We start from the raw sequence: 72,089 nt of genomic DNA, 5'->3' as shown, positions 1-72,089 counted from the left end.
CAGGATGGTGGCGGTTGTTTGAGGTTTACAAGGTAATTCACAGAGAGGAAGAAACAAGAAAGATGGTGGGTTATATCAAGGGTGGCAGTTATGGTGATTGGCTAAGCTGAGAGATTGAAATTGGTAATGGTATTGATGAAGAATGGTTTTCAATAACATAAAGTAATTTGTGAGAATTATAACAGGATTTGGTAAGTATTCGATCGTACAGAAATAGATAAAAGAAATAAAAAGGTGACATCAGATTGTACTATCGATTAAGATGTTTAACAACTTAGAAGATTCAGACAAACATCAAATACAGTTTGATGACAATTGTCAATGATTTCGTACAAGAGTTGATAGAAAAAAATAAATAAATAAATAACTATACTGTAGATTAGATAACGAACTGAAACAGATCTTGTTATTTACTTGATGGATCGAATTTCTTAGATAAGGACAGGTGGATTGATAAAGTTGTGAACTGCGTATTTCTGCTTTTACGATCCTGTATATATATATATATATATATATATATATATATATATATATATATACTGGTTTTTATATATACTTGTGTAAATTTTATAATTTTTGATAATTAACAAATATAACTATATTTTTACTAATAATATTATTACTAATAATATAATATTATTGTTATTTGTACTAGTAATAATAAAGGATAAATAATAATATAAATAAAAGAAATGACCAGTGATGCTGTTATCACAATATTAATCATAATAGCAAAATAATATTAGTAATACTACTAGTGGCATAATATATCAAATTTTATATCCATATCATATTAGATTAATAATATTCATACATAATTATACATTGATATCATATAGATATACATTTGTTATTATAATTTATTTATTTACACATAATTATTTGTGAATCGTCGGGAATAGGTCAAAAGGGCAAATGCATTCATGTAACCTGTTTCAAAAATTTTGTGACTCAACATTACAGACCTTGCTTATCGTGTCGAAATCATTTAAAGATTAAAGTTTAAATTTGGTCGGAAATTCCCGGGTCGTCACAGTACCTACCCGTTAAATAAATTTCGTCCCGAAATTTGAGTGAGGCGGTCATGGTTAACAATAAAAATGTTTTCATGACGAATATGAGGTGATAAATAGAGTTTTTATCACCGCTGAGTAATATGAATAAGACAATTCGATTACTCGAAGTGTATGAGTGAAGCTATCACAAAAGAATGGAATGAATAAATAAAGTTTCGTCTTAACTTTTGACGTTGTCTTGGTTGAATTCCGGAATTCAAAGGATTTAAAAGAAAATCTTCGAAATCTAAAAGATTTGATTCTTCGACGAGTAAAGAAATTAAGATCTCCATAATTAAATACGGTGATCCGCCTAGATTACTCTGTCTGATATTCCCATTATAAATTAAGCTCTTCTGTTCTATTATTCTCACAATTCCTATACTTTCTTTCTTAGTTCATACATCCAAAAGATTGTGAAAATGCTTAATTCCGTTCTAATCCTTGATATCTTTCTAATTATCGTTTCTGTCATCCTTCTTTTCAATCTTCCACCCGAAAAATTTGTTTCCTTCTATTATTACTTTGGGGTGATTCTATTCTTAATTCTACCGTGTCTTTATATTGCTATTTGTATTAATATCCACAGTTTGTAAACTCCGTGTTGCTATTGAGCTTTATATTTTCTCTTATATTTTGGAGTTCTTTGCCTTTTTATTATCCTTCCGACCTCTAAAGCGAGTAACGGTCCAGAATTCGTAAGTATGGAATTTCGAATAAACATCGTGTTCTAAATAAGAACTAATGTATTAGCACGATTTGATTTATCAAATTACCAGAATCACTGAGAATAGAACTATCAAGAATATACTTTCTTGATATGTTCAGAAGTTAAGCATAATGAAAGAGTTATGTAACATGGCACGTGATGACGTTAGGATCTGTGAATCATCACGTCCCATTAGAAACTCAGCATGACTTACTGTAATATAATCACGTTGATCAAGTGTCATTATATTATACTAACCCATACATCAGTTCCCAACATTACTTCAATAACATTCATATTTTAAGCTCGAAAGTTTACAGAATATAGAAACTAACAGTTTCTATATGATGTAATACTGATAGCACGAAGAGATTAATGATTTCAGATAAGAATAGTTATAAAAATATCTCCAGAAATATGGAGGATATTTATAATGAAAGATACGATAATATCTCGGAATTTCTAAGATCAGAGGATGATAGAAACTATTGTCTGCAAGGGTTTAGAGTAAGGAGCAAGATATTCATTAAATACTTTAGCAGACATTGAATCATTTGGATTCTTTGAAGTCAAACTTATACTTTGTGATTTGTCCTCGACTTTCTTCATAGTTTCGTATAATCTGCTTTTCAGTACTAAATTTTCTATTGAATGTTTCCACTATAATGATACACAGGAAGCATGAGAAGGTATATAATTTCGGACGAGAATATTTTTGAAAATATCCTCAGAAATATCGAAGATATTGATGATGATATTTTGGAATTTCTAAGTTCGATGGTTGATGGAGAAAGATTTTCCGCAAGATTTTAACATGACTTCGGAGCAAAATATTCATTGAAGGTTTCATCGGATCCAGAATTATCTGGATTCTTTGAATATACGGTATGGTCCTTGTATTTGTCCTTGGTCTCCTTCGTGGTTAGCTCAATCCTTTTTTCAGTTCCAACCTTTCTGAGCTTTTCCAACATACTATGCTTTATCATCAAGCTTCCGATGATTAAGGGCGTTTATAGTTGTCTATGATTTCTGCTATTTCATTCAGCTTTTTCAACATTCAGAGTATTGATTTGTGACTGTGTGCTTTTCAGAATTTCAGAATGAGAGATCATAATTCTAAGCGATAAATGTCATACATATAACTATTGATGTAGATATGCTGTGAGTTTTTAAAGTACTGATTGCTGATTCTCGGTAATTGGTATGGCAGTTCTCGTTACAAGATGTGGATGAGTATATGATAGGGTTTCAATGAATAAATATAATGATTTGTCAGAGAGATTTAAGTCAAGAAGCAACGAGGTTGATGGTACGTCTGCTGGTAATATGGTGGAATATAAAAGAATTCTCCAGTATTAAAAGGGTAATCGTATATATCAGGATTTATAGTAAGGTTACTTCGAATGAAAAGTCGAAGTTGAATTGCTGAAGCTGTGACAAAATTGGCTAATTTGGAAAGGAATTGCAAAGTTATTTTCGGTGATAACAACACCAAAGGAGCTAGCACAGATACGTGTTAAAATTTTATACAGTTTCTGAGAATTTTTCAGGTATATGACTATATGCGTAAATCTTTTCTTCCGTAGATGGAGTGCGGTTGATTTATCCTCCCGATTGAGGTATTTTCAAGAATCATGAAAGGTTTGAACGCTGACTGTAATCGTCAAGATACAAATGAAGTTTAAGATGAAATCAAGTGGCAAACTTGAAGAATTGTTTAGTTTCATATGTTATAGTCAATATTTTAATTCATTTTAATTGTCCAATGTTGGTAGTCCATAGTTAGCAATTCAATAATTCATACATAGTTTAATATATAATATTCGAATTAATTAATACGTATCGTGACCCGTATTCGTCTCAGACTCGATCACAACTCAAAGTATATATATTATTGTAGAATCAAACTCAACCTTGTATAGAGAACTCGATCATTACTGCATATAGAGTGTATATGGTTATTCCAAATAATATATATATATATATATATATATATATATATATATATATATATATATATATATATATATATATATGCGTCGATATGATATGTCAAAACTTTGTATACATGTCCCGATATTTAAATGCGTAAAATGAATAACAGAAATTAAATGACGATAAATAAAGTGCGTAAAATAAATAACAGAATGTACATGACAATAAATAAAATTGCGATAATTAAATTGCGATAAACAAATAAATAAAATGTAATCAGTTAGCTAGGAACAGTTAGCTGGAACAGTTAGTGTGGATTCTAAACAAAATTTCTTATAGTTAATTTGTCTGTTTCTAACAAATTTTATTTTTTAAATGTTTTCTTCATTATGCCACTTGTTGGATTCTGATAGGTCAAAATCCAAATATGAAATTGAATGAAAATGATTATTCGGCGGTGAACGGATATGTATATCGGTGGTTGTAAATAGGATAGTAAATGACGGTTGTATCAGATTTGAAAGAATGTACAGTGTAGTTATTAATGTGAAATCTAAATATTTCTCGGGTATTACCTACCCGTTAAAATATTTTCACCATTAACAGTTTGTACGAAAGAATTTTAAATTACAATCTTTATGAAAAAATATATATACATATATATTTTCTTCAGACGTAATTATGGATTTAATGAGTCAATGTGATATTAAACTCATTTGGTTTACCATTAGAACTAGAATACATAATCTCTAAAATATTTAGAGATTACTTAATCGTCATGAAGAACGAAGATAATCGATGTAGAACAATACGTAGAACGATGATGATACTCGAGGTACATAATGAGATGTTGAGGCATGGATTGTTGATGGTACTGGTGCTGTTACTGATGATACTGTTGGTGCCGATGATGTTGCTGAAGCTGGTACATTTTGTACCATATTCTCCAGATTGATTACTCGAGCGCGAAGTTCGTTGAATTCTCCTATTATTCCAAGATGATTGTCGGTTGGAACAAGCAGATGAATAAGGTTTAGAATTTTAGATAGAATATAATCGTGAAGAGCTATCTTGGAATGAGGCTGAAAATGGTGTTTCGGATAGGTTCGCCGGTAAACGCTTCAGGTTCATTGTCAAGAGGTGAATTCGGTTTGTGGAAGGGATCGCCTTCTTCGCGTCTCCATTGATTAAGTCGACTACGAATGCATCAGATGAATTGGGGATGGCTGATTGATTGATTCATTCTGGTGACATCGCTTTCGGAACTTAGGTGAATATCCATGTCGGAATAGCTGTCGGAATAACTATCGGAATAGTTATCGAAATCTGAGGGACTCGAACTGGTTGAGGGATTCATCTTGTACAATCAGATGAAGGATTTTCGATAAGAAATAGATTATAGGATGTAGATTAGTACCCTGCAATACATAATTTACATATGCATATATAATACTAAAATCCCATAAGTTACGGAGGAATTTACGGAATATGTCAGACAAAGTTAAAGTAACAGATACGCTAAGATATGAAGTAGCAGATACGCTAAGATATGAATTTTGTCTTTACACTATTCATGCAGTCAATGCAGTAAAACATGTCTAGACTAAGAATGATAAGCAGGTAATTTTCGACACGAAATGATAAGCAAAACTTTTGACATGCAGACCAGGTTCAAGTCCAGACTCCTTAAAGTAACCTAACAACTACTAAGTCGAAGTCCAGACTCACTAATGCATCCTAACAACTCCTAGTTAGACACACTAATGCAAGACCTGGTTCGTTACGACCACCGCTCTGATACCAACTGTGAAGACCCGTCCTAATCCATCCGGACGAAGTCCATATCGATTATAAACGATTCACAACAGTTGATTTCATCGCGAGGTACTTGACCTCTATATAATACATTTTACGAACATTGCATTCGTTTTTGAAAAGACAATCTTTCATTACATCAAAAGTTGACGGCAGGCATACCAGTTCATAATATATCTAACTATAATTGACTTAATAATAATCTTGATGAACGCGACGACTCGAATGCAACATCTTTTGAAATATGTCATGAATGACTCCAAGTAATATCTCTAAAATGAGCAAATGCACAGCGGAAGATTTCTTTCATACCTGAGAATAAACATGCTTTCAAGTGTCAACAAAAAGGTTGGTGAGTTCATTAGTTTAACATAAATAATCATTTCATAATTTTAATAGACCACAAGATTTCGTATTTCCATTTCTCATAAACATACGTCCCGTGCATAGAGACAAAAGTATCATTCATATGGATTGAACATCTGGTAACCGACATTCACAATATACATATAAGAATATCCCCATCATTCCGGGATCCTCCTTCGGACATGATATAAATTTCGAAGTACTAAAGCATCCGGTACTTTGGATGGGGCTTGTTGGGCCCGATAGATCTATCTTTAGGATTCGCGTCAATTAGGGTGTCTGTTCCCTAATTCTTAGATTACCAGACTAAATAAAAAGGGCATATTCGATTTCGATAATTCAACCATAGAATGTAGTTCAGATTACTTGTGTCTATCTCGTAAAACATTTATAAAGCAGCGCATGTATTCTCAGTCCCAAAAATATATATAGCAAAAGCATTTAAAAAGGGAATAATGAAACTCACCATAATGTATTTTGTAGTAAAAATACATATAACGATATTTAACAACTGAACAATGCAGGGTTGGCCTCGGATTCACGAACCTATATCATTTGTATATCTATTAATACATATAATCGTAATTGAACAATTATATTATTTTTTTTAATGATATAATTTTTATATTAGTAACTTATGTATTTCATTATTTATATATATATTCACATTTATATATAAATATATAGATTTTGTTATGTTACATATATTAAATATTTTATACGTATACTTTATTTATATGTATTATATCTTAAATTTTATGTTATATATCTGTTTTATATATATACATTTAAAAATAATTTTTATCTTCATTTTGTGGTATTATTATATCTATAAGTATATGTTTAGTATCTCACTTAAAACCGATAGTTTGTTATATGTAAATATTTTTATAAATAATGTTCATAATAATAATACTAACCTAAATGAAATTTTTAATATATGTATATAATAACTTAAAGAAAAAAAAATGTTAATTTTTGATAAAAGATAGTTTTATTAAAAATAGTAGTAATAATCTTATTTATAACTATAATGATAATATTGATAATATTACTTATGATAATGATAATAATATTAATGATAAATGATAATAATAATACTTGTAATACTTAGTGATTTTACTTACTAATAACAAAAATAATAATAATATTGATTATCTTATTAACTTTAACATAATAACAACACTAATTAATAATAATAATAATAATAATAATATTATTAATAATAATAATAATAATAATAATAATAATAATAATAATAATAATAATAACAATATTAATAATAATAATGATAAAAATAATAATAATAATAATAATAATTAAGTGACTACCTCAAAAGAAGCCTTAAGAAGAAAAACTGCTGTGAACCAAACTCGAACCCATGACCTCTCGCTCATTCACTAACAACTTAACCCTTGCACCATTCCCGTTTTTCTGTAAATAATAGCACCCCAAATATATATAACTCGATTAACTAACTGTTTTCTGCTTCTAATCTGTTACTAACCCAATTAGAGTTCGGCCCAACTTAAATTTATAATCGACCCAACAGGAATGTTAACCCACTTGTGCAGTTACTTGTAAAAAAAAAAATATAAACGTAACCGCCCAGATTCGAACTTAGGACCACTCGTTTAACAAGCGCCCCCTAAACCATCTATTCCGCCACTTCTTTTATGAATTAAAACACAGCCTAAACTTTATTTATTCTCTTATATCCGTCTGTCTCTTCTTCTTTGTGTCATCATGTCGACACTCATTCATCATCAATATCCTTATCGTGATTCCTTTATTGTAAAATCGAATCATCACCCATCATTAACCTTGTAATGTCTTTTATTACAATCCTAATATATAACGTATTAAAAATAATAGTATATAATATACCTTTATAAATTACTAGTGGATCTTTAGGAATTTTGGCCCTACTACTTTTATAAAGGATACATAATTCGTTGATTGAGTTCAAGTGGGCTTTGAGTTGTAAAAAAAAAATGTCGGCCAGTTGGAAATAACAATATGTACTCATCACGTCATCTTACTCCTTGTTTTATGGTCTTATCCTCTTCATTGCTCTTTATTCATACACCAAAATCTCTATCACTTTCACACCTTCTTCTTTATTAGTACTAACGAAAACAGAAATTAGGAAACATAAACTCCACGACTGCAGTTTTCACGGTGATGGTAGTAGCTGTGTAAGAATTATAAAAGGAGAGGGAAAAGAGAGAAATGGTTCAAGGTGGTGGCGATTACATGGAGAAGGAAAGGAAAACAAAGTGGTTTAGTGTTGATCGAGTAAAGTGATGATTTTATTCATGGTGGAGTGAAGGTGATAGATTGATGGTTGTCGATGTTTATCAAGTTTGGAAGGTGGTGGGTGTTCATAGCTCGTAACAAGAATGTAAATGGGTTTATTCGTGGTGTAGGGTGACGGTTGGAAGTGTGGCCGGTAGTGGTGATAGCTGATGGTTCATGAAGCAAGAATGAACTAGAGAGAGATGGAAAAAGTGTTAGTTGTGATGATAAAGGTGATCGAATGATACAGAAAACAGTAAGTGGGTTTTATGACCGAGTGAAGTGATTCGGTTTGCATCTGGGTTCGACAGAAAAGTAAACGACGCAACAGTTGTAGCTGAAGAAACGGTTAGGTTGTTTTGGTTGAACGTGTATACGTAGCAGTAGTAAATTATCAGGATGGTGGCGGTTGTTTGAGGTTTACAAGGTAATTCACAGAGAGGAAGAAACAAGAAAGATGGTGGGTGTAACATCCCGCATTTTTCCGTTAAATTATTTTAACGCCCGTCTTTTTCTTTTTAAATAATACCCTTCGTATCTAGGTTCGTATCCTTTGTTATGTAACGTTTTAAATATTCTCGTTATCGGATTTCAATATCTCCCGCACTCCCGTGTAACTTAAAATAAATCGTTTGGTTATATCCCGCACCCGATTTGAACTCGAAGGACTAAAGTCGCCAAAGGGTCAAACTAGTGACTAGGTCAACTAGTCAACCCTTCTCCTCCATCCATTCATTTCACCTCCTTCTTCCTTTTTGATACTTTCAAACTCTCCCAACATTCAAACCTTAAATCATCATCCAAATCCGTTCAAGCGAGCTTCAATCCAAACAAACTACATATTCTTGATCCTCTCATCATCCTCTTCGATTTGGTGCTAACCACTTCGATTTTGGGTAACATTTCTTAAACACTAGATTTCTTTAAATTCGTGTTCTTGACTTAAAAGTATGTTAATTGGTGTCTATGGCTCATTGTGATGTCGTGTATGTAATTTGTATGCTCGATTTGTTGTTTTTGGGACTAACTAGTTCATTATGAAAATTGCTTGCTAAATCCTTGATTTTGGATGATCAAATGTTGTTAGATTGTTAAAGTACATGTTTTAAAAGTGTTACTAGTATCTTTAGCTTCGTTTTGATGTATAGGTTGATTAAGGAAACATCAAACTCATGACTATTGACTTTTGTGAATTTTCGTTAGAGTTTGATAGACTTTAAATGAACTTTTGATGATTTGAATGCCATGAAATGTTGTTAGTAAGTGTTTAGTTGTATTACATGTTTCATTACCTTCAAAACGGCATATCATATGTATAAATTGGATTCCCGAAACTTGAATTACAATTGATGAACTTGAAACCTTGTTTTGGAACGTTTAACGAACTTTCGACGAGATTTTTGTTGTCTAAAATGATAAATTTGATTTAGGAAATGTATCTAGTTGTGTTCCTTGTCGAAAGAGCTTTCCGGTGATATAAAATACATGTCTTGATTGTTTGCGGATCATAAACTAGGATTGATTGAAGTTTGGCTCGTGCCTTGTGTTTTCTGCAAACAGGACCTGTAAGCCTTTTGGGACGCCGTCCCAACCTCCTAGACGCCGTCCCACCTTTTGAACCTAGACGCCGTCTAGGATATCAGGACGCCATCCCACCCTTCATTGTGGGACGCCGTCTAGCCATTTGGGACGCCGTCCCATTGTACTAAAACTGGCTGTTTAGGTTGTCTTTTGACGTAAAAATGTTTGCTATGCTACGGACCTCCGATTAACATGAAACTTGGCCAACATACTCATATATGATTATATAACTTAGAAAAATTGTCGGATACCCGACCCGACCCCGTTGACTTTGACTTTGACCAAGTTTGACTTTTAATCAAACTTAACCAAATGGTTGCGCAATCGTTCTAACATGCTTTTATACTTGTATCTTGCATGAAACATGACAACTTGATTCACATGCTACATTATTGAGTCGTAACGAGCCATAGGACTAATTGAACATCTTTGACCTATCGTGTTTACCGTTATTGATACAAACCTATTGTTTAGGTCAAGACTAGCATTGTTCTTTGCACACGTTTACTTGTTGAAGTACTTTATTAACTCTCGCGCTCAAGGTGAGATCATAGTCCCACCTTTTCAACAACTTTTATACTTTTAAATCGTGGGCTGAGAAAACATATACTTTGTTACATCTTGTACTACTTACTTTTATGTTTTGAACACAAGTGTGAAAACAAACATTCCACGTGCGAGTTAGAACAAAAATGCCTCAATTCGATTATCATTAGTTACACTTGCAGGGTGTAAGCGAGAACTTATATTGTGTGGCCATACGGGTTTAACAAACCCTCATTCGGACGGTTCGCTACCGTTATGCGGATGAAATATATTTTTGTGTTTTAGTGTGGGTTCTAGCACTGTGTGATGGGGTAACGTTGGTTAAGTTTTGATAATTGAGTGCTCGCGTATAACAACACTTTTGAAATGCAAATGATTTGGATAATCTACGTTATGGAAATACAAAATCTTGTGGTTCAAAAACAACGTTTAATACTTACTAAACCTATGATTTCACCAACGTTTTCGTTGACAGATTCTTCTATGTTTTCTCAGGTTTTGAATGCTTAGTGATACATGCTTCCGCACTCTTTTGATACTTGCTTGGATGTCGAGTATACATGCATTTTGGAGCATCTTTTGAACTTATTTAAACTGTGTCGCATAGTTTTCATTTGTACTTAACGTTGTAACTTAACTTGTGGTCAATTATCTTTGTAAACTTTGAAACAATCTTTACACTTGAATGGATGCGACATATTTTGGGTCAAACGTCTGTTTTAAAGACTTATGACCAGGTAATGGGACCTACGTAGTCGACGCCGTCACTTGACGATTTGTCGGGGTCGCTACAAGTGGTATCAGAGCCTTGGTTGTAGGGATTTAGAGTTCATTTGTGTCCACCCCGAGTCATAGGGTACATAGGTGAATCTAGACTACAACCGGCATATAGACTGAAGTAGGAATTACTTGACTATTTGTGCATCTATACTCGAACTCTTCTATCATATCTAACTCGTATTCGATCTTGATTTTACGTTGATAAATTTTGTTGACGCGCCACCTTGACTTTATGAGGTAATGTTAAATGCACATGAGAATCAGGGTAATATAATTTCCGGGATTATATTACGGTGATTCATATGGACATTCCGACATTATGACATAAAGAATTTAAGGCGAGTCAAGGAAAATTTTCTCTACATCATCATTCCCTATCATGATTAGTATTATTGAGAATACTAATCAACGATATTCTTGTGTCTTGAAGGAACAATGCCTCCCCGTCGCGGGCCACGTAATGAAACTTCCGAACAAGCTTTTCAACGCATGATAGCCACCGCCATAGGTGCGGCTATGGCTAGTATCTCCTCCGACATCAATAACAACCACAACCACAACAACCATGGAGCCGGTAATTCAAACGAGGGTTGCTCCTACAAAACTTTCATGGGGTGCAAACCTCACACCTTCGATGGGACCGGAGGACCGGTTGTGCTCACCCGATGGTTTGAGCAAACAGAAGCCGTTTTTAGCATAAGCGGTTGTCGGGACCAAGACAAAGTCAAATATTCCACCCACACTTTTGCCGGTATCGCCCTCACATGGTGGAATACGTATGTGCTGTCGGTGGGTATCGATGAAGCTCACACTCTCTCATGGGCCGACTTAAAGAAAAAGATGATCACCGAATACTTCCCGCGTGAAGAGACCCGTAAGCTCGAACACGAACTAAGAACTTTAAAAGCGGTCGGGAATGACCTAAAGGCATATAATCAACGATTTTCTGAGCTATCCTTGATGTGCCCAAACCTCGTGACCCCCGAACCTCTAAGGGTTGAACTTTACATGGATGGTCTTCCCAAGAGCATCAAACAAGGAGTAATGTCATCCAAACCCAGTAATCACCAAGAGGCCCTGAATATGGCCCGTCAATTGATCGAAACGGTAGACGAGATTGAAGTGCCGGCACCTGAAGCCGAGGATGAGTCGGGTGACAACAAAAGAAAATGGGAAGCCCCCCAATCGAGCAACTACAACAACAACTTTGCCAAGGAACCTCTCACCCCCGTCGGCAAGAAAAGTTATGCCGGGACACGACCTTTTTGCAACAAATGCCACAAGCATCATTTTGGTGAATGTGGCAAGCTAATTTGCCATCGGTGCCAAGGTAGTGGTCATATTGCCAAGTATTGTGGAAGTACCGCCCCCGTCACTCAGAAGGGGCCCGACGCACCAAAGCCGAGTATTTGCTACAAATGTGGCCAATCGGGTCATTTTAGGAATGAATGCCCAAAGAATAAAGCAAAAACCAACGCGCGCCGTTGAACTTACAACATCGACACCTAGGATGCCCGAGACGATGATGGACTAGTCACGGGTACGTTTCTTCACAACAAACCGTATATTTCATACTTATTCGATTCGAGTACCGTTAGACGTTTTATAACCAAGGATTTGACTCGTGCTCTTTATATTCCACCTCTTTCCCCCAGATACTACTTAGACGATTTAAGTGACCGACGGAAAATATTGTGTGCCTATAAATTTTATCGGAGGATATGCGTTAAGAAATTGGACTCGACACCTATAGAACTAAGGAACTCAAAACCTATTCATTAAGGAGAAATTGTTGCCCTACATTTATGTATAGATTATTGTGAACTAAGTAACTTTCGGTTGGAAACCAATACTCTCTTCCTCGTATCCATTACCTCATGATTATTTGCGTGGATCCCGTGTATTCCAAATCGACCTCCGTTCTGGTTATCATCAATTGGGGGTTAAGGGAGACGATGTCTCCTAAGCCATTTTCCGAGCTCGCAACGTTAGTTGTAAATCCCTCTTAGTACCGTTTGATTTATTTAGGACTCCGTCCGTATTCATGAACCTCCTAAACCACGTATGCAACTTATCTAGACAAATCTGTTATCATATTTATAGATGACGTCTTAACTTATTCAAGTAAAGAAGGCAAACGAACAACATCATCATCTTACGCTCGAACTTTGAGAAAAGAGCAACTCTATACCAAATTCTCCGAGTGAGAATTTCTGTTAAACGAAGTCAAATTTTCTAGACCATGATGTTAATGGTCAAGGCATTACAATCAATCTCGAAATCAAGCCACATGTAATCAGGAAACTCTACCAACTCGGACTTGTATTCGTAAAAATCTTAGATCTCGTCTGTTATTACCGAAGATTCATTTCTGACTTTTCTCGTGTTACACGACTTTTAAACTCGTTAACTCACTAAGGAAAACTTTAAACCTCTCCGTGTTCGCACCTTGAGCGTGATTCTTCACACCAACATTTCTAGTTAAAAATCGTATAGCAACAGATGGAACTCAAACATGGAAATATTTCTACTTGAACGCCGAAAGGCATACTCTCTCGACTCAAAAATCAACATAACTAAAATTCGTTATTTTGCACGAAGAATTCGAATACTAAATTGTGGATCTGATCAATTTTCTCGTCATCCCGTACCACACTACCTACCTCTGTTATTTCACCATCACCGTCTGATATTACTGGAATTTAAGATGACACACAAACCAACGATACTTCACTCTTCTTTGACTTAACGCCCTTGTGTTTCTGATAATCGGTCAACTATTGTTCAACCCCGAACTATACAACTACGTGTACTACCTCGTTTCTCTTTCAGACTTCAACTTTTGACAACTAGAGGCACGTTATGGCAACCTCGAGATGTAAACTCATCCTATTCTAGGTCCTCATTTCACTCCTATCTTTGTCGCTCGCATTTCCGTTTAAGGAAACTCCTTGTAACATTTCTCCATGGATAGAGAAACTCCTTATATTACATTAGTATTCGCCACGAGGGTGAATAGTCCTAACGAACATTTCTCGAACCCTAACTGACTTGTTCAAACATATCTTAAGAGATTCTTTTCCAACACGGTGTATCTTCGTCAATTATCATGTATCGAAATACTCGTTTCACTTCTAGTTTTGCAAGAAACCTTGGGAACCCGCTTAGGCATGAGTACCACGTAGCTCCCACAAACCAACGAACCGAGCAAACGAACGATTTACATCTTGGAAAGACATGTTTCAAACTTGTATGGTCGCTTTTAGTTGATTCCTCTCACTGCGATAATACCATTCGTGTACTAACGCCGCACCTCCGAAACCCTATATGACCGCAAATGTCATACCCCGATTCATTTAACCAAAGCATGTGGCAAGCAAATCACCGAATCTGAACTCCATCAAGAAACAACAATTGAGATCGTTCAAGTCCGAGAAGGGCTCGAGATGACCCGTAGTCGCCAGAAGAGTTATACCAAACTTAGATGAAAACCTCACAAATCCCAGTGTGTAACCGCATAATATTGAGAAACCGCACCTTGGAAAGGTGTAATCCATTTTGGGAAATCGAGAAAGGCTATATCCGCAATATCGAACCTTTTGAAACCTTGGGGCGTATTGGAACCGCTTCCTACCGTTTAGAACTTCCGACTCAATTAAGTTTCCGTTTATCCTACATTTCGTGTAACAAACTTAGAAACGTGTCATGCGGAACAGGAATGTGCAATCCTTCTAGATGCACCAACTATTGATGACAAACTCCTCTTCATGGGAAAACTGGTTGAAATCATGGATCGTGAAATCGAACCTCAATACAACATAACACCCCGACTATCCGGATTCGTGGAATGTCCAAGAAAGTACCTTCACTCATTCGTAGAGTTACTACTCTAAGTCTCGAGTAAGAGATATCGACTACTACTTCCAACTAAATTTCGGGACGAAATTTCTTTTGAGGTGTGGATAATGTAACATCCCGCATTTTTCCGTTAAATTATTTTAACGCCCGTCTTTTTCTTTTTAAATAATACCCTTCGTATCTAGGTTCGTATCCTTTGTTATGTAACGTTTTAAATATTCTCGTTATCGAATTTCAATATCTCCCGCACTCCCGTGTAACTTAAAATAAATCGTTTGGTTATATCCCGCACCCGATTTGAACTCGAAGGACTAAAGTCGCCAAAGGGTCAAACTAGTGACTAGGTCAACTAGTCAACCCTTCTCCTCCATCCATTCATTTCACCTCCTTCTTCCTTTTTGATACTTTCAAACTCTCCCAACATTCAAACCTTAAATCATCATCCAAATCCGTTCAAGCGAGCTTCAATCCAAACAAACTACATATTCTTGATCCTCTCATCATCCTCTTCGATTTGGTGCTAACCACTTCGATTTTGGGTAACATTTCTTAAACACTAGATTTCTTTAAATTCGTGTTCTTGACTTAAAAGTATGTTAATTGGTGTCTATGGCTCATTGTGATGTCGTGTATGTAATTTGTATGCTCGATTTGTTGTTTTTGGGACTAACTAGTTCATTATGAAAATTGCTTGCTAAATCCTTGATTTTGGATGATCAAATGTTGTTAGATTGTTAAAGTACATGTTTTAAAAGTGTTACTAGTATCTTTAGCTTCGTTTTGATGTATAGGTTGATTAAGGAAACATCAAACTCATGACTATTGACTTTTGTGAATTTTCGTTAGAGTTTGATAGACTTTAAATGAACTTTTGATGATTTGAATGCCATGAAATGTTGTTAGTAAGTGTTTAGTTGTATTACATGTTTCATTACCTTCAAAACGGCATATCATATGTATAAATTGGATTCCCGAAACTTGAATTACAATTGATGAACTTGAAACCTTGTTTTGGAACGTTTAACGAACTTTCGACGAGATTTTTGTTGTCTAAAATGATAAATTTGATTTAGGAAATGTATCTAGTTGTGTTCCTTGTCGAAAGAGCTTTCCGGTGATATAAAATACATGTCTTGATTGTTTGCGGATCATAAACTAGGATTGATTGAAGTTTGGCTCGTGCCTTGTGTTTTCTGCAAACAGGACCTGTAAGCCTTTTGGGACGCCGTCCCAACCTCCTAGACGCTGTCCCACCTTTTGAACCTAGACGCCGTCTAGGATATCAGGACACCGTCCCACCCTTCATTGTGGGACGCCGTCTAGCCATTTGGGACGTCGTCCCATTGTACTAAAACTGGCTGTTTAGGTTGTCTTTTGACGTAAAAATGTTTGCTATGCTACGGACCTCCGATTAACATGAAACTTGGCCAACATACTCATATATGATTATATAACTTAGAAAAATTGTCGGATACCCGACCCGACCCCGTTGACTTTGACTTTGACCAAGTTTGACTTTTAATCAAACTTAACCAAATGGTTGCGCAATCGTTCTAACATGCTTTTATACTTGTATCTTGCATGAAACATGACAACTTGATTCACATGCTACATTATTGAGTCGTAACGAGCCATAGGACTAATTGAACATCTTTGACCTATCGTGTTTACCGTTATTGATACAAACCTATTGTTTAGGTCAAGACTAGCATTGTTCTTTGCACACGTTTACTTGTTGAAGTACTTTATTAACTCTCGTGCTCAAGGTGAGATCATAGTCCCACCTTTTCAACAACTTTTATACTTTTAAATCGTGGGCTGAGAAAACATATACTTTGTTACATCTTGTACTACTTACTTTTATGTTTTGAACACAAGTGTGAAAACAAACATTCCACGTGCGAGTTAGAACAAAAATGCCTCAATTCGATTATCATTAGTTACACTTGCAGGGTGTAAGCGAGAACTTATATTGTGTGGCCATACGGGTTTAACAAACCCTCATTCGGACGGTTCGCTACCGTTATGCGGATGAAATATATTTTTGTGTTTTAGTGTGGGTTCTAGCACTGTGTGATGGGGTAACGTTGGTTAAGTTTTGATAATTGAGTGCTCGCGTATAACAACACTTTTGGAATGCAAATGATTTGGATAATCTACGTTATGGAAATACAAAATCTTGTGGTTCAAAAACAACGTTTAATACTTACTAAACCTATGATTTCACCAACGTTTTCGTTGACAGATTCTTCTATGTTTTCTCAGGTTTTGAATGCTTAGTGATACATGCTTCCGCACTCTTTTGATACTTGCTTGGATGTCGAGTATACATGCATTTTGGAGCATCTTTTGAACTTATTTAAACTGTGTCGCATAGTTTTCATTTGTACTTAACGTTGTAACTTAACTTGTGGTCAATTATCTTTGTAAACTTTGAAACAATCTTTACACTTGAATGGATGCGACATATTTTGGGTCAAACGTCTGTTTTAAAGACTTATGACCAGGTAATGGGACCTACTGATGATGTAGCGTGAGGGTACGAAATAGTATTATTTTTAATACAAAATACTACAAAATATGACACAAGTTTTATTAATTTACGGATGGGATATACCTAAACCTTGCTACAACACTATAGGCAGTGTACCTAATCGTAGAGTAGTGTAGTTTTTAGTAAGTCCGGTTCGTTCCACAGGGAGCTGGTGAAGTTAACGCTATATTATTAAGTTTATTTGTAAAAATATATATATAAATAAGTAGTAGTATTATTATAAAATGGGAGTTTTACCGTTTAATGACCGGTTTGTCGATTTTAAGCGTAAAAATAAATGACAAAAATTAAAGTGCGTAAAATAAATTGCGATAAATAAAATGACAGAAAATAAAATTGCGAGTAATAAAATGACAGTAAATAAAGATACGATGAGAAATATAATAAAAGAATTATGCTTATTTAAACTTCCGTAATCATGATGTTTGACGTGTTGATTTTAATTTATTACCATGGGTTAATTGTCCTTTGTCCTGGTTTATTTGATACGTTTATCTGGTTTTTGTCCATAATAGTCCATCGGTCATAAATATAAAGTGCGAGTATCCTCGTCAAATTACCCTTATACCCGAAGTCAAATATTCCAACTGATTAAGGATTTAAACTGTGACGCAGTTATCACTTCTGTCAACAATTACACCAGTTATCACTGTATGTAATTCACCCCTGTTTTAATTAGTTTATGAATATTAATTCATCCACTTGATCAGAATGAATAATCAATTACCCAACCCAATTGATTAATTAAATGATTATAACAGATTCCATATGAACATCACTAAATAGGACAACCATAATCATTATTAATTATTAGGTTAATTAATTTGAAGATAGGTTCGACAGACTCCAATGAGTTGTCACTCAATTAGACAATACCCCCCATCTATTAATAGCCCATAGTTCAATTTCCACAAGTGTCGTTCTTTTGTTCAAACCCCAATTATGGTACAAAGCCCAATTACCCAATTTTAGTAATTAGCCCAACATCATGATTACTTCATTTTAAATAAGCATAATAACGACTTAGCTACGAGACATTAATGTAAAAAGGTTGAACATAACTTACAATGATTAAAAATAGCGTAGCGTTACACGGACAGAATTTCGACTTACACACTCAAACGATCTCTATCATAAATCTTATTATTATCATAATTTAAAATTAAAATTAAGATTATTGTTATATCTGATTACATTAACATTATGATAGAGAATTATAAATATAGATATTGATATTTGATATAGAAAAATAAGAAAAAAGATAGAAAGAAAAAAAAAGATCGAAAAAATATCTTCCTTCTCATCGTTACAATCGTTCCATTTATAGGCTAAATTGTAAATTGAATTTTCATTTACGACCCCTGAACTATGCTCAATTAACAACTTTTTATTATTTAATATTATTCTTATTATGATTTATTTAAATATTATATTTTATTCTTGTGCATAGTTGACTCGTAATTTTTACACCGTTGCGTCGAGCGTTGAGAGTTGGTTCATGTCCTGGTTCCGGATTTTCGAACGTCCTTTCGTATAATTTAATATCTTGTACTTTGCGTTTTGTAACTTGTACTCTTGTCATTTTTAGACGTTCTTCATCAATAATTTGAACCTTTTTGATTGTATCTTGTACTTTTGAGCTTTTTGGACGTTTTGGTCTTTCAAATCTTCGTTTTTGTCTTTAAATCTTCATTTTCGAGCGATTTGCGTCTTTCGTCTTCGCACTTATTTATTTAACTATTACAACTAAAAATAAGGAAATTACATTTAAAAACTTTACATATTGGAACGATATTGCTACTAAATATATGTTCATTTGGAACACTATCAAATATCCCCACACTTGAGCGTTGCTTGTCCTCAAGCAATACAGAACTTGAAATAAAAACATACATGAATCACTTTTTTATTCATCACATTTTGTACATCAGTGATTTTGATATAGCGGTATAAACAATGACAGTAATGATGGTTAAAGGTGGGTGTGTCATCCACAGTTGCCTTGGGTTTAGGTCAACGACACTTGCAATCAAATAGCCGATTTACTTTCGGTTTCCAAAGCAAAGTGCACATTTGAAAGGCGGTTTACAGTCCCACATGACTATAAAAATTTAGATCCTTTAAGGAAATTGGATCTTTATGAAAACATTTAATCTTTTGAAAATTCAAGCTAGATTTTACCCTAGACAAGTTTTCTGATTTGATCCACCATTGGTGTTGCAAAATATATTTGTGGATCAATATTTTGGCTAAAAACATTTAGGTTCGTGTAATCCACTGCTATCCCGGTATCGGAAAGCACACATCCAGTTTACTTGTTCCGTATATTACCTTTCGGCAAACTACCGTCCGGTTGTAAAGGAAAGCGATGAACAAGAAACTGTTAAGGCAATGTCTAATGACATGCTTTTGGTTATGGTCTTTTAACGTGTCGGATGCTAGAACTATCCTTGGTAGGAGCGATAGTAAAGATCATCCTATGATTTTTCGGTCTGGCACAAGGTCCTGTCTCCGACCATGCTATGCAACCACCGTTCTTACGGTTGACACCCGATTTGGTTCAGGTGACCTAATGAATTCCAGGTGAATTCCTAGGATTTTACGTTCAATGGTAATGAACGCATTGAAAATGGTTTTCAGAAAACAAATCGGTTTGTATTTTTGATCAAAATATTTTCTCATTCAAGCTCGAGTTTAGATATCATCGAATTCCATGAGTTTGAATTCTCAATCTTTAAGGTCAATATCTAGGATTGAGTATTATCAGTCTTAAAAGCTGATTTTTAATCTTTAAGGAGATTATCCTTTTCTGGGGATCTGATTCATTAGTCTTATCAAGCTAATTTGCACGGTGCCTCCCCATTGTACGAGATAAATCCTTCTCATGGTTAGGATAAATCTGACCACTTGGCGACCCTGTTTGATGCTGAGGTCCGTGGATTTCCTGCTGATTTTAGAGATGACTTTTCTAGATTTTTCGTCAACCTACAGCTGGTCTTAGACGACAACTTCATGACCTAAATCAAGAAGCGCGTTTCTTTTTCGGAAGACTTTACTTCCTTCAAATGATGGAATTGATTCATCGTGTAGATCCATCTTTCTTTCAAATGTATTACAGTAAACCGGGTAAAACTGATTAGTATCGTCCAAAGCAAAAGTACCTGCAATAATCTTGTACAAAAATATGTGATATATGTTTTAAATTGAATAACTTGGTACATTCTTCTCACACTTAGTTTCTTTCTTTGCCTTTTTATTTTCTTTTATTTCATTTTAAATGAATTCAAGCGTTTTAGGGTGTTTCTCAATTTATGTCCTTTTCGAGGTAACGATAATTTCGGTATTAACACCTAGTTTTCATCATTCATAAATATGTATAAACATGATTTTGAGTTCATTTAGTTGAAAAATTTTCAAATTTTCACAAAATTTGGCAATTAAACCAAGTGTAAACCCGAGAGAATTTATAACCCTTCCCCACACTTGAGATCATGCAATGCCCTCATTTGCATGAAATCAGACTATAATTATAAATTCATGAGGGTGATTAGTGTAGAAAAGTGATTAAAAATACCGAGTTTGATATTTTGCGTCTTGTTGTCAAAATTAGTACCTTTTGCTGAACTTAATGACAGTCTTTGAAAGTGCGCTGTTTTACTCTGTTTTTTTACATGATAAAAAACAAACATATATACATATTTTTGAAGTTGGATATATAACCCCACGTTCAAAAATTTATAAAATATAATATTTTTGGCATACTTTATATCAATAAAATTAAAAATAATGATAACAAAATTTGTCGCCCCGTCCTTGGGTAAAGCAATTTGGCTTAATGACCTAGTCTTCAACTCACGACGAATTTTATAAATCATTTTTTTTTTCAACTTAATGAAATAAAGTAAATTTTGTTTTTAAATATCATACAAAACTTAAAAGCATATTAATTTCATATAAAACCTAAAAAAAAAAAAAAAAACAAAAATTCAGAATGGGGGGAGAAAACTAGTTCTTTAGTGTCTGCTAGCGGAAAAGACCAATCGGATTCCATTCTCGGAACTACACGAGAACAGAACAACTAACTCTAGATAGCATTTTCTTTTTAGAACATTTGAATCTCCCCACACTTAGGTAGCCGTGGTGTCAAAATTGTGATTAACTTTATCGTCAATTTCTCTTGGTCCATAATCAACTTGCATATCCGTGACTTTTTCTTTAAGCCATTGGTCGGATTCCTGTGTAATATCCATAATTTCAACTAGTTTCTCCTTTTCTTTAGGTGATAGATTGGATACTAACCGGTTACATAACTTAAAGTTCCCCTTGGTTCTAGCATCGCGAATCCGTTTAATAAGTTTCTTCATTGAACTATTAATAACGAGATCATTTAATTTCGTATCAACAACGGGGTTCTTTGTTATCATGTCATCATTAGGTGTTACTTCATTTTCCCCACACTTAGGCGTTTCATTATTATTAAGCACTACCGTTGGAGTTGGTAAAACAACATGGTTATTACCAATCGTTTTTACTGGTTCAACGGTTTTAGTTGGTGGAGATTTAGACTTTCGAATCATAAAGGTGATTGATTTGTTACCACTTTTAAGTGTCATTCTTCCATTTCCTACATCAAATAACGCCCCGGTGGACGCAAAGAATGGTCGACCTAAAATTAGAGGAACGTTTGGGTCCTCTTCTATGTCAATGACAATAAATTCGACTAGAAAGGTTAAATTGCCTACTTGAACGGGTAAGTTGTCAGCAATTCCAACTGGGTGCTTAATGGTTTGATCAAAGAGTCGAACACTCATATCCGTTGGACTTAACTTACCTACACCTAATCTCTTATATAAGGAAAGAGGCATAACACTTACACTTGCACCTAAATCTGCTAGTGCATCATACATGACACAATCACTAAGTAGACAAGGAACAATAAATTCACCCGGATCACCTACCCTAGGTGGAGGTTTTGGTGGAACTGTCTTCACCGGGTTTATATTTACGGCTTTTATTTCTTGCACTTTCTTATTCTTTTTCTTCTTCTTCTTTCCAGAGGTATCACAATCTTTATTACCTATCACTTGCTCATACTCAACTCCTTTTCTTGGAAACGGGATGGGTGGTTTGTATGGTGCCACCACTGGCTTTACATACTTGGGTAGTGGTGGTGTAACTTCTTCATTGTTACTCTCATCTAAAACCTTCCCATCTTCTGGTGCTGGTTTTTCAGAATTCGTTGAAACCATATTAACATTCTCATTCCGAGGATTTACTTCAGTATTACTCGGTAGTTTTCCTTGTTCCCTCTCACTCATCATGCTAGCAAGAGTACCTACGTGTTTTTCTAGATTCAAAATGGAAGCTTGTTGAGTTCTTAATGACTGATCAAATCTCTCGTTCGTTTGGGTTTGAGTTTCAATAAATTGTGTTTGAGATTCAACTAGCTTGAATACCACGTCTTCCATATTTGACTTTTTCTCTTCGGTTTGTTGTTGTGGTTTATATAAGCCAGGTCTTTGTTGATTGAAAGTGTTGTTTTGAGTTGGTTGGTTATTCGGACCTTGTTGGTTATACCAGTTATTTTCGGGTCCTTTTGGATTGTAAAGAATGTTTTGATTTCGATTGAAGTTTAGCTTTGGCGGTTGATAATTATTTTGATAATTATTTCCAGGCCTTTGGTTCATATAAGAAACATTCTCTCGTTGTTCCATCGTTGGTTCAACATTACAATCTTTCAATAAGTGTGGTCCACCGCATTGCTCACAACTGATTCGTATTGCGTGAATATCTTTATTCATCTTTTCCATTCGTCTTTCGAAAGCATCTATTTTTGCGGAAACGGAATCAAAGTCATGGCTAGAATCGGCTCTAGCCGCTTTAGATGATCGAAAGATATCTTTTTCTTGGTGCCACTCATGCGAGTGGGAGGCTGTGTTATCAATAATTTTGTAAGCTTCAGTTGCGGTTTTCTTCATAATGGAACCACCAGCTGTTATGTCGATGTCTTTTCTTGTAGCGATGTCTACGCCTTTATAGAAGATTTGCACTATTTGAAAAGTATCTAATCCGTGTTGAGGACATCCTCTCAACATCCTTCCGAATCTTGTCCACGCCTCATATAATGTTTCATTTGGATTTTGCGCGAACGTAATAATTTCTCCTTGAAGTCTCACAGCTTTGGATGCCGGAAAGAATCGTTTAAGAAATTTTTCAACTAAAACATCCCATGTGTCAATCGCCCCTTCAGGTAACGATTCTAACCAATCTTTGGCTTCTCCCTTTAAAGTCCAGGGAAATAACATGAGATAGATCTGCTCATCTTCCACTTCTCGGATTTTGAATAGTGTACAAATTCTTTTAAACGTACGAAGGTGTTCGTTAGGATCTTCATTCGGTGCACCACTGAATTGGCATTGGTTAGTTACCATGTGTAGAATTTGTCCTTTGATTTCATAATCTGGCGCATTAACTTCTGGCTTAATAATGGCGTGACCTTGGCCCGTGCGTGTAGCTCTCATTCGATCTTCCATACTTAGAGGTTCCGTTACTTCCATAATTGAATTTGTTGAATACGAATCACTAGAGGATTCTGATTTAATGGTTTGTGGCTCAGGAGGAATAATTAGTGGTTCAAGATCTTGGAATTGTCCTTGAATATGCTCCGGGTTCTTAATTGTGAAGTCGGGTTCAAAAGATGGATTATCGGAAATTTGAGTTGGAGTTCTTGTTCGACTAGATGACGATTCTAAAGAAAAATCAACGGCGACAATATTTGCTAGATGTCTTGATCGAGTTACAGGTGGTGAACGTATGACCGGCGGCGAACGTCTTGCTCTGTGCATTCACTGAATATCCTATTAGTTTTTAAAAAGGAAAGAAAAATTATAATAAGTTATCCAATTAATAGACTTTTCTGATTTTGCCCACGTTTCGAATAGCCAAAAGATGCAGCAGAGGGGCAGGATTCGTTTGGTCTCAATATAATTGAGTACTGTTTGGCTCCAATAACCCGGTCCACGTACAAATCCAACTATTACTACGAACCAGAAAATTTTGATGTCTATTAATTTAACCACTTAAAATAAATTTTCGTAATTTTAAGAATTTTAGATAAGAAGTAGAAAAAATTCTATGTCCTAAAAACTAGAATAGCGAGAAATAAGAAAGACAAAGAGTTCGTCGCAAAATGTCGAAAAAGAAATGGTTGAAAAATAAAAGGTGACGGAAAAATAAAAGAAACTTATAAAAACTTAAAAATACTTAACTAATTTAACCTTATTACTATAACTAACTTAAAATTATAATCGCAAATTGAAATTACTAATTGGAATGATAATTGATACATAGTAAAAGGTCTAAAAATATTAAAGCTTACAGGAAAAACTAAATCCCAAATGGAAATAACTTAAAAAGAAACTAAAACTTAAAAAGGCGTCGCAAAATTCTAAAGCACCTAAATCTTAGTCTAAAGAAAAAGCACTTAAGGAATTCTACGGCAAAGCCTAAAAATCTAGGAGTAAAAATAACTATAGCTAAAACTAAGTTTAAAATTAAATATGAGCTAAAAATACAACAGTTACGCTACAATGATTAAAAAGGTACAAAATATAAAAATATACAAAAAATTGTAAAAAGTACAATTTTTATAAAAATATTATTTTTAAATTATTTATTTAATTAAAACTACTAATTTTACAATTTTAATAAAACTAATTAAACAAAATACATATATAAAGTAAAAAGTAAAAATAAAACTAAAATTAATAATAATAATAATAATAATTAAGTTAAATAATAATAATAATAAATTAAAACTCCGTAATTAATGCAACTTTAGGGTTTTGTCCGTGTGTCAGAAGACCTCCGCGAGTCGCGGCAAATAAAGAGGAAAACCCCGCGAGTCGCGGGGTTCAGAAAAACAGTTGACAGGTTTTACTTTTTACGCGTTTTTCTTTATTTTTTTATTTTTTTTTTTTTTCTTTTTTTCTGTTTTTAGTTTAAATAAACGATTTTTAATAAAATTTATATTTTTATAAATTAAAATAAAGATAAAGAAACTTATAAAACTTAAATATTTAACAAAATCTTAAAAATACTAATATTTTTGTTTTTCTTTTTATATTTTTCGAATTTTTAAAACGTAATTTTACAAAAACGACTTTTAATAAAAGTAGATAAAAATCTTTTTTTTTTTTTTTTTATATTAGCGTTGCGCTTCCGGCTTTTAAGAGTTATTTCCCCGGCAGCGGCGCCAAAAACTTGATGATGTAGCGTGAGGGTACGAAATAGTATTATTTTTAATACAAAATACTACAAAATATGACACAAGTTTTATTAATTTACGGATGGGATATACCTAAACCTTGCTACAACACTATAGGCAGTGTACCTAATCGTAGAGTAGTGTAGTTTTTAGTAAGTCCGGTTCGTTCCACAGGGAGCTGGTGAAGTTAACGCTATATTATTAAGTTTATTTGTAAAAATATATATATAAATAAGTAGTAGTATTATTATAAAATGGGAGTTTTACCGTTTAATGACCGGTTTGTCGATTTTAAGCGTAAAAATAAATGACAAAAATTAAAGTGCGTAAAATAAATTGCGATAAATAAAATGACAGAAAATAAAATTGCGAGTAATAAAATGACAGTAAATAAAGATACGATGAGAAATATAATAAAAGAATTATGCTTATTTAAACTTCCGTAATCATGATGTTTGACGTGTTGATTTTAATTTATTACCATGGGTTAATTGTCCTTTGTCCTGGTTTATTTGATACGTTTATCTGGTTTTTGTCCATAATAGTCCATCGGTCATAAATATAAAGTGCGAGTATCCTCGTCAAATTACCCTTATACCCGAAGTCAAATATTCCAACTGATTAAGGATTTAAACTGTGACGCAGTTATCACTTCTGTCAACAATTACACCAGTTATCACTGTATGTAATTCACCCCTGTTTTAATTAGTTTATGAATATTAATTCATCCACTTGATCAGAATGAATAATCAATTACCCAGCCCAATTGATTAATTAAATGATTATAACAGATTCCATATGAACATCACTAAATAGGACAACCATAATCATTATTAATTATTAGGTTAATTAATTTGAAGATAGGTTCGACAGACTCCAATGAGTTGTCACTCAATTAGACAATACCCCCCATCTATTAATAGCCCATAGTTCAATTTCCACAAGTGTCGTTCTTTTGTTCAAACCCCAATTATGGTACAAAGCCCAATTACCCAATTTTAGTAATTAGCCCAACATCATGATTACTTCATTTTAAATAAGCATAATAACGACTTAGCTACGAGACATTAATGTAAAAAGGTTGAACATAACTTACAATGATTAAAAATAGCGTAGCGTTACACGGACAGAATTTCGACTTACACACTCAAACGATCTCTATCATAAATCTTATTATTATCATAATTTAAAATTAAAATTAAGATTATTGTTATATCTGATTACATTAACATTATGATAGAGAATTATAAATATAGATATTGATATTTGATATAGAAAAATAAGAAAAAAGATAGAAAGAAAAAAAAGATCGAAAAAATATCTTCCTTCTCATCGTTACAATCGTTCCATTTATAGGCTAAATTGTAAATTGAATTTTCATTTACGACCCCTGAACTATGCTCAATTAACAACTTTTTATTATTTAATATTATTCTTATTATGATTTATTTAAATATTATATTTTATTCTTGTGCATAGTTGACTCGTAATTTTTACACCGTTGCGTCGAGCGTTGAGAGTTGGTTCATGTCCTGGTTCCGGATTTTCGAACGTCCTTTCGTATAATTTAATATCTTGTACTTTGCGTTTTGTAACTTGTACTCTTGTCATTTTTAGACGTTCTTCATCAATAATTTGAACCTTTTTGATTGTATCTTGTACTTTTGAGCTTTTTGGACGTTTTGGTCTTTCAAATCTTCGTTTTTGTCTTTAAATCTTCATTTTCGAGCGATTTGCGTCTTTCGTCTTCGCACTTATTTATTTAACTATTACAACTAAAAATAAGGAAATTACATTTAAAAACTTTACATATTGGAACGATATTGCTACTAAATATATGTTCATTTGGAACACTATCACCTACGTAGTCGACGCCGTCACTTGACGATTTGTCGGGGTCGCTACAGTGGGTTATATCAAGGGTGGCAGTTATGGTGATTGGCTAAGCTGAGAGATTGAAATTGGTAATGGTATTGATGAAGAATGGTTTTCAATAACATAAAGTAATTTGTGAGAATTATAACAGGATTTGGTAAGTATTCGATCGTACAGAAATAGATAAAAGAAATAAAAAGGTGACATCAGATTGTACTATCGATTAAGATGTTTAACAACTTAGAAGATTCAGACAAACATCAAATACAGTTTGATGACAATTGTCAATGATTTCGTACAAGAGTTGATAGAAAAAAATAAATAAATAAATAACTATACTGTAGATTAGATAACGAACTGAAACAGATCTTGTTATTTACTTGATGGATCGAATTTCTTAGATAAGGACAGGTGGATTGATAAAGTTGTGAACTGCGTATTTCTGCTTTTACGATCCTGTATATATATATATATATATATATATATATATATATAATTTTATTTATATATACTGGTTTTTATATATACTTGTGTAAATTTTATAATTTTTGATAATTAACAAATATAACTATATTTTTACTAATAATATTATTACTAATAATATAATATTATTGTTATTTGTACTAGTAATAATAAAGGATAAATAATAATATAAATAAAAGAAATGACCAGTGATGCTGTTATCACAATCACAATATTAATCATAATAGCAAAATAATATTAGTAATACTACTAGTGGCATAATATATCAAATTTTATATCCATATCATATTAGATTAATAATATTCATACATAATTATACATTGATATCATATAGATATACATTTGTTATTATAATTTATTTATTTACACATAATTATTCGTGAATCGTCGGGAATAGGTCAAAAGGGCAAATGCATTCATGTAACCTGTTTCAAAAATTTTGTGACTCAACATTACAGACCTTGCTTATCGTGTCGAAATCATTTAAAGATTAAAGTTTAAATTTGGTCGGAAATTCCCGGGTCGTCACATCGGCCGCAAGGATGAAAAGGAACGGTGATAAAGGGTCACCCTGTCGGACGCCTCTCTTTAATTTAAATTCGTTTGTCGGTGATCCATTTACAAGAACCGATATGGAAGTCGACTTAAGACATGATAGAATCCATTTTCTCCACTTCTCACCAAAACCCATATACGTCATAACCTCCAAAAGAAACTCCCAACTTAAGCAATCGAATGCTTTCTCGAAATCGACTTTGAAAATGAGACTTTTACGCCTTTTTTGTTTTAAATACTCAAGCGCTTCATTTGCAATTAGCGCACCATCAAGGATGTTTCTACCTTTTAGAAAAGCACTTTGTTCATACCCCACTAGTTGAGGAAGAACCTTTCGAAGACGATTTGAGAGTAACTTAGCCACGATTTTGTAATAGCTACCTATTAAACTAATCGGGCGATAATCATTCAAAGATAGTGGATCCGATTTCTTTGGGATAAGGGTGATAAATGACGCGTTACATCCTTTGGAAATTTCACCATTAACCCAAAACGAGTGGATAGCATCAATAAGATCTCCTTTGACAATTTCCCAATATTTTTTGTAGAATTTTAAGTTAAACCCATCAGGTCCCGGAGCCTTCGAGCTTCCACATTCTTTGATAGCTTCCCAAATTTCATATTCGCAAAACGGCAGTTCAAGATTTTTTGCCTATGTTCCCGACAATTTACACCCGGTTCCAAACTGACCATCAGACCCGACATGAGAGTCCCAATTCATGATTTTAGGCCTATGCGAATTTTGAGCATTGAAGATCTGTTGAAAGTGGCTAAACACAGCATCTTTGACCTTGACGGGGCTTTCAATCCATGTGCCATTCAGATTGATCCCGCGGATATTACACTTATTGTACCGTCTGCGAATGGAGTTATGAAAAAACTTTGAGTTCTCGTCTCCATCTAGTACCCAACGAGATCTTGCTTTCTGTTTCAACATTTTGGTTTTGGATTTCTCCTTTTCGATCCAGCATCGCCGAGCTTCTAACCAGTCTGCTCTATCTATATCATTAAGAGAGCACGATTCATCCTTTTTTTCCCAGTCCTCAACTTTTAATTTTAGTGCACATATCTCCTTGTCAATATTGCCGAAAGTAGCATCACTCCATTGTTTCAAACAGTGTTTTACATTCTTTAAATGATCTCTAAACTTACTATCAGAATGAATACTCGTGACAGGTTTCTTCCATGCTTCCTTTATTACCTCTTCGACACCTTCTTTGTTGAACCACTCGTTGAAAACTTTGAACTGTTTTGGGCCATAATCCAAGAGTTTGTCTCTTAAAACCACCGGACAGTGATTTGATTCCTTCCTATCTAAAGCAATGACCGAGAGATCGTCCCACAGGTTGATAAATTTATCTGAAGCCAGGAACCTATCTAGCTTGCTAAATTTTAAGCCATCATCACTTATTCTCGTAAATTTTCTATCGCTAATTGGAATCTCTATCAGATTGTTTTCGGCAATGAACTTATTGAATCTGTTAGCCCGCCTTTGATGAAACACACAATTCAACCTATCCGAAGGTTCCCTTACTTCGTTAAAATCCCCACAAACCAACCAAGCCGCATATATACTTTTCACAAAACAGTCAAGTGATTCCCACATTATCTTTTTGCTTGCATCGTCATGAGGACCGTACACATTAACAATAATTGAGTCTTGATCACACCCTTTCCAATGACCTTTAACAGCCAAGAAAAATTCACTAACACCTGCACTTATTGCCACAAAGCTTTTAATATCCCAAACCAATAACATACCGCCCGAATTACCCACGGCTTCCTTTTGTATGTATCCACAGTCACTATTACCCCAAAGGGCATGAATAAAACGATCATCTACCTGCTTACACTTGGTCTCTTGTAAAGCAATTAAATCAGGTTTCACACTGGAGCATATACCCCTTACCCAGCCAATTTTACCCTCGACACCCAACCCCCGAACATTAATAGAGATAATCTTCATAAAGACAAACAGTAACGAGAAGAGCAGATAAGGGAGTTACTGGGGATTTCCATTGGGCCATCGCAACCCAATTTGTTCCCCGAACTCTTTTACCTCAGCACTGTTAATCAGATTATTGCAACCTGATGATTATTTCGAATTCGGTGCCTGCCTCCTAGCTTTCGATTTCTTCCCACACGATTTGCAATTGTGTGATGTACCCAACCCCACATTTATCCCATTCCTCGCCATATCTTTCATCCTCATGATTCGAGAGGAAGCTCTCCAGTTGCATAATGATTTCTAGTAACACTCACTGCAAAAGGAGACTTCCAAAGACCTATAACTGCATCTTGAAGAATTGAATGATTTTGCCTGTGAAGGGCACTTGTTATTACGGTCAAAGTTGTGGGTCTTTAATGAGTTTTTTTGCTTTTTCAAGTCCAGCCCAGTATGACCCAAGTTTTTTGAGGCCCTTAATTCTGAGTTGTTTTCATCTTGACAACAGCAATTAAAACTGTTTGGCCCAACATGAGAATTAATTTCAGGTTCACCTTCAACGTCTTGGGCCATACTATTATTAGGCCCAAAATACTCCTCTGATTTGTCAGCCCAATGAGCTTTTGTGTTGACAGGCTCATTTTTGTGATCTGCACGAGTACATTTATCAAAGGAATCATAATCATTGCGCGGCGATTTGTTCCCATGAATATCAGTTACACTTTTCTTGGGACAAGGTTTATTGGAGTTATTGCTCATCGTTTCTGCCATTTCCGCCACACACTCATTGGGGCTCTCAAAAAGTTTCTCGTTTCCAATGTTATCAGACTCTAGATCTTCCACCGGTGAACCGTTTGAACCGTTTGTCGCCTGAGCATCGCCGTCCTTGCCATTCGCTACCGGAAACACTTGATTTTCTCCTCCATCTTCTTCACACCTTGTCGGAATGTTACCATCCACAGAATTGCAGTCCTCATCCTCATTCGAGTCAACCAATTTATCAGAGAGGTCATAATAACCCTCTTCATCACTACCCATGTCATCCGAATTGATATAGTCTGAACTGTACTCCGAATCATATGAAGAACTAATAACCCAATCCCCGTTTGTGTTTAACTCAGGACATATTTTTTCTTCTTCCATGATATTGATGAAAAAGGCCCGCGACTTATGTATAAGTTTGAGCGCATCATTGACCTTTTCAGGATTGTTAAGTTTAACAAAAACCCTGCCATAGGTGAGATTTTGATTACCCATAAGCGAGCAGTTATCAAAGCAATAAACCACACCCCACCACTCTGCTATGGATTTGAAGGTGTCTTCTGACCAACAATGAGGAGGGACACCAGTTATCTTCAACCACACCATTCGACCATCCGGCCAGTAGCTACAGTCCCATAGTTGTGTTTTATGGATCCATTTTTTTAATGGATGGTCAGCTTGCTCCACCACATTTGATGCAGCTACTTTGGAGTTAAAAATGATCATGATGCTCAAACCACCAAGTATTTTAAATTCAAGATCATTGTAGCCTTCTTCCATACAAATATTATGTATGTTTTTTATGATTTTATCATTCTTTGCATCACATATAACTGCCCTTGAAAGGATTTCTTGAACATTATTATTTTCTTCAATCGTCACCGATTTCTCTTGCCTTTGCTCAAGGTTGGTTGTTGGAGTCTTTAATCTTCTGTTTAATCTTTCCCTCAGATCCTCCTTTTCTCTGGGTACGTCAGAAAATTTCCTTCCGTCGTTGAAGTTGTTTGAAGCAGGTGCATTTTGGCCCTTCCCAAGATTTGGGTTAGCGACAGAAGGGTTGCTCTTGTTAGCACCATTTGGGTTCCGGACCGTAGCTTTGAATATCTTGATGTAGCTTCCATTGATCTTGATCGATTCCAATGATTTCAACAGCTTGCTGTCATCGACTACATCTGCGAACCTTACGAACGCGAAACGTTGGCCATTTCTTAGTCGCTTCCCCACCAAATATACATCTCTGACTGCCCCATATGGTTTGATCAACTTCCATAGATCGACCACCACCCAATCTTCCGGAAAATTGAAGAACATGTACGATGTGAGATGATTGCCGCTTCGACGCTTGTGTTGGTACCCATAGTCACCGTTGTATTCCCCTCTATACCTCGATGTGACTGCCCTCTCAAAGTTCTCTCTCTCTAGCCATTTTGAGTTTGGTTCCGTAGTCATTAAGTGATGTTGATATCTTCTATCTTTAATTTTTTGTTTTTTCAATTTTATTTTTTATTTTTGTCTTATACAGTGTAATATATACTGAGTAATAATTTCATAAGCGTTGCTTTTAATCTAAACAACTAAACAAGTATTAGTAACTATTGTGAGTACTATAGAACTACTACGTAATAAATAAATAAACAGAGATGATATTTTAGCATAAATTTTGATTTTGATGGATTAACTCAAATTTACTAACTTATCTTTAAATAATGTCGTTGTCCAAATCTATTACTATTACTACTAGTATTTATTGGAGGTATTTATTTGATGAAACATATCATAGTGGATGTATAAAAATATAAGTTCTCATAAATAAATAAAACTATACATATACATATCAAGGTTGCAAAAGACGTGAGACGGAATCGGGACAGTTGAGCTGTAAAAAAGTCGCAACGGCTCGAGACGGGACGTTTTACAAACAGTGATACATATTACGTATAGAATATCTTTAGAATAGAATATAGTTTATTCTCGGCCGGTTTAAGCCACCTTTAACAAAGATATCGTTTAAAAAAAATCATAAATCATAAATAAAATGAAATAAATAACCTTCAAAACGAAGATTTGATTCCCAAATTAAGAAACCCTAAAACCAAACATCAACTGTCATTTTTCTCCCACTCCGATTACCATTCCCATAATACTGAAACCTTCATACCAAACATACCCTACATGCTTCAACTCTGTCTGCTCTAATCCCATCCCATCCAATCTAGGGCACCATTTTCGATCTACACATCTTTCAATTCACCAATACCATTCCTTCATTTCTCATTTATATCTTGTTATACTTCCAATTCATCCTTCCAATTTCACAATTTTGATGCGCATTTAGTTTTATATCTGACGTCAGACAAACATACAAAAATGTATAATTAGTGTTACACAGCCAAAGATCCGCACTTGTAACCCACGATTCGGCACATAATTTATGAGGATTTAGGTATAACTTTTTTGTTCCTTACTTTATGTTTTGTATACACTAATGGATCTATATTATTGGATTTAAGATAAGGCCAATTTCATTATTTCATTATGCTGTTAAAAGTATGGGAACAATTCAATTTATAGGAATTAATTGAGAATTCACTAGGATGCTAGTATTTGTACTATCTGTTAATTAAATAGTTAAAAATTTAAAGTATATATATATATATATATATATATATATATATATATATATATATATATATATATATATATATATATATGATGTAATAATAACACTAAATAATAAATACTAAATAATAAATAATAATAAATGTATTTGAGTTTGAATTTGTATTTCAGTTTGGAAATGGAAGACTCTAGGGTCGATGTGATACTCGAATTTCTACGGAGGAATAATTTTGCTAGAGCTGAGGCAGCATTGCGAACCGAAATCGATAATCGGCCTGATTTGAATGGGTTTATGCAAGGTCTTAAACTCGAAGATGATTCGGGAGGGAAATTGTTAGAAAAGGCGAACGCTGCAAAACCTAACGCAGTGGGAAAACAAAGAGCGTGTTCATCTACAAGTGATGAAGTTTTGAAAGAAAAACATGTTGTGAAAGAGATAGAACGTGGGACCGGAAGAAATGGACCCGATAGTAAATGGGAAATTGCTTCTTTTGATGGAGAACATAATAATAATAATAGTGAACCAGTTGGAACACGGAATGAGACGTTCATGTTCTCTAATGGTTCAGAGGATAATCTTCTTGATTTATATACATGGAGATACGACCCTAATACTGATCCCGTTAATTCTCATGATAACGACGATGGTATTAGGACTAACGATGTGAAAGAATATCAAATTTCTTCTGGGTCAAAGATTCATCCTTCTGAGGTTGCTGATACGGATGAAAAAGTGGTGTTTCTGGGGCCTGTAAGTAATAGTAACACGAATTTGGCCCCAAATATTGAACCTAAGGAGCTTAATATTCAAAAACCAAATATGGTATCCGTGTTAAAAGATGATTTTGTTGATAACCCATGGTCGAGAAACGATGAATTTAAACGCAGTTCGAAAGATTGTTCTGTTAAAACTGTATTCCCGTTTTCCGAAGGAGACGCGTCTACCAGTTACGATAGTACGAGTCGTGGTGTTGGTGTTAAAGAAGATGGTAAGAGGAAAACTGACAACATTCGAGCTGCAATTAAAGAACAAGAGAATGAAATTGCACGAGCTTTGTACTTTGGAAAAATGCAGGGAAGTAATGGCCCGCAAGATTTTGGTGTTTTAGGTCTTCCAATGTCGTTTGAGAATCAGAAAGAACTTCCAAGACTGCCACCTGTCAAACTGAAGTCGGTTGACAAACTTTCAAGTTTGACTTGGGAGGAGAAACCGGAACATGATGGCGGCCCTGGACAGGTTCTTAGTGCTGACAATGCTTATCTTATAGGATCGTTTCTTGATGTTCCAATCGGTCAAGAAATAAGCTCGTCAGGTACGGTAGTATTACGTTTAGCAAATCAATTTAGTTGAGATTTTTTTATGTGGTCAACTGATATCAGTGTTTGCACACATTTTCTCATATGTTGTATTTTTAAAAACCTAGAAAAGATTATGCTATATAAAATGTATTTTTTTTATTTAACCGGCTTTTTACTCGGACTCCCTATGTCAAGATCCCCATGTATTTGTAACTCGTGTTAGACACTAGACACATTTAAACACATTAACTTGTATATAATAGTTCATATTCTGTATCTTTGTGACATTAGTAAAGTATAATCAACCACTGATTCTCGACAATACAAGACTCATATTCTATTTGTAACACATTCTGTATAGCTCTTGAATTTGATGTTTGCTAGTTGATTTTTTTTATTTTTGTAATTTTTGGAAAGGTAGCTTATCATGTTTGATTAGAGTAAATCCTTAATGTTATCACACCATGCTTTTGATATGGAGACCAGACAAGTTAGTTTTATTGTTGTTAGCCTCTTATGAGTCACGAGTTGAGTCAAAAATTCCAAAATTGAGGCAACTCAAACCTTAACTCTTAAATGACGTTGACTCTTTTTATCAAGTCTTTCGAGTCTCATCAACTCGTGACTCTTACGTTTTGAAAAATATGTCTAGTTTTTGTTTTTGTATAATTTGAAAAAGAAGAAAATAGTAGATAAATTACTAGGACTCTAGGAGCTTGTTCTAAATTAAGTAGTTGTGGTTTTTGCCCGTTGACGACTTCGTCATCATTGACCCTCATACTCTTTTACTTCTATTGAGAACAAAAACCTTAAACACAACTGATATCTTCACCGTATAAATTTCTAAAAGGATGTGATTAATTAAACGGACAGGTGGTTAATGGCGGATTCAGGCGCTGATGTTTTATATTAGTGTCACCCTCTTGATTATCACACTTAATCTCAAATTCCAACCTTTTATATGTACAAAATTAATACAATACGCTCTTATGATGTTATTATAATTATACAATTTACATTATTTTATAAATTTAATCTAATCTAATTTTATTAGGAGTTTTAGATTATGTAAACTTGTACTATTAACTTAAGAATTATGATCATAAGATATGTTAATACTTAATGGTAACTAACTTTATGTGTGTGTGTGTGTGTTGACTCTTACGAGTCGAGCCACGAGTCAAGAGTTGCAGTTTATTATTTCGTGTCGCAAGTCGTGCGATTAGTAAAAAATATGGTTATTGTTGATAATATTATGTGCCTTTTTGTCAATTTGAGTGTATCTTACTAGCTATTTCACTGATCTTTAGGTTTAAAAGGGGCTGTAGGAGGTAGTTGGCGTTCCATAAGTCAAGGGATTACAGAAGACACTTCAGATCACGTGTCCGGTTTCGCAACTATCGGTGATGCAATGAGTGGATCTATCGATTACCCGAATGAGTATTGGGACTCTGACGAATATGACGACGATGATGATGTTGGATATATGAGACAACCAATAGAAGACGAAACATGGTTTCTAGCTCATGAAATTGATTATCCAAGTGATAATGAAAAAACAACAGTTCCAGATCATCAAGAGAGAACAGTTCCAAACAAAAACGAAGATGACGATCAGTCATTTATAGAAGATGATTCATACTTATCTGGTGACCAGTATTTATATTCAAAAACCATTGATCCAGGTGATCATAACATGGCTGTTCAGTATGATGGGGAGTTAATTGACGAACAAGAGTTAACTTTGATGAGTGCAGAACCCGTATGGCAGGGTTTTGTCTCACCGACTAACGAGCTCGTTATGTTTGGTGAAGGGAAAACGGTTAAGGAGGGCGGTGGGGCCCGTTTACCGGAGCTTTCTGTAGAGGATGATCAACATGTTTCAGTTAGATCAATTGGCGTGGGAATCAACAATGACATTCATAATAATGATCAACAAAACTCTGATAAAAAGCACTTTGAGAAAATCAATAAAGATAAAAAGAAAACATCCATGCCTGATTCTAGTAAGTTAACGAAAAACGTGAATGATGGTGGATTTTCGTTTCCGCCCCCTAGAGACGGGCAGGCACCTACCGTTCCTAGTCAACCTTCGTGGTCAAAGTCAAACAACAGTAATAGTATCTTAGAGGATGAAAACGATAGCTTGCTTCCACCATGGAAACGAAAAAGCTCTGATTCGTCTCCCATTTCAAGGGAAGATGATGACGATGATGGTGATGTTTTAGGTTCAGAATTTTCTGGCCCTTCGATGCCCTCAACATACGGTTTTACTGAACGGGCTCATCTTAAAAAGGACGAGGATGAGAAAGTTGCCGATCAAATAGAAGAAGAAGAAGAAGAAGAAGAAGAAGATCCAGGGGTATTATTGGAAGATGAAGAGGCAGTTGCTGTCCAAGAACAAGTGAAGCAGATAAAGGCTCAAGAGGAAGAGTATGAGACCTTTAATCTTAAAATTGTTCACAGGAAAAACAGGTACATGTAATCTAAATTGTAGGCTGAAAGATTATTTTTTTTTAATTAAAATTGAATTGATTTGTTTATTTAAATATATAATAATCTTGTTTTTCAGAACTGGGTTTGAAGAGGACAAGAATTTTCACGTTGTTTTGAATTCTGTGATCGCTGGTCGGTATCATGTAACAGAGTATCTTGGATCTGCTGCATTTAGTAAAGCTATTCAAGCACATGACCTTCACACCGGCATGGATGTGTGTGTTAAAATTATCAAAAACAACAAAGACTTTTTTGACCAAAGTCTTGATGAGATAAAGCTTTTAAAATTTGTTAACAAACACGATCCTGGTGACAAATACCATCTTCTCAGACTCTATGATTACTTCTATTACCGAGTAAGTTTTAAATTTTCTCGATGACTTGTTTTTTTCTTCATTACTTGGTATGATTCTTGCATCATCAAATTTTGTTCCGCCTGTTTGTTCAGGAACATTTGTTAATTGTGTGTGAACTTCTCAAGGCAAACTTGTATGAATTTCATAAGTTCAATAGGGAATCTGGCGGGGAGGTTTATTTTACCATGCCTAGATTGCAGGTTTGTTGTCCTTTTTTTTGCTCGCTTATTTTGCAACAAGTGTTTTATTTACCTTTTCTTGTATTTATTTGTGCAGTCGATAACCATTCAGTGTTTGGAATCACTTCAATTTTTGCATGGGCTTGGGCTCATACACTGTGATTTGAAGCCTGAGAATATATTGGTGAAAAGTTACAGTAGATGTGAAGTAAAAGTGATCGATCTTGGTAGTAGTTGTTTTGAAACAGATCATCTTTGTTCCTATGTGCAGTCCAGGTCCTATCGTGCACCAGAGGTTATTTTAGGACTCCCTTATGATAAAAAGATTGACGTTTGGTCCCTTGGCTGTATCTTGGCTGAACTTTGTACTGGAAATGTAAGTATGCTTTGGCGGTATAAGTATATATATGCTGTAATGATTAAAAGTATCTTATTGTTTGAAACTTAATAAATGAATTTTTTTTTTTTTTTTTTTGTAGGTTCTTTTCCAGAATGATTCACCGGCTACTTTGCTTGCAAGGGTGATTGGAATTGTATCTCCAATTGACCAAGATATGCTTGCTAAAGGACGAGATACACATAAGTACTTCACTAAAAATCACATGCTTTATGAACGTAATCAGGTATTACAAAACTATTCTTTTATGAACATAACTAGGAGTTTGATGACTGATTTTATAATATTCTTGATCTTCTATTTATGGATAATGTCTCACGGTTCTTCTCAATACACGTGGCTGATTAACACTTTAGTATTTGCTAGGCTTGTTATTTAAAAACCAATTATGTTAAATGTTTATGTTTATAGTTCTCTAGTCTTTTAACATACAATACACTATACAAATTTATAAATGTCTAGCCTGATTAATTCCCGACTTAGCCAATTAATCCCTCTAAGGTACCAGGCCGATTAATCCCCAACTAGCGACTTTTACAATCTTGGGTTTTGTCAATGTGACTTTGGGCCTATGTAGTGAATCATCAATAACTTGTTTTTTTTTTTTTATAAAAAAAAATTTGGCTAATGTTTGTTTTCCCCATAACTAATCTTGTTGTCCTTGGAGATGGTGATATTAGAGTTTGTAAACTGTTTAGTGTTTTTTAATTTTGTTCTTTCAAGTATGAAAGATCACAGTTTTTGATAGTGTCTTTAGCTTGTTGTAAAGATGGTTACCTATTAAGAATAATATCAAACAAGGCAGTGTACTTTGAGAAATACCGTTTCCCTTCCTGATTTTATTTCTAAATGTGTGTGCACGAATCTAATAGCCGTTGGTTCAAGATTATATCTATTTGTAACATCTAATTTATGACATTTTGCAAACATATTTTAGTAAGATGGTATTCTTATTACGCTCATCAAATTCGTCTTATCTTCAGGATACGAACAGATTGGAATACCTAATCCCGAAAAAGACATCTTTGAGGCATCGGTTACCAATGGGTGATCAAGGGTTCATCGATTTTGTCTCTCATCTGCTTGAAATCAACCCAAAGAAACGCCCTTCAGCTGCCGAAGCATTGAAACACCCATGGTTATCATATCCTTATGAACCGATTTCATCTTGAAAATGCGCAGATACATACAAGAAAGTCTAACACATGTAACTTAATACTTGGGTTCGAATGGAGACAAATTGCTTCTGATCTTTAAACAGGGTTTTATCGAACGTACACAAAGTGCATAGACAGGTATGTCCGGGTTGCTGGCACGTGTCCTCTCCCTTGGCCAAGTTGTATTTATATTTTTGCATTACACAAACTTGTACTTTTGGTATATTTTTTTTTTTTTTTTTTTTTTACCGATTTTGATTTGTTGTGATGAAGAGAAATCTTGTTGTACATGACTGGTGATTTAGTAATAGTTTGTGAAATAGCCATTTAACCATTTTTCGGTTGGCTTTTGTTGCATTTTCCTGCCGTGGCCTTCCGTGTAGGCAAGCAAGCACCAAATGAACATCACACGCTTGAGGTTGAGTTTTTTCAAAAATTGTATCTTGTCCGAACATTATGTTTCTACATGATTCATATCTTAGTTAGAGCTTTAGTATTTATCTATGTTTCATATTATACTCAGTTTTATTCTATTTCTTGACTCCTTCAATCAGTTCTTCATGATTTGACTAAGCAAATGGTTTGACTTTTTTTGCTGGGCACAACTTTGGATTGTTGTTTTGCTGCACAATCGTCTTATGATGAATATGTATGTTTACCATGATTGATCAAGCATAGATTTGATCCTCAGGTTTTGGTCTACACTTGGTCAACAAAAGAGGGGGATTTAAGGGTCATTCGAGTATAACTCTCCGGTCCGGTGTACCGTGAATAACTCAATGTGAGATGACGATCTCAACATGGGTGGTTAAACATCCACCCACCATCGTCGGGCTAGCCGGTATTGATGGCTCAAGGGAGGTGTTAGGGTTTATGTTCATAGAACGTTACATGTGACCGTTAAATAAAGCTTATGAAGCCGTTAAGATTCTGGTAGTGCGGATTAGAGTCTTAATGATAATGATATAATCGTAAGATTTGTGAATGCAAGTGCGTGTGAAATGTAATTTGTGTAACATTTGTAATGAGGGTTTGATGCCCTATTTATGTGGACATTTTTTTTTTCCTTTAGTGCAACGTAGTAGGACAAAGAGAACGTGTTTCTTGTCCCGTCGGACTATTTGGTTTGCAGAAGCTGAAAAAAGTGAGTGGTCCCCGCCCAGTCTGCCACAACTGTCGAGCAGACTGTCGCACGATCTGGTGATCATATAGTGTCGGGATCATGTCAACCACTTGTGATGTCTTTTTTTGGGGGTTATCACTAAAATGCCCATTTTTTCTCCCCTTTTTGACTGAGAACCCATAAAAGAAAAAAGTTGACAATTTGCCCGCGCAAGGCGCAAGGACGCAAGGTGCCTGTTTTGCGACCTTGCTTCCCGGTGGACGCAAGGACGCAAAGTGCCTCTTGCGACCTTGCTTCCCGGGGACGCAAGGACGCAAAGTGCCTCTTGCGACCTTGCTTCCCGGGGACGCAAGGACGCAAGGTGCCTCTTGCTCCTGCCTGATGTTATATCCATGTTTTCTTTCAGACATTTCATCAAACACATTACATGCATAGCTTTTGAAGTCAACTACTTAATATGCTACGAGTATAACAAAATATGGTTGATCATGATGTGCACAAGTCTAAAGCGGAGTAATATAAACCATAAAAATTATAAGACTATAATCCTGAAAATACGTACATGCACATTTATTTACATACATTACATATGGTAATCAAAGGGAAAAGCATATAAACAATATTATTATTGAACCAAATATAATCTTGGCACAGATGTACTCACTTGCGACTATTAAGTTAAAGTATAACAATACGGAGTAATATATCTATTTTTTGCGACTTATCTTGCTCATGCCTGATTATCAAAGCAATCACCTTTCAAGATATGTCGCAAAAAACCGTATCATGTAAGATGCACGTAAGGTGTTTGATGAAATGTCTGAAAGAAAACATTGTTCATGATATCAGGCAGGAGCAAGAGGCACCTTGCGTCTTTGCGTCTCCGGGAAGCAAGGTCGCAAGAGGCACCTTGCGTCCTTGCGTCCACCGGGAAGCAAGGTCGCAAACAGGCACCTTTCGCTGGCAAATTGTCAACTTTTTTTTTTCTATGGATTCTGAGTCAAAAAAGGGAAGAAAAATGGGCATTTTAGTGATAATCCCTTTTTGGTTTATGCTCTACTTGTAAACTGTACGTGATAGTCCTTTATTCAGTATTGTCGACAAATCTAGTTTAGCACAAGTAATGTGTATTTTAGGTGCGCACATGTTGATGGCGCTTGATGGATCATGAGCGCGTTATACTTGTGGCACATTGCAAATTTGCAATACTATAAGTTACTCCGTACTACTTGGCAACTTGTTGATTATGTATTGTTATGCGTGGGCCAGTCACTTCTGATGAAGTATGCGAATTCTATATGAAAATACATTTAAGAACGTGAGTGCCGAAGACATCTAAAACAAAATATCAAATCTAGTATTTTGTGATCACAAGTATACAATCTCAATGTCTACCATAAAATCGAGCAACTTTTAAACACATCACAAATACCCCTTGGTTTCATCCTGATCTAAACATAGATGGCAGATGGCACACCGACTACAAGGGTTGGACAACACACTGGTTCAGATTCGATTACGGATAAACTGGTAAACTTTTAGAAAAGCGATTTTGATACTCAAGATTATCAACATGACATGGCCGTTATCATTTAATTTGAATTTGACTGCGAATGAAGGTAATAAGGTTTCATTATGGAGTAAAAGAACTCGCAAGATATTCAAACAATGCCACCACATCTATAGAGAAAATCTCTAAAGTTCAACTTTCAAGAGACATCTAATTAATCGAAATCGAAATCCAAATGATGCTATAACATCCCACTAAATTCCAAACCAATATTTTCCTTCTACGGCGAGTGAATCGCCTACAAAACCACTTGTCTAGTATAATTTAGATTTCTCTACAATGAACCATGTACCTCTCTCTCCCTCCCTTTGTATAAGATAAAACTTCCTTATTACCAATTTCTATATATAGCTGTTATAACTTACAATGCAAGCTGCCTCTGAGTTCTTTCCTTACTGCCAGATTATCGACATTAATGTACACTTGAAACGAAACGGTGACCAAAATCAGAACAATTCTGTAAGATCGTCCATAGGTATGTCCAGCCCTCCTGCAAAATCTTCATCCAAATCATGATCATCAATGTTCAAAAAAGAATCGAAATCAGCAGGCCCACCAAGGTCACCCCCGACACCTAAATCGTCTAACGGGTCTAGATCATCAAGCGAAGGGTTTGTATGGCCAGTCCCTTCATTACTCCTAGTATCCAATTGACTGGCTCCTTTTGATGATGGCCATGTGGGTCCCGTAGGATGTGTGGATCTATTGGACGATTCGTTGTTGGGTCTGTTTGACGACGGCCATGTAGGTCCTGTAGGATGTAAGGATCTCGAATTTTTGTTGACTGATCCGGTACCGGATACTTGAATCTGACCCGACTTCTGTCTTGGTTTAGGTTTTCTAGATTTGGTAGGATCCCGCTCACTTCTTTTGCCCTTAGTTCCTCCGGAGACACCAACATAAGATGGCGTTCGAGTGCCAATATCGTCAAGAAAAAATTCTTTCTTTTTGCCTTTGTTTGATGTCGTGAAACCTTCATCTGAATTAATAAAAAATGAGTTATAACAAGACAAGGGAACAAATTTTTTTATATTTAATGTTTTTGTTCTTGCAACTGCTAAAGAATAATTGAGAAAACGGTACCTGACAAAAGGTTCGGATCTGGCTCGTTTTCAATCGGTGCAGAAAGAATATCTTGATACAGAGGCTCACTAAAGCAACTTTTTCCCGAAGTTTCGAATTTGCGACATCGCGCAAGAGTTCTTCGTCCAAAAGCTAATGCACTTTGTTTTGGCACCTTATTAATCATGGATCTAGAGCTTCGTTTAGTAGCCAGCTAAACATCAACAAGAACAAGTCATGTTTGGAATAAAGAAAAACTATACACGTAAAACACACGGACAAACTGCCGCACGCTAAATAGAATAAAGCGTCAGGCAATCAATAACTTACCAAAAGTTTTTTATATGCCAACTCAACCAATCTATCCATGGCAAGTGTTTCAAGGTCTCTGCAAAAAAAAAAAAAAAAAAAAAAAAACAGATAGTTTTAAATGTGTGAAACCAACAATGTGACCAAAATGGTAAAAATGATGTCTGGTAAAAAAGTGTTACCGGATTCCAGAGTCGCTTTCAACACCTTTACGTAATTTCTCAAAGTACGCCTTCTTTTTAACCTCCTACAGAATCAACAAAAAGGGAAGGTCATAACGACACCAAAAACAGGTGTATGTTAAATATAATCTTCAATTAAATTAATATTTCCATCAAGTAACCTGTTGATGAAGTCTCGAATTCAGCTTATCGACTTCACGCTGCAGTGTTTCATCTTCCTTTTCATTCAACCCAGGCTGTAACATAATAAGTAAAAAAATTTAAGCACCACTGGTTGAGGACTGCTCTAGAAGCTTCTAGAACACATACAAGGCCTACCAGTTCATCCAGATATAGGCCTATACTCTGAAGCTCAAGTAGAAGTTTCGCATCTAAAGAACCTTCTTTTTCTGACGTTTGCTGCTTATTTAAGAAGCCATTTGAAACCCCGTTTAATATCTCAACTTCTATGTTCGCATCTTCGCATAAATTGTTGTTGACAGGGGTTTTAAAAGAATTTGTATTTACGTTGCTAGGAAAAGATTCATATTCATTGAAGCCATATGTATCGTATGTTGCATCTTCTGATTCAGGAACATCATCTTCTATAATAAGTGCTGATAGTACTCTTTGGTATAATGGTACGGACACATTGGATTCGGAGAATGATTCAGTTTCCGGATGTTGTATGTGTGTTTTTCTTTCTATAGAAGAAGGTTGATCGGATAAAGAATTTTCATGTGGGGGCCCCATCTGGATTAGCAGAAAATAATTAGAATAAAACGGATAAGCAAAACATAATTACTCATGTAAAAAGAATCAGAAAAGACTATTTAATACAAGTCAACCTGTTGAAATAATAATGATTTAACTTCGGAACTACAAGAGGCAAAGACCGGTTCCATTTTCTTCCACAATAGACTTGAACATGCTAGATCTACAAAGGCAAGAATATAATTACACAGATTGTTATAACCTTTAGAAGAAAAAAAATAAAATTAAATAATGACAAAACAAAAAACTTAAGGTCTTACGACGTGCTATACGAGCATGATTTGCAGCTGCTAACAGCTCTTCCCGATCATCATCAGATGCTCCTAGAAAACAAGTGTTAATTTCACCAAAATTCAATCAAAACTAAATAAGTTAGCATTTGATAGCAATTTAACAATGTACCTGGACAATCAGGAGATTTATTGTTTTGAGAAGGAGAGAGATCTGGAAAGCCCTTACGGTCTGAAAGCTTTTTCAATCGACGGCCAGGTTTACTGATAAACAACAGCATAATCAAATTAACATAAGTTAATGCATAAAATGTAATTAGATATATACTTCATTTTATTGTCAAAAAATTTCATACCTTCCATTCTTCTTATACCCGTTCTTACTACTTTGAAATGGCTTTGGTGTCACAGCATTCAAGGGCGGTTTGTTCTTTGAAACCGGACTCATTTCACTGTTACCCAATTTTCTTCCCATCGACCGCGTTTCACCACCAATAGACTCTTCATTTTCGGATAATCGCGATGAAGATTGGACATTCTCAAGCTTAACTATCAATTTCTGGGGCCCACTAGTTGCATTTCTAGAAATAGGAGGACCATTAGTCCCATTAGGGACCAAATCAGCACCAACGTCAGAAAGTGAAGGGTTCTCAAAAGATATCTGGTTCGGATCTTGATTTGAGACAGCAGACACCAAGCTTGGTCTCCTTGCTCGAGCCATTTTCTGTGGTCTCTGACCAACCCATTGAGCCATTGGAGGAGAAGATGAAACTGACGGCATCGGACGTTTGCGATTACTTTGAGATTCATCGCGATTACTTAACCTAATTATATGGTAACAAATTTATTACAGGCATATCTATCATTCATCAGAAAAGCCCTAAAAGATTACATATGGGCTCTGGGCCATGACAAAAACCCTAATAAATATAAATATTACCATAAATAGGTGACTACTATACATGAAGGTTGATACTTGGAAAATCAAAAGAGATCATCACAACCGGAACACGTACAACAACGGTCTTGATTGGCACCATCTTAGTTGTACGTGTACTTGTAGTGCAATTTTTTGAATGATAACTATAACTATAACTATAAATAATAAAATCCAGTCATATAAAAGAGTGATGTCATACCTGTAGACATCAGCATCACGTGGTTGTGAACCACCTTCATTAACAATCTTGTTTTGTGCAGCAACTCGTTTAGGGGCTCCACCACTATCATTAGGTCTCATAAAAAGTGTGCCTGATGAACGTTTTCTTTTACCTTTCTTATCCCACCCGTCCCCACATGGAGCCAGCCTACGAATCTTTTCAAATAGATCAGACTCACCATCATTATCCTCGGGTACATTTCCGTCGTTTGTGGTCCCCGCAGGCTGCATCTGTACGCCATTATTCCGGCATTCGGCCTGCAATAAAGTTAGACGAGACATAAAATGAGCTACACAGCAATTAATATGATATGCTACCAATTGCAAACAAATAATCAAGAAAGAACAATATAATTGTGCATTGTTTCAGTAATATCAACAACAAAAAATCAAGTGGGAAATCAAAATAAGAAACAGACCCGAGATTCAGCAACTGAAGTTCGAACACGCTTGTTGAGAAGAATATTCTTAGGCCGATCTACTCTTTGATTTACATTGTGTGTTTGGATAGCCGGTTTAAAACTTAAAACACTTGGTCTGTCATTACTCACTAATTCACTCCGGTGTTGTTTCTTGGAGTTTCTAGCTTCATAATATCTATCCAAATTGCGCAAGCGTTCATCTATTTCATTTGCTCGAACCCTATTAACAATAGCACATCACCAGCATTAAATACCGACATAAGAACTAGTGATACTTCGCGTAACCATAAAATTCAAATTTTACATAGCAACTACATATAGAACATTTATTGTAAGACAAACCGTTGTAGATATCACTTTTTATTGTAGATGACACTTCCAATAAATCAGACTAAAGAAACAAAATGTACCTAGCTTTGACGCACGTATCCGCAACACTCGATCTAAACCGCTTTAAATCCTTCACAACCGCTACTGGAGGTAATGGCTTAACATGAGATGCAGAACCAGGGCCGAATGAGTTATCTCCGGTTGTGTTTCCAGCAGAAAGCCCTAAAACCCTCCTTGACTCATCAACCCGTGAAATCTGGTCGTGAATCACAATTGGCTCCAACGAAACACACTCTGATAAACTCTGAATATCCTCCGATGCTTTACCACTTCCATCATGTACCATATCAAATCCTAAACCAAACTTTCTGCTTTCAGAACCCTCTCTAACGTTTACAGACCGATCCAGATTACTCCCCGCTGCCGCTGATCGAACCCCCCTCTTCCCATTCATAAAACCTCCCAAAAACCCTGGCTCGGACCAACTATTTGAAGTCGATTCGAAGGTTGCTTTTCCAGCCATAATCAAAAACACCCCTAAATCTCTAACATCCCACTCATAGATCAAAAAAGTATACAAAATTACTCCGAATCATTACCTATATACCTATCAAATTGAAATTAAACAATTAACTTATGCGAGCAAAGTTAACAACAAATCAAAATCGAACACCATCATGATCCGTCCTATAAGTCAGCGTTCCACTGCAGAATCGTGGCTTGAAATTACAGGTGTCCGTACAGTTCCTATAAATTAACTAGCTTACATCATCAAAGGTAAAGTATATTAGCTAATTAACTACATTGTGTAATTCAATTTAACGAAAAACAAAATGAATGGATTTGTGCCCTAGGTTTGACTGAGAATAATTTTGACCTAAATTGACTAAAGATTTACAAAATTGAAATTGAAATAGAATTACCAGCTGTGGTGCAGTTACGTCGGTAAATAGTTGTCAAATTCCGGTGGCCGGTGGCGGTGGTCGTCGTTGTTACTGGCGGTATCGCTGTTTGTATACACGTTTGTATATGGTTTTCAGAAGTCGTCGTCTGTCCGATAAAAAGAGGGCTGAATTTCTATTTTAGAAAGTAAAATTTGGGCTGGTGAAAACCGGATAGATGGGCTTTTAATGCGCACTTAACAACAACAATCTAATCTTTAGACAATTTTATACTTTAGTTTGTCCGTGAATTTTTAAGAAGAATACTAGTGCTTTTTGCTGTTGTTAATTAATCGGTTCGATTTACAATTTTCATAGTTTAATCGATTCAGTTTGTTAAGTTAACTTTTAGGAGGATAACCGGATTAATGTGTCAATATCGAACCTAACGGTGAATAGTATGTGGTTTGGTTATAAATGAAAAACCAACAAAGTTCTTCAAAAACACCCTAAAAGATACAAAGCTACAAGATAACTTGGATTATATGATATGATAGAAATGTATTGATACAAAGCCACTTGATTCATGATCGTCTTTTTCTGGATGGATTCATGGTTGGCAAGAGGCAAATGAAAGGGACAAAATATATGCTATCATCGTTGCTACATCATGGTGCTTATGAAAGTTTCTAAACGATTCTTTATTCAATGCTCATTTGATAAGAAATGTCTTATTTTCAATTCTATTTGTAATGTTACATATTTTTGGTTACGTCATAGAGGTAGATTGTATATATATCTATTGGAATTTATGACTTTCATAGTCTTTGTAATTATTCATTTGTCTACCTAGTTGTTTGTTATGGTAGCATTATTAATATTAATATATTTTCGCCGTCAAAATAAATATACCACAATATTAAATTCATAAGATTTATGAGTAGTCGGAGTTCTAGGTTTCAGCTTACTTCTCCTCCGTGGTCCAGGCGGCGAGCATCTTTTGATGTTCTTGTTTCATAGTGGTGCTGGTTGGCTTGACTTTTATAGATGACTCTTCTTCACAGGCGATGTTGGTTGATGGTGGCCAATACTTTAGGCAGATCATGCTGTTGCAATTGAATAGCCGAAAGCTTGTAGTTTCCTTCATGCACACCTTCGCTGGCTAGAGTTGTGACGTTTTTCGAATTTTGAGGCTGTAGTCATGGTAGTGGTTTGACGGTGGTTGCCGGTTTTCCGGTGGATGGCCAACGATTTAGTTTGGTTTTGTTTATTTAGTTTCCGTGGGGTCGACGTTTTACCGGTCATCGCCGTTTGTTTGTTTATTTGTTTATGGTTTAGCATAATCCAGTGGCGGATCTAGACATCATACACACTGGTTGCACAAATTAATAATTAATAAACTTTTGTTGTAAAAAATTTTTTAAAGCAAGAAACTATAATTTTCTTTACAATTACAATTGAACTAATGCTATTTACAAAGTATATAATACTACGAAACAAATTATGAGGAGGAGTTATAATACAGAGAACAAAACAAGAAACTATAATCATGTTAACAATATAACCAAGGAAATATTCATTACGTATGAGATTTGAGAACATATGTGTATGTGTATTTATTTGTTTAAGGTCTCAATCAGGCCTTTAGAAAATTTAAAATGGGCTTAGAGAATTAGTGGTGCACTAAAACTAATTCGGATGGTTCACTAGCCCAAGGCCCAAAAAAATACACTAGTGGAGGCGTGGAGCTTTTTTCAATGGTTGCAAGTGCAACCAGTACCAAAGTGGTACATCCGCCCTGGCATAATCGGTACCATGTTTTCACATGTTATAACTTTAACCTTGTTTTACATCCCAGTTAAACTGGTTCTCATCATATTGGTGAGGCCGTTTTATTTAGGTTTGTTTAGCTAAGATATGACTCATTTTGAATTTATTGTATAGTTGTACTTGTTTGATTTTCGGACCCGTTATCATATTATTATGTCTTTCCGAAGAAAAAAAACATTTATCTGCACTCACGTGTAAAGAGAGCGATAGAAATCAAAGTCATAAACAAATGCCATAAATTGATATCCCTTTTAAAGTGCGAATATGAAGATCAACTTGATTGTTGTATAGAAAAAGAAAGAAAGAAAGAAAGAATCGAGCCTTCGACTTGAAAGCGATAGGATTTTCGCTCTCTTTTAGTCGGAGAAGTGCTACACGTTGACCATTAGGGATACTACCGTCGACCGACCTTAGAAGGGAGACTTTGCCCCTGAGGGGCTTGTTGCTAAAGGCATCATCTCAAATCCCATTTATAAACTCTACGACGACTCCGGTCAAACTGCGCCACCCTTATTTAACGGGTCTTTAGGACGTTTCTTTCACTCATATAAGTTAAAATTATCTAGTTTCCTTCATCAACATTCAAAAAGTAGCAGTTAAATGGTTGAGTAGGAAAAGTAAGACCTAAAGTTACGGTTACAAGCCACGCCGTGCCTATGTGGCATCAAAACCCGCGCCCAAAATTATGTTACAGGACGTGGGTGCGAATCTCACGGAAGAAGCAACGAGTGTGGAGTTTTGTTGATTTGTCAAGAAAAATTCTCGTCATTTTTATCCTGTTTTTACTCAACTCTCAATCATATTTTACCACATCATCACAATACTTCTCACACAAAAATCAATTAACTATCTCACACCCCCGTAACTTCACATATTCAACCACACCGCCACATCATAAAAAAAAAAAAAAAAAAATTAAACTCCACCAACCCACCTAACGACCATTACAAATGGTATAAACTAGTTATCGAACCCTCGCTCCGCGCCGGGGGTTCGGTTTTCAATGTATTTTATTGCGTTTAGTAAAATTATTTTGTGGCTAACGATGATGTCATTGAAGCGCAACTCGAGTCGAACTAAAAGGTATAACCCGTGAGAGATTTAAATGTTATTTTAAATTAACAATATATGTGCATCTCCGCGTTTCGCTATGGAATTGTCGACTTTTAAAAATTTAACGCAAAATCAACATGTATGAAAAGTACCCCAAATATTTAGCGTATAGCTAGTGACATTGTGTTCCTAAAATTATTTCGAGTTTAACGATGGTGTCGGAAAAATTTAACTCGTTGCGAGCGAGAAGATATGACCCGTTGAATATTTGGGTGGAGTTTATTTAAGATTTTTTATGAAAATGGTTAATCGACACTTTACCCCCCTGTTTGGGAGGTCGATTTGAATTTTTCAAAAAAGTGTGGGGGGCGTTGTTGGTAAAATGAAATTTAGTAAAAAAAAATTTTAAAAAAAGAGAAAAGTCAAAACTGCCCCTGATTACTATTCATAACTTTTGTGTATTAGTTAATATGTAAATGTAAATGTGTTCAACAAGAAAGGGTACTCTTGGAAAATAAGGGTGTTGAATCATTCAGAAATTAGTTAAGCATCTCAGACCTAAAATAACAAACTTTTGCTCCTCTTAACATCTAATACAAATTGTCATGTCAGGTATTTCGATAATTGATTGGGTCCCGCTTTCAAGGTTCTGTTGGGTTTGAACTGACCATATCCCATACCTGATCGAATGTACTCGGTTAGGGTCAGTTTTGGTTAAGTCATTGGGCTTCTTAGGTTCTACTCGAAACTTGCACATCCTAAAGCCATATCCATAAAGTAAGGAATGTACTTCCTAAGTAACCTGTTACATCCATTTATCCAGGTTTCTTGGGTTTAAAAGGACCCGAGACCTGAACTGAAGAAGAAACTCAAACTTAGGACCTGACTAACGGAGATATTATTAGTAAAACCGTAAATGTTTTGTATTGTAAATAGGAAACAATATTCTAATATAAGGTTTGACTAACCGTATCTCCTGAAAAGAAGAGTCATCTAGTGCAATCTTGAGTAATATATATATACTTATATAAGTAGTTATGACCATTTCAGTACACTTCCATATCCTAGATTTAGATATGTTTTAATATAAACCTAGATTAATGTATATTATATATATATATATATATATATATATATATATATATATATATATATATATATATATATATATATATATATATATATATATATATATATATATATATATATATTTACTTACGGAGTAATAAATTTCAGCCCCGTATATATATAGAGTTTACCAAATATCTAGAAAATGATAATCACCATATTCATATGAGTCAATAGTCAACAACAACCACAACCAAATCCAAATGCCAAACCTTCGCTCTATGAACACACAATATAATCTAAAACTGGTAATCTGCATATCCACTTGCATTTCATTATTAAAAAAGTCTTTAAAAAGCTTTCTTCCTTTCACATTGCAATGAAACATCAAGCAAGTCTGGTTCTCATTTATCTCTTCATCTCCATAACTAATGTAATTTCCTATGATATATTTCTAGGCAGCAACAAAAGGCATAACCAGAATCATAATTTGAAGTTGTTTGTGTTTGGAGATTCGTATGCTGATACTGGAAACTGGCCAAAATCATATGGTGGTTCATGGCATGAACCATACGGCATTACTTTTCCTGGTAGTCCCTCCGGCAGGTTTTCTGATGGTCGTGTGCTCACGGATTACATAGGTGTGCATTTCTTAACCTCTGTTCGACATTTTTTAAACTATTTTTCTAATTCGAAGTTGAATTTAAGTTTATTTTTTTTCTTATATTGCAGCTGGCATATTGGGTACAAAATCTCCAATAACATATAAAGGTTGGAAATCTGGTGAGAAAAAATCAACCAAGTATGGGATGAATTTTGCATATGGAGGGACAGGTGTTTTTAATACATTTGTGAATCAACCAAACATGACCACCCAAGTTGACTTTTTTGAACAATTTGTTCAACAAACTCAACTCCACCTTAATTATTCATCCTCCATTGCAATAATCTCATTAGCAGGCAATGATTATGCAACTTACTTCACATCTAATCATACCCTTGAGGTAAATTCATTTTACTACTCATAACAATTACTTACACATTTGTTACATTATTTTAATAAAATAAAAAAATTTCTAATGAAGACCCTTTAAGGTTGTCCTTAATATGCTTAAAACCGTCTAATTAAAAATAATAATTAAATGCTACGTACAACAGTTTCTTGCGTGTTAACGACAGCCTAAGGGTTATCGTAAAAAATTCTAAAATTAACCAATTTAAACTGCATACGATTGTAGGACTTGCCAGGTTTAACAAAATCAGTAGTCAATCAAGTAATTTCTAATGTGAAACGAATACACGAGTTGGGAGTTCGTAAGTTTGCAATAACTGCAATGCAACCACTTGGGTGCTTGCCACAATTCACAATCCGTACATCTTTCCAGAACTGTAGCGACACAGAGAATTCGGTCGCCGAGTTTCATAACCAAGTGCTAACTGAAAGCATCAATAAGCTAAACAACGAGACTGATGACAAATCGATTTTTGTAATCCTAAATCTCTATCAAGCATTCTCATCCGCTTTAAATCTACAACGGAAAAGCCTGTCCACTGGTATGTAACTCTAGAATCTAAAATAAAGAATTTCATAAGAATACATACACTTTGCAATTAAGTCATATGAACATGTACATTCTTTTTTAATTTTAATGTTATTTATTATTTATTATAATAGGGAGTTCGAATTCGAATTTATTGGAACCATGTTGCCAAGGAGTCAGTAAAGGATATTCATGTGGAAATGTTGAAGATGGTACGAGGATACTGAAATATCGTGTTTGCGAAAATCGAACTGACTCGTTTTTCTGGGACATGATACACCCTTCGCAACAAGGTTGGCATGAGGTTTCTATGAATTTACGCTCTTCTCTCATGCAACTTGTTTAAGTTGGATAATTTATTATTGTTTTTTTGAACTAATGATACATATGTGTCTTGTCTAGTGTTAATTTCTTGAAACACCAAGCTTATGTAAAACATATACCTGTTGAATTCATTCCCAACTGTTGCACGTGTTAATGAGCATTTATGGATGATTGTATTATTGATGGGCGAGATGTATTTTGAGCCTCTAAACAGTAGTTTTGTTTGTGGGTTATAGTTATACCCGGCAACTAATCAGAACACTAAAAAATGTGTCCATTACTCCATTGAGTCAAGTTTTTAAACGCATTTGGGTCTTGTGGAAAATAAAGATAAAAGGAATACTTATCTCGATCCATCTCAAGCCCAATAAAAACTAAAAGGTCCAGAAGACACGTTGAAATCCATTTTAAAACCGTACATCTTTAACATCGACAACTTAGTTAAAACTGTTAGATCACAGGCCCTTAATTGTAATCACATATGGATTTAATAAACAAAGTAGAGCAATAATCATCCTACGGATGACATCAAAGAAAGAAAAAAAAAAGAAGCTTGTACTGCCACGATTTCATTTTTTACATCAAAATGCTATAAATATCCATAACAAAAACTACCAACTACTATAATACACAGGTTTTTATCGATGAATCTCCCACTCACCTTGTACCATAATAACCTCTAGACTATTTTCAATTTGACCACTACTTTACCACTTCATAATACAAGTCATACAATTAATTAACTATTATATATTAAACATAACTAATAAAAATAACTTAAACCATATAATTCAACAGCCACCTCCTTGATTGGTTTTCATGCAACTCGTCCAACATACTTATAAAATATACCGTGGCTCTCTCGGACACGTTCCAAACCATTTCGACTCTTCTCAGACACGCGACCTATTCTCTGGCCACGTCCAAAGTCATCTCGGTTTAAACAACCATAACCACAATGTTCACCAACGCACTAACGAGCACCTGGAATCCCTCCAGTTTCTCGGTTCCTTTTTCTATACGCTCCTTTCGACAAACTTGCTCCAAGAGTCTTTTACACCATCCAAGAAAACAAACCTTGGCCACGGGCTATACTGATTCCTTGTCCCCGGTTAGTCCCTTTTCGCGAACAAGTTTTCACAGACTCGTAGACACCTTCAACAACACCTTTGACAACTCCAACTTTCCCGATAAAGTTGCTCAAGATACTTATCACCACCCAAAAAAACAAACCCATCAGATTATACCGATTTCTTGTACCCTGGTTTAATTTCTTCACAAGAACAACATGCCCATAGTTGAACCTACACCTTAGCTCTGATACCAAGTGTATCACGTGCCCTTAATTGGAATAATATATGGATTTAATAAACAAAATAGAGCAGTAGTCATCATACATATCATACATATGACGATAAAGAAAAAGGAAAAAAAAAACTTTTAGTATCACAATTTCACTTTTTACATCAACATGTTATAAATAGCCATAACAAAAACTACCAACAACTCCTATAATACACATGTTTTTATCAATGAATCTCTCCCTCACCTTACCATAATAACCTCCAGAGTATTTTCTATTTGACCTTTACTTTACTACTTCATTATACTTAGTCATGTTGGAAAATCGTGTGTAATTTTAAATCAGATTAACGCAGCGGATAGTTAAAAATAATCAGTTATTATTTTATAAACCGTTTACAAAATTAAATATTCATATATTTAAATTTAATAAAACATGCACATGATTAACGATCCCAAAGATCCAGTTACACCACTAATAATTGTCAAAATATGTAATTCACAAAGTGAGTAAACGATATACCTTTCTTGAAGAAACTGATTGAAGGAGAGAAACCTACGATCAAAAATATGACCGTCTCTTAGGATAGTCCACACTACACTTCAAATGACCGTCAATGGATGCTAGTCCAAACTCAAATATCGTATTAATATAATCCAATTATATTAATACATTAATCGATAATACTCTTGCACATGTATGTTGAGATTTATCAAAGGAAAGCAAAACAAATATGTTATTTTTCCTCTCTTCTCTCTTACTGATCTCATAACCCAACGATCATATATATATATATATGAATATATGATATACTCTGTTTGTTTGGTAGCAAAAAGCGAATCAAAAGAATATATTGTTTTCGATTTCTGTCTTTAATATCATATTTCGTTTGATTTGGTTTTAAAAAGTCGTATTTCTCAAATACTTTAGGGGTATGTTATGTAACTTATAGTTAATAATTTCTATCATGTCGCTTTCATGTGAATAGTAAATTAATTAATTTCGTTTCATTTACTATTCATATGAATAGTAAATGAATTAATTTCGATTTACTATTTTGTTACTTGAGTAATATATATACATCATATATATATTTTATTTGACGTCTCGGTGTATATGTGTGTGACCCCGAAGGCTCAAATAAAGTTGGTCATATAGTTATATGTTGTACCTTGCACATTAATCCTACAGACTCTCACTTGTGCATGGCACAACACCAAGTAACTATATAAACAATGGTAAGCGTCTAGCAACACGTCAGTGTCCCCAAATTCACGTGAGGGTAGTTTCTCGAAACTGTTTATGGTAAGTGTTAAATGTCATTCGTCCTTTTGTTTCAGATACTTTAGTTAAACTTGAGATATGGATTATCGGTCATTCTCATTTGTTTAACAATTTTGTTTCTCGATCTTAGAACTGAATTAGATCACCAAATTAATTAAGTATCATCTTAATTACATATGGGTGCGGCCACACAAATATCTTATTCATTCATCGAGGAGCTCAAAAAGTATCTAACTCCAAACATTTTAGAGGAACAAATCCTATATTGCATACACGTGTCTATCACGAGCTTTACATTATACCCAATAATGGCCTTTATAACAGCCTTATTCAGGACAACGTTTAACCATATCAAAATACAATGCTACACTCATCAAGACGGGCGTGCATCTCAAGTCTAAGGACACAAAAACATAATCACTAAAAGATTTACTACTGACTACGATCCATGTAGTGACATCTCATGGTTGGGTCATTTCAATATTCATCATCAATGAATACATATGAATTTTGGTCTCAACAAGTTAACTATTCATCATCAATGAATATAACCAAAATTTCACATTAATCTTAATTCATGTTATTCCCATAACATGACCGATTATGGAGATTTAGAATAATCAACAATTATTCATGGATTAAACATGCTAATATAGAACACAGTGATATAAATCGAAACGACCATATCAAGTATGTCAATTCATTAATATAAAACTGCTTAATGTTCCAAAAATATCCAAATATTAAATTACAAATGAAAAAGATCAGCAGCATAACGAAATCCAATACTACTAGCATGATCATCATGCTTGTTGTGCATCATGGGCTTCATGAACGGGTCAGCCACATTATCATTTGTATGAACCTTTAAGAATACTAATATCATTCCTCTTAATGACTTAATGAATGTAGTCAAAACTTTTGAAGAATGTGCCATATACTTTTATGTACATGTGATTCTTTCAAAAGTATATTAACACTCGAACTATCAAAGTACATATTATAGAAGATTAAATGTTGTGTACTACTCTGAGTATAACAACAAACTTCCTTATCCAGACAGCTTTCTGAGCAGCTTCTCAGTCAACAATGTATTCTGCTTTTGTTGTAGATTATTCAATAGTGCTCTGCCTAGAGCTCTTCCAATCAACTGTCTTGCCCATCACGACAAAGAAACAACGTGACTGGATCGAGAATCATCTTGATCAGTTTGGAAACTAGAATCGGTATAAAACTTAATACTTAACTCTTCTTCCAAACCACCGTAAACCAAGAACATATCATTAGTACTCTGCAAATACTAAAGAATATTCTTAACAACAATCCAATGTACTTCACCTGGATTATGTTGACAATGATTCGTCAAACTTAAAACTAATGAAACATAGAGTATAGTACATATCATGGCATACACAATGGATCATATAGCCGAAGCATATGTGATATATTTCATTTGTCTCATCTCATCTGCTGTGATAGGACTTTTGAGACTTTCTCACGGTTATGCCATTTTGTATTGGTAAAGCTCCATGCTTGGAGTTTCGCATGCTGAATCTCTGCAAGATAATGTATGTACTTTGATTCAAACCAATAAGCTAATTGGATCTATTGTATAGATCATCATTCCAATAATATAAGTAGCTTCATCAAAATTCTTTATGGAAATACATTTTTCAAGCCAAGACTTGACATCTTGCAAGTTGGAATGTTATTTCTAATAAGTAATATGTCATCAACATATAAGATCATGAAGACTACTTTGCTCCCACTAGCTCTAATGTAAACTCAGGGCTTATCTTGGTTTTGAGAAAAAAATAAACACTTTGATTTTCTCATTAAACTTAAGATTCTAGCTCCTGGATGCTTGCTTTAATCCATAAATGGATTTTAGAAGCTTGCATACTTTATTAGGATGCTTAAGATTCATAAACCCTTCCGGCTGAACTATATATATGTCCTCGCTTAGGTCGCCATTTAGGAAAGCGGTTTTGACATCCATTAGCCATATTTTATTATCATGAAAAGTAAACATGGCAATAAGTATCTTAATTGTTTTAAGGCTCGCCACTGGTGAAAAACTTTCATCATAACCTTTTGTCACCAATCGAGCTTTAAAAGTGTTTACATTATCGTCCATATCAGTCTTCCTTTGAAGACCCATTTTTACCTCATTGTCTTACAATTGGGTAGAAGATTAATCAAGTCTCATACTTGATTATCCTTCATGGACTGCATATATGTATTCATAGAATCTAGTCATTTTCATATTCAGGATCTGATATGGCCTCACCAGCTAGAAGGTTCATCATAATCCCTTAGTTGAGGTTTATCTGAATTAATCAGATAATTAAACCTCATAAGCCGATGAGTTCTACTAGATCTATAAAGTGCAGGTGTAACACGTTCTGGCTCACCAAAAGTGCACTCAGTTTCAACGTGTGGATTGCTAGTGCTTACTGAAGGTATGTTACTTTAAAGTACTTGAATTTCTTCAAGATCTACTTTACTCCCACTGACTTCTTGTAAGAGAAGATCTCTTTCCAGGAATTCAGTAGACCGAGCAGAAAACACGTTGTCTTCAGCTTGGTAGTAAAAGTAGTAACCCATTGTTTCCTTTATGTATCGTACAAAGTAACATTAGATAGTTCTGGGTTCTAATTTGTTTGAAGTGTCATGCTTCACGTACGCTTTACAACCCCAGACTTTCAGATAAGACAACTTGGGATTCTTCCCATGCCATAACTCATATGGTGTCTTTTCTACCTTCATAGTTGGAATCACATTGAGTATGCCTGCAGCAGACTCTCATGCATATCCCTAAAAGACGGTAGTAGAGAAATCAGACTCATCATAAATCAAACTATATTAAGTAAAGTTTGATTCCTCTTACTCAGACACATCATAGTGTTGTGGTGTGTAAGGTAGAGTGAACTATGAGACAATCCCACAATTCTTTAGGTGGTCCAAAAAACTCTTGACTCATAAACTTACTTACTCCATCGGAGCGAAGTGCTTTAATGGTCTTTCCAAGCTGATTATCTACTTCATTTTGGAATACTTTTGAATGTTAAAATAGCTTTATGTTTATGTTTCAGCAAGTGAACATAATCATAGCTACTGTACTCATCAGTAAATGTAATGAAGTAAAATTAACTAAATCTATACATTGTTCTTAAAGGGCTACATACAACAATATGTGTTAGTCCTAAAAGATCTTTAGCTCTTTTACCTGAATCGGAGAAAGAAGCATGTGTCATCTTTTCACATAAACATGACTCGCACACATCAAATGACTCAGAGTCAATTGATTCCAAAAGTCCATTAGATTGGAGTTTTGAAATGCATTGTTTGTTTATATGACCAATATGACAATGTCATAGATAGGTCTTATTCAAGTCTTGCTTGAAGACTTTGGCGATGTAGGTATACATAGAATTTTCATTTGAAATTACACTATGCATATCAATTTCAAAAATACCATAACGTGGATAGGTATTAAGATAAATATATTATCCTTAGAAACTGAAATACCTAAGTGTGTAAATGCAAGTTCAATACTAACATCTTTCAAACTATGTCGCTCGCAATATTGAGAGCATAATGCTATTGTTCCAATAAAACAATAAGACCACTTAGAGAAGTAAGTTCAGAGGTACCAATAGCTTTAACAAAAGCTTGATCCCCCTTGCCTACTTACAAATTCAGTGTGTCTTTCTTCAGTCTATTACTTCTTCTCATTCCCTTCATATTGTTACAGGTGTAAAGGCCACAACCAGTTAACAAAGATCTAGGAATCACTAGAAGAAGTATATAACTATATATGGAATATACCTGATTTGCTAGTCTCACCAGCGTTACCTTTTATCAGCTCAGATTGGAAGATAGGACAACTTCCTTCTCCAATTGCCAACCTTTCTATAACGACCCGTCCTAATCCATTTGGACGAATACATTACATTTGGTTACATCGCGAGGTACTTGACCTCTATATGATACACAAATATTGCATTCGTTTTTAAAAGACAAACTTTCATTTCAATGAAAGTTGACGGCATGCATACCATTTCATAATACATCCAACTATAATTGACTTAATAATAATCTTGATAAACTCAACGACTCGAATGCAACGTCTTTTAAAATATGTCATGAATGACTCCAAGTAATATCTCTAAAATGAGCACATGCACAGCGGAAGATTTCTTTAATACATGAGAATAAACATGCTTTAAAGTGTTAACCAAAAGGTTGGTGAGTTCATTAGTTTATCGTAATCAATCATTTTCATAATTTTAATAGACCACAAGATTTCCTTTATTCAATAATCATACACTCGCAAATATTTAAAATTCATTCATATGGATTGAACACCTGGTAACTGACATTAACAATCATAACATCATACTCGTATAACCTAATCATAACATCACTCGTCTTAATCATCTCATCTCATCATCGTATGGCATCACTCATCATCATTATCATCATTCTCGTTAAATTTTATCAATATCTAACATGTATCATTCCAATATTTCTGTCCAAATCTTCATAACAAACGTGGCCCAAAAATTATGAGTTGGATCTTAGTCCAACAAAACAATCGTGGCTCAAAAGAAGATCAAGATATCTCGGCCCAAGCTAACTTTTACGGCCCAACTGCAAACATATATTTTGACCCACGTTCAAATAATTCACCAAAAAAAAACATAACTGCCCGATTCAATTATTGAATTGATTAATTTATAAAGAAAATGTTGCTCGCTGGATTTAAGACTCAAAGTGTAAGTCCCTATCAACTTTTTCTTTACAGCTACCCATTTATCATTTCCATTATCCTTTGTCCTTCACTTGTTGGAAACAAACAAAAAAAGAAAACAAGGAAAATAGTAGTTCAAGTTCGATAACGGTGTTATAGTGGTATTCTTGCCATTTGAAACAGAAACAGAAATAATGAAGCATGTAACGATCGATTTGTAGGTTATATCGATGGGTGTTGATGAGGGCTGATCGTAACCTTACAGAAGACAGAAATTAGCGAGTAGTAGTAATACAAGTTGGTGTTTTTGCTTCAGTTTTTGCATCAGTAAAACTGCTGTAGCAGTAAGTAGAAATCAGACATGGCAGCGAGCTAGTTTTGGGTTGTTATTGTCGAGTAAAAACAGTGATAAAACAGAAAAAAAAATGATGGTGTTTATGGTAGTGGTGTCCGTGGTGTTGGTGAGGGTGGCCGATTAAGGTTATCGATTGTAAAACAGAAATATAGTAGCAAGGGTCGGTTCGAACAAGAAGAATCATCAACGGAACCGTAACAGGTGCGAGAGAAAAAGAAAAGAAAGAAAAGAAAATAATTACCGACAATTGTAGGTTTCTCGTTAATCATGGTGATGATGTTAGTTTGTTTTGTGGTTACAACAACAATCGTATAGCAGCAGTAGCATTAGTTTGAGCCATAAAGGATGGTATTGATGGTTATCGAAACAAAGATAGATAGATGGTTTCCTGGTGGCTTGTGGGTGGATGATGGTCGTTGTGTTTGATACTTAAATGAAAACAAGATGACCAGTGGTGGATAGTGTGTGGTCGTGCCACAATCTCAGAAATAGTAGTACAACAACAAAAGGTTTCAATGGTTTCGTATATGGTGGTGATTTGGGGTGGTAACGAGTGGTGGATAGTTGTAGTGGTGGTGATGATTATTGAAAGGATCCGTCCTAATCCATCCTGACGAAGTCCATATCGATTATAAACGATTCACAACAGTTGATTTCATCGTGAGGTACTTGACCTCTATATGATACATTTTTTAAACATTGCATTCTTTTTTGAAAAGACAATATTTCATTACATTGAAAGTTAACGGCATGCATACCATTTCATAATATATCTAACTATAATTAACTTAATAATAATCTTGATGAACTCGACGACTCGAATGCAACGTCTTTTGAAATATGTCATGAATGACTCCAAGTAATATCTTTTAAATGAGCAATTGTACAGCGGAAGGCTTCTTTCATACCTGAGAATAAACATGCTTTCAAGTGTCAACCAAAAGGTTGGTGAGTTCATTAGTTTAACATAAATAATTATTTCATAATTTTAATAGACCACAAGATTTCATATTTCCATTTCTCATAAACACACGTCCCATACATAGAGACAAAATAATCATTCATATGGATTGAACACCTGGTAACCGACATTCACAATATACATATAAGAATATCCCCATCATTCCGGGATCCTCCTTCGGACATGATATTAATTTCGAAGTACTAAAGCATTCGGTACTTTGGATGGGGCTTGTTGGGCCCGATAGATCTATCTTTAGAGTTTGCGTCATTTAGGGTGTCTGTTCCCTAATTCTTAGATTACCAGACTTAATAAAAAGGGGCATATTCGATTTCGAACATTCAACCATATAATGTAGTTTTGATTACTTGTGTCTATTTCGTAAAACATTTATAAAAGTTGAGCATGTATTCTCAGTCCCAAAAATGTAAAGAGTAAAAGGGGATCAAAGGAACTCACGCATATAAATATTGTAAAACAGTTAATAAAGCATTTTTGCATGTATTCTCAGCCCAAAAATGTAATGAGTAAAAAGGGAGCAAATGAAACTCACAATACAGTATTTTGTAGTAAAAATACATATGATGACATTGAACAAGTGCAGGGTTGGCCTTGGATTCACGAACCTATAACATTTGTATATTCATTAATACATATAACCTTAATCGAACGACTTCATATATTATAACTTTATATACTATTTATTTGATTTGTATATATATTTAAAAATGGTTATTATTTATATAATTTTAAAAAAATACCTAATTTGTTATATATGGATATTTATTTAAAGGTTGTTAATATAATTAATTCATTCTTATATGTAATATGACTTTTAAATAAATTTTCTATATACCTGATAATATATAAGTAAATATTGTAGTTGATTACAATTATAATAGTTTTTAATGTTAGTAATACTAATGATAAATTAATACTAATAATGTTTACTTATTCTAATAATATTTATCACAATACTAATAATGTAATACTTATAATAATAATAATAATAATAATAATAATAATAATAATAATAATAATAATAATAATAATAATAATAATAATAATAATAATAATAATAATAATAATAATAATGATAAAAGTATTGGTAGTACTACCTCATAAGAATAGGCTCCAAAAATAAAATAAATGCTCTTGCTGAGACTCGAACCCGCAACCTCTCGCTCACTCCAAACCCCCTTAAACCATCCTACTGCTTGTGCTATTCTGTTACACTTTATAACCCGTAATTATTTAGCCTATTATCTGTCTCAGCCCAATAATACAACTAGGATTCGGTCCAATAAGCCCTATTATCTGAGCCCATCACGAATAGTCCAGTAACCATAATAAATTAAATGGCTGAGGGCTCCTGTGTTCGATTGGAGAAAAAAAAATAATAATAAACGAAGTGTACATCTTGCCTCGGCACCGTCTCCATGACATCACTTCATCATCATAAAAAAAAAATATTCTAAACGACTAGGGTATCAATCATCATCGTCAACGTAGTAACCTTCATTATCATACTCTTGATTTTTATACTTAATATAAAATCACCATCATCATTGTGTTTACATTCACAGTTCATCATCATCATGTATCATGTATCGTGTATCTCTATATCTAAATCATCATCATCGATCCTTCATGGAGTTTATTACCGTCGCTGTTACATCATCATAGAAGCATCAACCTTCACTCATTTGTACAACATCATACGTGTATGGCAGCAGTAGTAGGAACTGCAACGTCCGCCTCTCCTTAATTCGTTTCACAGCATTCATCAATTACAGATTGGCCCATCACCACAAGAGTATTACGGCCCATTCCTTACTCTTGTCCATCTAACAAATTATGGCCCAACTTGCTAAGCAGAAAGACAATTCTTCTTTTCTTGGATTCTATATTATTCGAACGGCAACCAAAGAGTGAATTGAAAGTGGGGTTAGGTAAATCATAACTAAAAAGATATGGCACGTCCTTCTTTTTGAATATCCACTTTTGTTTGTCATAATTTCACAACTTGACCCACTTGTTTATTTAGGAAGAAATATGCTGTATATATATATATAGCTTATAAGCAAGTTGGTAACTTTAACTTATCACATTCTTTATCTTTCTCCTCCTTGTCTCTTTTCGTGAACATAAAAAAAATAATAATAGAAGTAGTAACGAACTGCAGTAAAAGAAGGCATTCGCAAATAGGTTTCGATGTGAATCAAGATACATGAAAACACGGGTTGCAGTTTAAGTAGCAGCGAGCAATAGCCATAGGTGAGTTTAAATTAGTGTCCCACAATGGTTATAGCTGAGACGATAGTTGCTGAATTGGTTGCAATTATTTCGTGATCATGATGGTGGTGATAGGGTTTAAAGTGGTGGAGATGGTGGCAATTTAGGTGATCAAAATGGTAGTTCACAAGAGCATCAATTATAGACAGGAACAAATAAAATTTTTTAAAGAGGTGGTGTTGGTTCGGTTAATAGAACAAGACAGAGAAAAAGAATAGTGAAGGTGGTTTATGGTTAGGGTGGTGATTGATGAGTTTTTAATGGTGATGTGTTAGTTCGATCAAGAATTTATAAGACATCGAGTTATGATAGTTTGTAGGTGGTGGTCGAACAACACAAACAAGAACAAAGTGAAGTGGGTTCATTGATAGTTATGGTTCGATGGTTTATAGAGGTGAGGTGATGGTGGTTGTCTCGGCTCATAGTTGAAATTGATAAAGATGATAGACGTTAGAATGATTGTGAGAGTACAGCTATCATTCCTTTGTTTAAAGCCAAATGTCGTCGACAGTTTATGTTTCATCATGTACGAATGAAGAATAAAAAATTGAAAGCAGATGTCTACCTTTAACTGATTTTGTTTGATACTGAGACAAGGGAATCGATTTGCATGTGTAAAACAGATTATGGTACAGTTATATAGCTATTTGTAATTGATTCTGGATTCCAAAATCTTGCGTATTTTTCAGTATTTAAAAGTGTATATCAGTATTTATACATATTTATATCTGTATATATATTTATATATATACAACCGTATCTTTATTTATACATATGTGCTTGTTTATATTTCTGTATTCATATAATCGATTATATATATGAAATCTATAGATTTTTATATTTACAAACATAATTATATTACATCTATTAATAATACAAATTTATAATATAATAGTAATAATAATAATATTATTACTAATGATGATGATAATAATTACTATAATATTTATAACAATATTATTATTAATAGTAATATTACTAACTATAATAATGCTATATCAATTTACATATATATTTATTAGTTACACTAGTATTGATACCAATATTTAAAAGTAAATACAATATTACACAACTATATTTAATATAATGGTATTACATATAATATATCTACATAATACATATTATATAATAATGAGTATATAATATCTAATGATAATGAAAATATAACAAATTTCATGTTTCTATTTTTATATAATACTATATATATATTACGACATATAATATTACAATTTATAATTCTAATTACCATGCATATATATATATATATATATATATATATATATATATATATATATATATATATATATATATATATATATATATATATATATATATATATATATATATATATACACACACATATATCTAGTTACAATTAATTGTTCGTGAATCGTCGAGAACAGTCGATGGTCGAAGATCAATTGATTGTATATAAACAGTTCAAAATTCTTAGGACTCAATATTTCAGGCTTTGCTTATCGCGTCAGAATCATACAAAGATTAAGTTTAAATTTGGTCGGAAATTTCCGGGTCGTCACAGTACCTACCCGTTAAAGAAATTTCGTCCCGAAATTTGAGTGAGGTGGTCATGGCTAATAATAAAAATGTTTTCATGACGAATATGAGTTGATAAATAGAGTTTTATCATCATTGAGTAATGTGGATAAAACAATTTGATTATTCGAAGAGTACGAATGAAGTTATCACAACAGAGTGAAATGAGATAGACAAGTTTCATCATAACTTTCCACTAGTCATGGTTGAATTCCGGAATTCAAGGGTTTTAAAGAAAATCTTCGAAATCTAAAAAAAATTTGATTCTTCGGTGAATAAGGAAATTAAGATCTCTATAATTAAATACGGTGATCTGCATCGATTACTCTGTCTGATATTTCCATTATAAATTAAACTTTTTCCGTTCCATTATTTTCCACCACTCCCATTTTCTATACTTTCATTCTTAATTCTTACTTCTAAAAGATTTTGAAAATGCTTCATCCAGTTCTAATCATTGATATTTTCTTAATTATCCTTTCTGTCATCCTTCTTTTTAATCTTCCACCAGATTCTTCTATACTTTCATTTTTAATCTTCTGTTTACTTCCACTATTACCTTGGGATGATACTATTCTTAATTCTACCGTGTCTTTATATTGCTATTCGTATTAATATCCACGGTTTGTAATCTCCGTGTTGTTATTGGGCTTTATATTTTCTCTTATATTTCGATGTCCCTGCTTCTGTCTCCTATAATCATTGTCATCCACAGTTAATGCTCTCTCTTATTTGCTGCGATTTTATACCCCCTTTCTATTTCGGAGCTTCATGATTTTGTTTTCTTTTCGCAAGTATTGGTCCAGAATTTGTAGGTATGGAGTTCCGAATGAACTTAATGTTCTAAGCAAGAAAGAACATAATAGCACGATTTGATTTGTCAAATTACCAGAATCACTGAGAATAGATCTATCAAGAATATATTTTCTTGATATGTTCAGAAGTTAATTTGAATGAAAGAGTTATGTAACATGGCACGTGATGACGATATGATCTGTGAATCATCACGTTCCATTAGAAACTCAGCATGACTTACTGTAATATAATCACGTTGATCAAGTGTCATTATATTATACTAATTCATGCATCAATTTCTTTACATTTCTCCAGAATTTATTCATAAATTAAACTTAGATTTTACAGAAGTTTACAATATAATGAAATACAGAAAGCACGAAGAGGTATATATTTTCGGACGAGAATATTTATGAAAATATCCTCAGAAATATCGAAGATATTGATGATGATATTTTGGAATTTCTAAGTTCGATGGTTGATGGAGAAAGATTTTCCGCAAGATTTTAACATGACTTCGGAGCAAGATATTCTCTAAAGATTTCAACGGATCCAGAATTACCTGAATCCTTTGAATATAGGGTTTGGTCCTTGTATTTGTCCTTGGTCTCCTTCATGGGTAGCTCAATCTATTTTTCAATACCCAATTTCGAGTGTTCCTAACACTCCTTTCTTTATCATTAAACTTTTGGCCGTTTAGACCATCTACCATTATTCTGTTTCTTCTGCATTTAATGCTATGATATCTGAATCATCGGTTATTAATCCGAGGTGGTTTCAGGAAAATTATGTTTTTAGATGATTAAACACTGATGGTAATATGGTGGAATATGAAAGGTTCCCTGGTAACAATAAAAGAGCACGCGTATATATCAACGTTATAATAAGGTTGTTTCGTACGAAAAGTCGAAGTTGTCTTGCTGGAGCTGTGACAAAATTTGGCTATTTTGAAGAAGAACTGCAAAGTTATTTTGGGTAATAATAACACTAAAGAAATTAGCACAGTTATGTATTAAACGTTTACTCAGTTTTCGAGAGTCTTTCAAGTGCATTACTATATGCATCAATCTTTTCTTCCGTAAATGAAGTGCGGTTGGTTCATCCTCTCGATTGAGATGTTTTCAAGAATCATGAAAGGTTTGAACGCAGAATGTAATCGTGAAGATACAAATGTTGTTTAAGACGAAATCAAGTGGCAACTTGAAGAATTGTTTAGTTTCATATGTTATAATCAATATTTTAATTCATTTTAATTGTCCACTGTTGGTAGTCCTTAGTTGATTAGTGCGCAGTTAGCTAGGATTTTGTTAGCGTGGATTCTTAACAAAATTTCTCATAGTTAATTTGTTTGTTTCTAACAAATTTTATTCCGTCAAATGTTTTCTTCATTATGCCACTTGTCAAATCTTGACTTGGATTCTGATTGGTCAAAATCCGAATATGAACTTGAACTTGAATGAAAATAGTTGTTCTTTGGTGAACGGATACGTATATGTGTGAATGTAAGTAGGATAGTAAATGACTGTTGAATCAGATTCGAAGAATGCATAGTGTAACTTATTAATGTGAAATCTAAATATTCCTCGGGTATTACCTACCCGTTAAAATATTTTCACTATTAACAGTTTGTACGCAAGAATTTTTAATCACAATCTTTATGAAAATATATTTACATATATATTTTCTTCAGATGTAATTATGGATTTAATGAGTCAACATAATATTAAACTCCTTTGATTTTCGATTTGAGCTAGAATAAGTAATCTCTAAAACTATTTGGATCCACATATTCTTCGCAGAATATTGATGAAGTTATGGATCAATACTTCATCGTTCATTGTTGTTGGTACTCCTTGGTATCTATGGTGCATATGATGTTGATGTTCGTGGGACAGATTGTGAAATTGAGGCTTGGGATGTAGATGTTGTTGTTGGTGGTACTGTTGGTGCCGGTAATGTTGTTGAAGCTGGTACATTTTGCACCATATTCTTCGAATTGATTATTCGAGCGCGAAGTTCGTTGACCTATTACTTCAGGATGATTATCGGTCGGAATGAGCGGATGAATAAGGTTCAGAATTGTGGATAGAATATAATCTTGTTGAGTTACCCTGGAAATGAGACTGAAAATGGTGTTTCGAACAGGTTCGCCGGTAAACGCTTCAGTTTCATTGTCAAGAGGTGAATTTGGTTGGTGGAAGGGATTACCTTCTGCGCGTTTCCATTAATTAAATCGACTACGAACCCATCAGATGAACTGATAATGGTTGATTGGTTGATTCATGTCGATGACACTGTTTTGGGAGCTTAGGTGAACATATATGTCGGAATAGCTGTCGGAATAACTATCGGAATAGCAATCGGAATCTGAGGGACTCGAACTGGTTGCAGGATTCATCTCGTACAATCAGATGAAGGATTTTTTGATAAGAAATAGATTATAAGATGTAGATTAGTACCCTGCAATACATAATTTACATATGCATATATAATACTAAAATCCCATAAGTTACGGAGGAATCTACGGAAGTTGTCAGGCAAAGTTACAGTAATAGATACGCTAAGATATAAAGTAGCAGATACGCTAAGATACGAATTTTGTCTATACACTATTCATGCAGTCAATGCAGTAATACGTGTCTAGACTAAGAATGATAAGCAAGTGATTCCCTAAGAATGATAAACAGATGATTTCCGACAAAAATGATAAGCAAAACTTTTGACATGCAAACACGGTCGAAGTCCAGACTTTCTAATGCATCCTAACGACTTATCAGTTAGACACACTAATGCAGACCTGGTTCGCTAAGACCACCGCTCTGATACCAACTGAAAGGACCCGTCCTAATCCATCCTGACAAAGTCCATATCGATTATAAACGATTCACAACAGTTGATTTCATCGCGAGGTACTTGACCTCTATATGATACATTTTATAAACATTGCATTCATTTTTGAAAAGACAATATTTCATTACATTGAAAGTTAACGGCATGCATACCATTTCATAATATATCTAACTATAATTAACTTAATAATAATCTTGATGAACTCGACGACTCGAATGCAACGTCTTTTGAAATATGTCATGAATGACTCCAAGTAATATCTTTTAAATGAGCAATTGTACAGCGGAAGGCTTCTTTCATACCTGAGAATAAACATGCTTTCAAGTGTCAACCAAAAGGTTGGTGAGTTCATTAGTTTAACATAAATAATTATTTCATAATTTTAATAGACCACAAGATTTCATATTTCCATTTCTCATAAACACACGTCCCATACATAGAGACAAAATAATCATTCATATGGATTGAACACCTGGTAACCGACATTCACAATATACATATAAGAATATCCCCATCATTCCGGGATCCTCCTTTGGACATGATATTAATTTCGAAGTACTAAAGCATCCGGTACTTTGGATGGGGCTTGTTGGGCCCGATAGATCTATCTTTAGAGTTCGCGTCAATTAGGGTGTCTGTTCCCTAATTCTTAGATTACCAGACTTAATAAAAAGGGGCATATTCGATTTCGAACATTCAACCATATAATGTAGTTTTGATTACTTGTGTCTATTTCGTAAAACATTTATAAAAGTTGCGCATGTATTCTCAGTCCCAAAAATGTAAAGAGTAAAAGGGGATCAAAGGAACTCACGCATATAAATATTGTAAAACAGTTAATAAAGCATTTTTGCATGTATTCTCAGCCCAAAAATGTAATGAGTAAAAAGGGAGCAAATGAAACTCACAATACAGTATTTTGTAGTAAAAATACATATGATGACATTGAACAAGTGCAGGGTTGGCCTTGGATTCACGAACCTATAACATTTGTATATTCATTAATACATATAACCTTAATCGAACGACTTCATATATTATAACTTTATATACTATTTATTTGATTTGTATATATATTTAAAAATGGTTATTATTTATATAATTTTAAAAAAATACCTAATTTGTTATATATGGATATTTATTTAAAGGTTGTTAATATAATTAATTCATTCTTATATGTAATATGACTTTTAAATAAATTTTCTATATACCTGATAATATATAAGTAAATATTGTAGTTGATTACAATTATAATAGTTTTTAATGTTAGTAATACTAATGATAAATTAATACTAATAATGTTTACTTATTCTAATAATATTTATCACAATACTAATAATGTAATACTTATAATAATAATAATAATAATAATAATAATAATAATAATAATAATAATAATAATAATAATAATAATAATAATAATAATAATAATAATAATAATAATGATAAAAGTATTGGTAGTACTACCTCATAAGAATAGGCTCCAAAAATAAAATAAATGCTCTTGCTGAGACTCGAACCCACAACCTCTCGCTAACTCCAAACCCCCTTAAACCATCCTACTGCTTGTGCTATTCTGTTACACTTTATAACCCGTAATTATTTAGCCTATTATCTGTCTCAGCCCAATAATACAACTAGGATTCGGTCCAATAAGCCCTATTATCTGAGCCCATCACAAATAGTCCAGTAACCATAATAAATTAAATGGCTGAGGGCTCCTGTGTTCGATTGGAGAAAAAAAAATAATAATAAACGAAGTGTACATCTTGCCTCGGCACCGTCTCCATGACATCACTTCATCATCATAAAAAAAAAATATTATAAACGACTAGGGTATCAATCATCATCGTCAACGTAGTAACCTTCATTATCATACTCTTGATTTTTATACTTAATATAAAATCACCATCATCATTGTGTTTACATTCACAGTTCATCATCATCATGTATCATGTATCGTGTATCTCTATATCTAAATCATCATCATCGATCCTTCATGGAGTTTATTACCGTCGCTGTTACATCATCATAGAAGCATCAACCTTCGATCATTTGTACAACATCATACGTGTATGGCAGCAGTAGTAGGAACTGCAACGTCCGCCTCTCCTTAATTCGTTTCACAGCATTCATCAATTACATATTGGCCCATCACCACAAGAGTATTACGGCCCATTCCTTACTCTTGTCCATCTAACAAATTATGGCCC

At 34.3% G+C, this 72,089-nt stretch overlaps 3 protein-coding genes across 4 annotated transcripts; 2 read left to right on the top strand and 1 right to left on the bottom strand.

Annotated features, from left to right (window-relative positions):
• Positions 1 to 33,446: 33,446 nt before the first annotated feature.
• On the top strand, positions 33,447 to 40,326 carry LOC139839614 (uncharacterized). The gene is made up of 8 exons (XM_071829726.1): positions 33,447 to 33,826; positions 34,174 to 35,315; positions 36,612 to 37,776; positions 37,874 to 38,153; positions 38,246 to 38,353; positions 38,430 to 38,708; positions 38,812 to 38,955; positions 39,713 to 40,326. Exons 2-8 carry the CDS (start codon positions 34,181 to 34,183, stop codon positions 39,899 to 39,901), a joined length of 3,300 nt encoding a protein of 1,099 aa, XP_071685827.1. The 5' UTR covers positions 33,447 to 33,826; positions 34,174 to 34,180; the 3' UTR covers positions 39,902 to 40,326.
• A 2,305-nt stretch (positions 40,327 to 42,631) lies between these two features.
• Positions 42,632 to 48,098, bottom strand: LOC139839613 (uncharacterized). Of its 2 annotated transcripts, none has more exons than XM_071829725.1 (14): positions 47,950 to 48,098; positions 47,107 to 47,788; positions 46,694 to 46,916; positions 46,255 to 46,532; positions 45,472 to 45,939; positions 45,288 to 45,379; positions 45,146 to 45,208; positions 44,960 to 45,048; positions 44,451 to 44,864; positions 44,294 to 44,368; positions 44,133 to 44,197; positions 43,972 to 44,029; positions 43,663 to 43,855; positions 42,632 to 43,558 (listed from the first exon to the last, which is right to left on the bottom strand). In XM_071829725.1, exons 2-14 carry the CDS (start codon positions 47,547 to 47,549, stop codon positions 43,026 to 43,028), a joined length of 2,994 nt encoding a protein of 997 aa, XP_071685826.1. In that variant the 5' UTR covers positions 47,550 to 47,788; positions 47,950 to 48,098; the 3' UTR covers positions 42,632 to 43,025. The 2 variants fall into 2 exon arrangements, with proteins under 2 accessions (XP_071685826.1, XP_071685825.1); XM_071829724.1 differs by having other exon boundaries at positions 47,107 to 47,773; positions 47,950 to 48,093.
• A 4,139-nt stretch (positions 48,099 to 52,237) lies between these two features.
• LOC139840658 (GDSL esterase/lipase At5g03610-like) lies at positions 52,238 to 53,792 on the top strand. Its single transcript, XM_071830910.1, has 4 exons — positions 52,238 to 52,499; positions 52,591 to 52,862; positions 53,097 to 53,412; positions 53,534 to 53,792. The coding sequence occupies exons 1-4, from the start codon at positions 52,238 to 52,240 to the stop codon at positions 53,743 to 53,745; spliced, it is 1,062 nt and encodes a 353-aa protein (XP_071687011.1). The 3' UTR covers positions 53,746 to 53,792.
• The last annotated feature ends 18,297 nt before the right edge of the window (positions 53,793 to 72,089 follow it).

This window comes from Rutidosis leptorrhynchoides, chromosome 4 (assembly GCF_046630445.1).
Source record: "Rutidosis leptorrhynchoides isolate AG116_Rl617_1_P2 chromosome 4, CSIRO_AGI_Rlap_v1, whole genome shotgun sequence".
In the NCBI taxonomy this organism is placed as follows: domain Eukaryota; kingdom Viridiplantae; phylum Streptophyta; class Magnoliopsida; order Asterales; family Asteraceae; genus Rutidosis; species Rutidosis leptorrhynchoides.
Note: the sequence above shows the minus strand (reverse complement) of the source record. Positions and strands in the feature narration are given on the sequence as shown.

What these genes read in the sequence shown, in the direction of transcription:
- LOC139839614 (XM_071829726.1), top strand. Translation starts at nt 34,181, where the DNA reads ATGGAAGACTCTAGGGTCGATGTGATACTCGAATTTCTACGGAGGAAT. An exon ending in TCAAGAAATAAGCTCGTCAG is followed by an intron (nt 35,316 to 36,611) that starts GTACGGTAGTAT and finishes ACTGATCTTTAG; the next exon opens with GTTTAAAAGGGGCTGTAGGA. An exon ending in ATGATTACTTCTATTACCGA is followed by an intron (nt 38,154 to 38,245) that starts GTAAGTTTTAAA and finishes CTGTTTGTTCAG; the next exon opens with GAACATTTGTTAATTGTGTG.
- LOC139839613 (XM_071829725.1), bottom strand. Translation starts at nt 47,549, where the DNA reads ATGGCTGGAAAAGCAACCTTCGAATCGACTTCAAATAGTTGGTCCGAG. An exon ending in GGGTATAAGAAGAATGGAAG is followed by an intron (nt 45,380 to 45,471) that starts GTATGAAATTTT and finishes GTTGTTTATCAG; the next exon opens with TAAACCTGGCCGTCGATTGA. An exon ending in TCATGCTCGTATAGCACGTC is followed by an intron (nt 45,049 to 45,145) that starts GTAAGACCTTAA and finishes TTGCCTTTGTAG; the next exon opens with ATCTAGCATGTTCAAGTCTA.
- LOC139840658 (XM_071830910.1), top strand. Translation starts at nt 52,238, where the DNA reads ATGAAACATCAAGCAAGTCTGGTTCTCATTTATCTCTTCATCTCCATA. An exon ending in CATCTAATCATACCCTTGAG is followed by an intron (nt 52,863 to 53,096) that starts GTAAATTCATTT and finishes ATACGATTGTAG; the next exon opens with GACTTGCCAGGTTTAACAAA. An exon ending in ACGGAAAAGCCTGTCCACTG is followed by an intron (nt 53,413 to 53,533) that starts GTATGTAACTCT and finishes TTATTATAATAG; the next exon opens with GGAGTTCGAATTCGAATTTA.